General features: G+C 32.2%; 3 protein-coding genes across 3 annotated transcripts; 2 read left to right on the top strand and 1 right to left on the bottom strand.

The window, feature by feature from the left end:
* The first annotated feature begins 14,030 nt into the window (after nucleotides 1-14,030).
* Nucleotides 14,031-18,661, top strand: LOC133188298 (vasorin-like). The gene is made up of 5 exons (XM_061323667.1): nucleotides 14,031-14,083; nucleotides 14,370-14,441; nucleotides 15,753-15,824; nucleotides 17,187-17,258; nucleotides 18,586-18,661. Exons 1-5 carry the CDS (start codon nucleotides 14,031-14,033, stop codon nucleotides 18,659-18,661), a joined length of 345 nt encoding a protein of 114 aa, XP_061179651.1.
* Nucleotides 18,662-36,885: 18,224 nt separating this feature from the next.
* LOC133188630 (uncharacterized) lies at nucleotides 36,886-54,551 on the bottom strand. Its single transcript, XM_061324129.1, has 14 exons — nucleotides 54,412-54,551; nucleotides 51,159-51,587; nucleotides 47,837-47,907; nucleotides 45,065-45,257; nucleotides 43,286-43,303; nucleotides 42,999-43,187; nucleotides 42,613-42,873; nucleotides 42,059-42,145; nucleotides 41,851-41,930; nucleotides 40,873-40,921; nucleotides 38,363-38,388; nucleotides 38,168-38,263; nucleotides 37,704-37,775; nucleotides 36,886-37,116 (listed from the first exon to the last, which is right to left on the bottom strand). The coding sequence occupies exons 1-14, from the start codon at nucleotides 54,413-54,415 to the stop codon at nucleotides 37,003-37,005; spliced, it is 1,689 nt and encodes a 562-aa protein (XP_061180113.1). The 5' UTR covers nucleotides 54,416-54,551; the 3' UTR covers nucleotides 36,886-37,002.
* A 266-nt stretch (nucleotides 54,552-54,817) lies between these two features.
* Nucleotides 54,818-67,043, top strand: LOC133188632 (failed axon connections homolog). The gene is made up of 6 exons (XM_061324130.1): nucleotides 54,818-54,900; nucleotides 58,956-59,091; nucleotides 60,424-60,620; nucleotides 61,474-61,679; nucleotides 63,596-63,712; nucleotides 65,131-67,043. Exons 1-6 carry the CDS (start codon nucleotides 54,818-54,820, stop codon nucleotides 65,274-65,276), a joined length of 885 nt encoding a protein of 294 aa, XP_061180114.1. The 3' UTR covers nucleotides 65,277-67,043.
* Nucleotides 67,044-72,089: the final 5,046 nt, after the last annotated feature.

Here is a 72,089-nt window from a genome sequence, read left to right as displayed (position 1 = left end):
AATTGCAAGACGTGCTCATATTGTTAATTTCATTTTGAAACCTTTGTCAGAAGTGTATTTGTGCCATACAGAATGGAGAGGGAGATTGGAAAGAGTGATCACGTTTGCTTTTCCAAACATGTCATGGTTATTTATCAAGTCTAATTTTAGACCCATTCTTACAATGGAAATTTAAAAACGCGATCTTTATATTTATAAATGCATGTGATTTTATTTTTCTAAATTGAATTTAAAAACTCAACATATCCACAAAACAGGGGGATGCATTTAATGGTTTCTGAAAACTAAAAAATCTCTGTCTTCCATTGTATTTTCTACTTTAAACCTTTGAGAGAGTACCAACTTATGAAGAATTTTATAATTATACCCTTATCACCTGAAAATGGGGTTTATGTCTCTCAGTCGATTCGATACACAAGAGCATGTTCTACGTACGAACAATTTCTAAAACGAGGCAAGCTTTTGAAAAACAAGTTGATTAAACAAGAATATCAACAGTCTACAATTTCTATTTTAAACCTCTGAGAGAGTACCAACCCATGCAGAATTTTATCATTATACCCTTATCACTTGCAAATGGGGTTTATGACTCTTAATTGATTCGATACGCAAAAGTATTTTCTAGCTACGAACAATTTCTATAACGAGGCAAGCTAGTGACAAACAAGTTGATGAAACAAGAATATCAACAGTCTTGTTTAAAGTCATCATTTCGCAAGTTCTATGGTCTGTACAATGACCTTGTCAGCAAATACGATCATTCATTAAATCAAATACTTACTGACGTTTCTCATACTAATTGTTAGGCCATTATTTACACACTGAATTGTCTACGGATATTTTTTTCCGTTTTTCCCGATCATGACAAGGAGCACACGGCGGATGTGACCGGTCGGCAGGGGATGTTCACTCCTCCATAGTACCTGATCCCACCTCTGATGTTTTAAAGATCTGTGTTAGCTCTGCTCCTGATTTGTATTGTTTGAATGGACTTTTGAGCTTGAATACCGTTCGTTATCTCCATATTGCATTTGGCAATTCAAAATCCTCTGCAGTTATTATCATATTCTACAACTTCTTCCGTTAAATATGCACTTAATTGTTGACTAAAATATAAGGGCGTAAATTGATACTTTTTAAATTACTAATGTTTTCTGATTAAGCGTTTAATATTGAGTATTTCATTGAAAGTGTTTATGCCTTTGGGGAGAGAGAGAGAGACAGATAGAAGCAGAAATAAGTAGACTTAAGATTTTATGAGATCCAAGATAAGAATTGAAAGACGGCAACACTAGATCCTCATTATTAGATCTGTTCTGTCATAGAGGAATGAGGAAAAATTAACCTCATTGCTGTACATATATTCTCATTTCACAAGACCTTATTTGGGGAACTGGATAATTGGATAGTCTCATTAATTTGACGATTTTATTTGTACATATTGGGGGAAGGGAATGAGAGAGAGAGAGAGAGATCGTAGATAGAAGCAGAGATAAGTAGACTAAAGAGTTAGAGACTGGAGATAAGAATTGAAAGATGGCAACACTAGATCTTCAACCTTCATAAAGAAATGAGAAACATCAATCTCATAGTTGTACAGGTATTGTTATTTCACAAGATCTTATTTAGGAAATTATCAAGAAGAAATGGCTAAACAAAAACACATAAACAATCCCTCTTATATATTAGAAAAAAACAAAACAAATAAATCTCATTCTTGAATAACTTTCTGTTTCTACCGGGAGTTATTGTATATATGTACTTTTTAAAAATGTGTAGAGCCTTAACATTTTCATCAAAATCGAATGATCACTATATAATAGCAAATATAGGTGAAATAATATTTTTATAAAATGAAACATGAAGAGAAAAAAAGTTGCTCTTCAATGTCTCTTATTTCCTTTACATTTTGTCGAACAGCTTAACCTTTGTGCCGCATTTGTTATAGATTTCTATGAAATCAATCATTTGTTTTTATGTACCTTTGACATTCATACAAAAAGGTAATTTTAAGATAAATTAGTGTTTTTTTCCATTTTGTTTTTTTTAATATAGCCAACATACCTGTTAACTGATTAAGCGCAAAATCTTTTTCTTAGTTCAACATGGATGGTTAAAATGAACAGGAATAGATTTCTTCTCTTTTAAAAATATGATAAAGACGGTGGAATGAGAAAAAAAAAATCATGCTTATGATTATCTAATCTAAAATATTTGCATTTTAAATTTAGTATTACGGTAATTATGACATTGTAAAGAATGTATATATTGTGTCATTTAACTTTTTTTCTCTGTTTTCAAGCATGTCACTATCGACAAAAATACATTTATTACTAAGCTGATAAAGTTTATTTTATTATAGTTTATTCCTCAAAAGGGATTAAAGAATTACTTAAGAAAATTCATGAAAAATATATTTCAAAGACTTTTGTAAATTATAATATCAAAGAAATTTTATTTGATTTAATTTGTTTATCATATAGGAAACACTTGAGTTTGTGTGTGGCGCCTTCTAAGGGAGAGATAACAGGAAACGGTACCTAATTGTTAATATCACTCTATAATATTACATGTACCAAACAGCAGAAACTAAACTTACAGGCAGCTGGTTTCATGCCATTGACCCAGGAAATCTCACTGGCATAGCGTATTTAGATTTCTGTAAGGCATTTGATCAATCATGATATTCTAACTGAGAAATTTAGATACTAAATACTTTGACTCGCTCACAATTAAGAGGTTTAGTCTTATTTAAATAATAAGACCCAAAGTGTTAAGATTAGCAGATTTTTTTTTATATCTTACCTTTCAGGGCTACAGCAGAGATGTATTTTGGATCCTGCTCATATTTTTATTGTACACAAGTGTCTTTCTTTTTTGTGTTAATTATTCCAATATTGATATGTTTGCAAAGGATGAAACCTCGTATGTAACTGCAAAGAGTGTACCTAAAATTGATATATAAGTATGAATTGATGTTTTGAAAACCAGTGTTTACAGAGCAAAATGATTCTAAACACACAAAAATCAAATTGTATGCTGGTGTGAATGCAACAAACAGATTAAGCTTAGATAAATATGTACCTGTACTTAATGCAAAATTTTCTGACGAAACAATGGACAATTTTGAAGACGAAAAATTCTTGTACAGATAGATTAATATCTTTATTATAATTGTCAAGTAGATTCAGTCTGTAAATCCTTTAATATACAAGTTATTTACACTCGAGCTTAAAATTTTATAAATTTTTTTTAAAACTTTCATAATTTGTATTATGAAGTTTTGAGACTTGAATATCTATGAGATCTTCCTGTTTTTCATAGCTATGATTCCTATTCTCTGCGTTCAGAATTAAATTAATGCCTTTGTTTACCAAAACTTCGATGATTCATTAGATTATGAATGAATTACATATATTTTTCAAAATCTTACTTTTAAAAAAGCATATGATTAAAGAATTTGCCTTTCTCTAGAAGGATACACAAAAAATATCCTAAGCAGGACAAAAACTTGTACATAACTTTTATTCTTCTACATTTATTATAGATATTTATCGGAAAACAGCATAACCACAATACAGGAGAGTGCATTTACTGGTCTGTCAAATCTATGGAATCTGTAAGTTATACCATTTCTTACTCAGACCACTGGGAGTCAAATAAGATCTCTTTTTTTCACTTTAAATTTAACAATTTCCAATCTGAGTTTGTGATATTTTTATCTGAATTCTTTCAATTTAAATGCTCTGAATTGTATCATAAAAACAAGAATTGTGAACATTATGCTTCATTAATCTAGGATAATTATGCTATGATTTAGAACCTTATATTCATAAAAGGATTTTTAGTGCTAAGGCGACTGGGAGTCAAATTGAGAAATGATCCAGTAAGTATAATAAATGTTAAGCACTGTTACGGCTTGAAAAAGGAGGCGGGTCTAATTTATCCTGGAAATGTTTTTTGTGACATCACGCAAAAATATAACAACTATTCAAAATACCAGAAAATGAAATAATTTGCAATTCTAAACTGTATAGAAGTATTAATCTACAATAAAACGTACCGCTGCATTTATTTTTCTCATTAGATAAACACCACACAGTAAGATGTAAACAAGTAGCTGATTCTCAATGCAATTGTCAACATGACGTCATTATGCGAAAATTTAAGGCATTTTAAGTGCAATGAGAGGTGGATCAAGTAATTTTTTCACAATGAAAATTGTATCTTATTATTAAAGAGAACATAATATAATAGACCACTGATTCCAGTGCGTAACGTTTGCTTAATGTCAGTATTTATTTAATATCCAAAGAGTGAACTGAATTTATTTCCAAGGTGTTTTATGTATAGGAATAGCAAATTGAACGTAGAGGAATCTCGAATAATCTTATTTTCGCAAGGACACACTTTTAATAGATCTTGGCAGTTTTTCAAATATAGATAAATAAAATATTTTTTTTTTACTTGAAATGCGCTGCTGCTTTCATGAAATCTCGAAAATTATTTAATAAATCTACAAAATACTTGGTAATAATCACGCATATTTCAAATTGAGCCACATAACTTGAAATTTAAAGCAATAAAATTTTTTCTATATAAAGCTACAGTACTTTCCGAAAATAACAAGATATGTAGACAATACTATCAATTAAAATATTAATAAGGATAAGCCCTTGCGACATTGAAATTTGTATACGAATTTAAGGCAATACAAATTCTGTGCATGTATCACGTGACCATCAAATCAGCTAAACAAACTGAATATATTTCAGAGTGAGGAATACTATGTCTTTTTTTCGTGTTAAAATATGTATACATGTAATTATACAGCTTTACAAAAATAAATAAAGTTTAAAAAATATCCATTTGTGCGCCTCTATATTCAGACGATTTCTTCAAAGTACGCCTTAACGGTGCTGTGTATTCTAATGATTTAAAAATTTCATACTCTATGTCATCATACTCTGAATGCAATATACACCGACAAACAAATAGGAATGAAAAAAAAAGTAACAGAATTCATAGACCATACAGATAACCTTACCAATTATTCGAAATTAAAATTACAATAATTTCATTTCAGTTTTTGCCTTATTGTTTATTTTTTATGAAATGCGTATTTGATTGTTCTACTTGTTTGTCTAAATGCAGATCAAAATAGATGACATTCACACTAATTCCATAAGAAAAATCAATATGACTTTGTGCATTAATTTCACAAACATGTCAATCCTGCATTTTCAAAACGTGTAAATTTTTTAAAAAAATATTTTTTTCTCTTTCCCTAGACAGATGAACATTGAATCTATAAATCAGAACAAGTACTTACTTGTGTCTTTTTTCTCTCTACATTTACATTAGAGACCTATCTGACAACAGTATAACCAGGATACAGGAGAATGCATTTAATGATCTGCTTCGTCTTACACATCTGTAAGTAAAGAATTTCTAACTTAGATTAATGAGAATCATTCAAAGACCTCTTTCATCAGTATTATAAATTCAACAAATCTAAATTGGAGTTGTTGTTTTTTATATCATCGTTTTAATTCTTTCGATACAAATGCACCGAATTGTATCCTAAAAGACTTTAATATGTAAACATTATATTTTATCAATTGAGAATGTGTTTTGATAAGAAATTTTACATTTATAAAAAGATTCATAATTATTGTATCTCTGGGGATAAGGAGTCATATTGAGAGTCGAATAAGTACACGTATGATATAATCTAAATTCCAAGATGCTCATCAAAAGATGGCTACATGTGTTTCTTCTTTGACAAATCTTTACAAAAACAGAGAAATGAGAATTATAAATTGCTACAGAGTGTGCTAATTTCCGTATTTCTAAGCTTCATAAAAGATTCTTTTTTTACTCTGTTTTACAGTTTGTTAACTTTAAAGGAAAGAGTTCACAGTGAAAGATTCCAAGATTTTCTTTATAAGGTCAAAATGCCAATGATTAGGCGTGCCTTTGAAGTACTTTAATCTCTTTTTTTATGGATTCTTTTGTCTTTTATTTTATCAAGTATATTATTGACAAAAATATTACTACGAGATAAAAGATGTTGTATTCCAAAAATAAGATTAAAACAATTCTCCCTATCCCCAAGAAAAAAATATTTTCAAAACAGATTACAAAGACCCATGAAAGCATGGAATTCTTAAGAAAATATATTCTATTTTGAAAAACATACAGAAAACATACATTGAACGATTACTTCATCCATAAAATCACTTTCCATCCCATTTCTTTTTCGGCAATGGAAAAAAGACGAGTAACATAAATTCTCACGATTTTACAGAATACAAATCTTGCACTATTCTATCTAATTCTACGTAACCTAATGATTTAAAAATGTCATACTCTAGATGTTATCAAAGTTGTGACGCAACATTCTCCGAAAACAAATACGAGAGCTGTCCGGAAATTATTGAGGCATTGACAAACACTAAGAATTAATAAAAGCAAAATTATTTTACAAATATTTTATTTCTTCTTTTCAATGGTATATATTAATGTGTCAATGGTAGGGGTACCCGGCGCAATCACGAAATCAGATATTGAAAATAATTAACACCAACGTTCAAACTCCTGGACCCATAGTAAGATCGAAAATAATAATTCAAATTTTGTGCATAATTTTTTATTAAAAAAAAATTAAGAATTCTCTGGACAAGAGAATTCTTGTCCAGAATAAACAACCTGCTAAAACAATAACAATGCGAATAAGCATGTCTAAGGGTTTGTTTGTTTTTTATTGGTATATTTTTTTCCTTACAAATAATTCAACCAGACTTAATAACAAGGCTCCGGACGACCATCAATTATAACGGATTAAATAAAAGAGATCCACGGTGAAAAAATTTTTACTGCGTGATGCTAAGTCAACCTGTATATGACACTTCATGTAATTTCACATTAGGGTAGCAACAACACATATTTCATTATTATTTTTTTTTAAAGAATCGTTTTAAAAAAGAGTTTGATATGCGATGGCAGAGAAAGAAGAGTTAACGCTTCCCCGTCATTTCAACATGAGAAAAGATCTACGGGTAGCATGACGTTAAAATGACGAAGCGATGCTGCTTCAGGTCAATAGCCATATGCAAGTTTATAATTTTACCGTGACTTATCTAATTACCCTATTATTAAAAAAATTGCACACTTGTTTTATTTGTTCTAGATAAAATGTTGACGAAATTTTATGAATTTCTTTTCTTTATGGAGTAAAAGTAAATGTGTCTCAATAATTTCCGAACAGCCCTCGAAGGGATGACAAAAATGACAGAATTTATAGAACATACTGATAATCAGTACTAATCAATTATTCGGAAAAAAAAATTACCTTTCATTTCAGTATTTGCTATCTAATACTTCTTATGAGATAAGTTTTAAATAGTTCTGCTTGTTTATCAAAATGCATATCAAAAGAGATGACATTCACACTAATTAAAAGGAATATAGATTTCTTCATTAATTGCACAAACTTGTTGATATCACATTTTCAAATTGTGTAGAGTCAAATAAAAGATGTGGTTCTCTTTCTCTAGATAGATAAACATTGAATATTTGAACCAGAACAATTACTTACCTGTGTCTTTTTTCTCTAAATTAACAATAGGGATCTATTCGGCAACAGCATTACCACAATACAGGAGAATGCATTTAATGGTCTGACAAGTCTAACACGTCTGTAAGTATAGAATTTCTAACTTAGATAACTGTGAATAAATCAAAGAACTCTTTCGTCACTGTTTTAAGAAACTCTAAATTTGAATTTTTCATATTATCGTTTTAACTTTTTCAATATAATGCTCCGAAATGTATCTTATCAAAAAATTGAAATGATTGGACTTGACGTTGAAGTTCTTTAAAATTTGTTTTTCTGCATGCTGTTGTCCATTATTTTCCCAAGTATGTTATTATTAACAAAACGATAACTAAGAGATGAAAGATATTGTATTCCTTGAAAAAGAATATCTCCCAACACCTAAAGAAAAATGAATGTTTAAAAAATGATTAAGAAGACTCATGGTTGTACGGAAATCTTAAGAAAATATACATTGAACGATTACTTCATCCACAAAAAAATTATTATTCTATCTCTTTATCGGCAATGAAAAGAGATGAATTACTTAGGCCATAAATTCATTAGAATGGATAGAATACCAATCTTGCACCATTCTATCTAATTCTATGTATTGTATCACTTAACAAAGGATGACTGCACTTAAGGACATGCGAAATTTGCGACAAAATAAACTTTCAAAACAAGCATCTTTCTTTTCATTGCAAGAATGGTCAACATCCAATCCACAACTTTATGTAATTACGTTTAATAAAAGTGTGTATTTACGAAGTTCGAATCTGTTTTCAAAGGCAGGGGTCATCACAATTTCTTGAATCTCCGTTCGATAATGAGGACGCCCACTTTTTTACCGACTTTATACATAGTCAGCGCATGTTTGTCTATTGTTCTACGTTTAACAGTAGTTGTATATTTGCATAAATAATAATGTGTCAAAAGGAGATTAATAGACAAACATGCGCTCATGGTTAAAACGAGAAAAAACTGCTTCTTTTTACATTCGCTCTCTGTGTTGTAACCAAGGATCGTGACATGTCGAATATTATAATTCACCACGTGATTTCTTTGTGAATACTAAATTCCGTCATGTGACTTGTAAGGTAGCATGTTTTGTGCTAACTAGTGCATTGTGTTCGAACACGTTAAGTCATCTGGCATTGATATAAAATCTGCTTTAATTACATTGACGTGCTAAAATTGTTAATTTCGTTTTGAAACCTTTGTCAGAAGTGTATTTGTGCCATACAGAATGGAGAGGGAGATTGGAAAGAGTGATCACGTTTTTTTTCCAAACAATGTCTTTGTTATTTATCAAGTCTAATTTTAGACCCATTTTTACAATGTTAGCTCCACCTCTCATGCATATCTAATGTTCAATCAAGGGCAGGTAAGTGTAAATTCACTATATCTGGAAAGTAGTAAGGACAAAAAACATTGAATAATTTTATTGTATCACAGTCTAAAATCATTTTCAGATTTAAATTTGGTTCCAAATTGACAGGATTCTTTCATAAACATACAAAAGTGAAATAAGGTTTAGATATAACAGCAACAGAAGCAACTGAAAAAGACCCAAAAACAGGTATTAAGTGCAGTCATCCTTTCATACTGTCTGCTATCAAAGTCGTAAGGCAATATAAACCGATAAACAAATAGGAATGACAAATATAACAGAATTCATAGACCATAAAGATAACATTATCAAATATTCGGAATTCAAATTGAAATTATTTTATTTCAGTCTTTGCCTTTGCCATCTTTTTTATGAGAAAAAATTTTAAAGCTTTGCTTGTTTTCTTCTCAAAATGCCATTCAACAGAGATAGATGACTTTCACACTTAAATTAAAATCTATTAAGAAGAACATTACATTATGCATTAATTGCACAAATTTATTTATCTCACATTCTGGACGTGTAGAGTAAAATACTTTTTCTCTTTAAATAGATACTAGTAGATAAACGTTCAATGCATAAACCAAAACATGCATTTACTTGCGTCTTTTTTCTCTTCATTTACATTAGAGATCTATCTGGCAACAGAATAACCACAATACAGGAGAATGCATTTAATGGTCTGTCAAGTCTAACACGTTTGTAAGTATAGAGTTTCTATTTTGAAAAACATACACAAAACTTACAATGCACGATTACTTCATCCACAAAAATGCTTACTATTCCATCTCTTTATTAGCAATGAAAAAAGATGAATTACTTGCATGTACCATAAACTCCTTAGACTTCATAGAATACAAATCTTGCACTATTCTATTTAATTCTACGTTATATATTATTTTAAAAATTTCATACTATATGTTATCATAGTCGTTATGCAACATGCACCGAAAAAACAAATAGGAATGGCAACCAGAAGTCTCTGACGAGACTGTAGCTCTACTGGTTTGTACTTATAACAATGGAAGATAAAAGTAGCACTTGGACTTGAAAATTTGCAACGGCAATACGTAGAATAATGATCCTTGGCGTAGTCTCTTTTTGTGGCAAGATTTATTGCAACCAGACAAACTGTAGGAGGAGTAGCCTTTTAAAAGAATTTTACAGAAATTTCAATTTTAGTAACCATGACAACATCATTCAAACAAAATCAAAAAACAATAGGGACAATTTTGTATCTTAGTGTCTTCTATGCCAAGTTATACCGAAATCAGATCAAAACTGTAGGAGGAGTAGCATTTTGAAAGTATTTCAAGGAAATTTCTATTTTTAGTAACAATGGCAACACCGTTCATTGAAATCAAAAATCGATACACAAAATTTTGTATCTTAGTGTAGTCTACTTGTGTGCCAAGTTATACTGAAATTAGACCAAAACTGTAGGAGGAGTAGGGTTTTAAAAGAGTTTCACAGAAATTTCTATTTTTAGTAACCATGGCAAAGCCGTTCATTGAAATCAAAAATCAATATACAGAATTGTGTATCATAGTCTAGTCTACTTGTGTGCAAAGTTATATTGAAATCAGATCAAAACTGTAGGAGAAGTAACGTTTTGAAAATATTTCAAGGAAATTTCTATTTTTAGTAACCATGGCAACACCGTTCATAGAAATCAAAAACCGATAAAGAGAATTATGCATCTTAGTGTAGTCTACTTGTGTACCAAGTTATATTGAAATCACACTGCAACTGTAGGAGGGGTAGCATTTTGAAAAATTGTTTACAGACAGACAGACAGACGGACGGACAACGGACACCTTACTATCGCATAAGCTCTTCTGGTCTCTGACCAGTAGAGCTAAAAATGACAGAATTTATAGAGCATACAGATAACTTTATCAATTATTCGGAATTAAAATTACAATTATTTCACTCCAGTCTTTGCCTTTGCAGTCTGTTTTTCTATAAGTTTTTGATAGTTCAGCTTGTTTTATCAAAATGCAATTCAAAAGAAATGACATGCACCCTAATTTTCATTAGAAAGACCATAGCATTGTGCATGAATAGCTGAAATTAGTTAATCTCACATTCTGAACGTGTTGAGTCAAATAAAATAATTTAACTATCTCTTGATAGTTAAACATTGAACATATAAACCAGAACAATTACTTAAAGTCTTTCCTCTCTACATTTACATTAGAGGTCTATTCGGGAACAGCATATCCACAATAGAGGAGAATGCACTTAATGGCCTGTCAAGTCTATTGCGTCTGTAAGTAAAGAAGTTGTAACTTAGATTACTGTAAATATATCGATCACTGTTTTAAATTCAACATTATTAGTTTTGAGTTTTTCATGTTATTGTTTCAATTCTTGCAAGATAAGTTCTCCAGTCTGTGTTTATAATACAGTAATATGTCAGCATTATACTTCATCAATTAAGGTTGTATGTTGATTAAGCATATTATATTTATAGAAAGAAACATAGTAATTGTAGCTTTAGGGATAGGGAGTCAGACTGAAAGATGATTAAGTACACGTATAATATTGCAATGTCCAAGATGCACATTTAAAGCTAGACGTTTTTTTCCTTTGCTAGATCTTTATAGGGCCAATAATTCAAATGTAAGGCTTGACTTTGAAGCACTTTAATCTATTCTTTTCTGCATGTTTTTGTACATTATTTTACCACATATATTATTATTGACAAAAAATTAGTAGGACATAAATGATATTGCATTCCTAAAATAAGATTAAAAACATTCTTTCCACCCCAAAGAAAAATGCATTTTTAAGTATAGATTACGAAGACCCATGATAGCATGGATTTATTTTGAAAAACATACAGAAAACAAACATTGAACGATTACTTCATACACAAAAAACCCTTACTATTCGATTTCTTTATCGGTTATGAAAAAAGACGAATTACTTGTGCAAAGAATTTAAAAGACTTGATAGAATACAATCTTGCACTACTCTATCTAATTCTATACATTATATTAATTGAAAAATGTTTATGCTATCAAATTTGTGATGCAACATACACCCATAAAACAAATAGGAATGATAAAAAATGACAGAATTTATATAGAATACAGAAAACATTATCAATTATTCAAAATTAAAATTACAATTATTTTATTTCTGTCAATGCCTTTGCCATTTATTTTTATAAGGTAGAATTTTGACAGTTCTGCATGCTTATCAAAATGAAGATCAAAAGAGTCAACATTTGCACTAATTTTCATTAAAAAGAACAGAAAATTGTGCATGAATTACAAAAACTTGTTTTTCTCCCTTTTCAAAATATGTAGAGTAAAATAAAATATTTTTCTCTTTTTCTATTAGTATATGAATAAACATTTAATCTATAAATCTGAAAAAGTACTTACCTGTGCATTTTTTCTCTACACTTACATTAGAGATCTATCCGACAACAGGATAACAGCAATACATGAGAATGCATTCAATGGTCTGTCAAGTCTATGGTATCTGTAAGTATAGATATTCAGACAGATAACTATGAACCAGTCAAATAACTCTTTTTCACCGATTTAAATTCTGAAATTCCAAATTTCAGTTTTTCATATCATTGTTTTAATTCTTTCAATATAAATGTTCCCAGCTATATCTTAAAAGACAGGAATATTTAAGCATTATATATCATCATTTAAGGATGTATTTTGATTAAGAATATTACAATTATAAAAAGATTCATAGTGATTGTAGCTCTGAGGATAGTTAGTCCGATTTAGAGGTGAATAAGTATATGTATGATATTTAAATATCCAAGATACGATTGAAAGATCGCTATATTTCAATATCCAAGATGTGCATTGGATCAAGGTTATATATATTTTTTCTTTGATCGATCTTTACAATGAAAGATAAATGAGAAATATAATTATTTGGAATTTGGAATTCGAAAACTCACTGATTTAAATTCTGAAATTCCAAATTTCAGTTTTTCATATTATTATTTCAATTCTTTCAATATAACTGTTACCAGCTATATCTTAATAGACAGGAATATGTAAGCATTATATATCTTTCAGTGTTTTTTTTTTCTCTTCATTTACATTAGAGGTCTATTCGGGAACAACATATCCACAATACAAGAGAATGCATTTAATGGTCTGTCATGTCTATTGCGCCTGTAAGTATAGGATTTCTAACTTAGATTACTGAATCAAACAACTCTTTCATCACCGTCTTAAATTCAACATTTCCCATTCTGAGTTCTCCGTAATATTGTTTTAATACTTTCAGGATAAATGCCCCAATTTGTATCATTAAATACAGTAATATGTAACCAATATACTTCATCAATTAAGATGTTTCTTGGTAAAGAATTTTAAGATATTACATTCATAAAAGGATTCATAGTGATTGAAAATTGGGAGGCAGACTGAGAGAGGAATAAGTAGACAGTAGAATATTTTTAAATCCAAGATGCACATTGAAAGATGGCTACATATGTTTCCTCTTTGATAAATCTTTACAATGACAGAGAAATGAGAAATATAAATCGTTATATACTATGCTTATTTCCGTAAGACTAAGCATCATAAAAGACTCTTCCTTTCTTTATTATATAGCTTATAAAGTTTGTACTAAATATTTCATAGTGATAGATTCTCAGTTTTACTTTATAAGGTCAAAAATTCAAATGATTACATTATGTAGGCTTGGCTTTGAAGAAAAATTTCTCCCCTACCCTACGAAAATGATTTGTTTAAAAACATATTACGAAAAACCATGATAGCACTGACTTCTTAAGAAAATATATCCGTTTTGAAAAACATACAGAAAACATACATTGAACGATTACTTCAGCCACAAAAACACTTACTTTTTTATCTCTTTATCGACACTGAAAAAAACTACCTTGTGCCAATAATTTACAAGACTTAACAGAATATGAATCTTGCACTATTCTATATAATTGTGTGCTTTCTTATGATTAAAAAATATCATACTCTTTGTTTTCAAAATCGTTATGCAACATACACTGAGGAACAAAAAGGAATGACAAAAATGACAGAATTTATGGAGCATACAGATAACATTGTCAATTATAGGAATTTACTGTAACAATAATTTTATATCAGTCTACGCCTTTGCTAACTATACTTTTATGGGATAAGTTTTTGATAGTTCCGCTTGGTTATCGAAATGCAGATCAAACGAGATGATATTCACAATTATTTTCATTAAAACCAATGGAACATTGTGCATTAATTGCACAAACTTGTTAATCTAAACTTTGTAAAATGAGTAGAGTCAATGATAAAATTCTTTTTCTAGACATTGAATATGTAAACCAAAAAACATTCTTAATTGTTTCTTATTTCGCTTTTCTCTACATTTATTTAGAGATCTATCTGACAACAGTATAACCTGCATACATGAGGTTGAATTTAATAGGCTGTCAAATCTATCGAGACTGTAAGTATAGAATTTCTAACTAAGATTATTGCGAATCAATTAAAGATATCCTTTTATCGCCGCTTGGATTCAACATTTAAAAATTTGAACTTTTTCACATTATCGCTTTAATTCTTTCAATATAAATGTTCCAAGCTGCATCCTAAAATACAGTAATTTATAAGCATTATACTTCATGAATTAGGATGGTTGCTAAATAAATTGAAGAATATAACATTCATTTAAAGATTCAAAGTGATTGTAGCTCTAACGATTAGGAGTCAGACTGAGGGAGGGATAGCTGGATGTCAGATATTTTAAATCAAAGATGCACATTAAAATATGGCTACACATGTTCCTCGTTGAAAAATCTCTACAATGAAAAAAAAACCTAGAAATGAAAATCATTACATAGTGTGCTTATTTCCGTAAAATTAAGAATCAAAAGATTTTTCTTGTCTCTGTTTTACAGTTTGTTAAATTTGTATAAAATATTTTACAGTGATATAATCCACGTTTTTCTTTAGGGTAAAGAAATTAAAATGATTAGGCCTCGACTTTGCAGCACTTTAATCTTTTCTTTTCTGAATTCTTTTGTCCATTATTTTACAACTTATATTATTATTGGCAGAAATTTTGATAAGATATTATTCCTAAAATAAGATTTAAAAATTTCTCCCCTTTCCCGAAGAAAAATGAATTTTTAAAAACATATTAGGAAAACCCATGGTAGCACTAAGTTCTTAAGAAAATATATCTTTTTTGAAAAACACAGAAAATATCATTGAACGATTAATTCATCACAAAATAACCTTGTGTACTATTCCACAACGTTGTTGGCTATGAAAAAAGACAAGTTACTTGTTCTATAAATTCATAACACTTGATAGAATACAAATATTGCACTCTTCTATTTAATTCTGTGTCTTCTAATGATTTAAAACTTCCATAATATTTGTTTTCAAAGTCGTTATGCAACATACACTGACAAACAAATAGGAATGAAACAAATGAGAGAATGTATAGAGCATACAGACTTTATCAATTATTCGGAATTAAAATTACTATCATTATATTTCATTCTTTGTCTTCGCTATATATTTTTATGAGATGTATTTGATAGTTCATTTAGTTTGTCAAAAGAGATGACATTCACACTAATTTTCATGAACTGAACATTAAATTGAGCATTAATTGCACAAAATCACACCTTCTCAACGTGTAGAGTAATTTTTTTTTCTTACTGTACACAATTAAACATTTATTATTTATTTATTTATTATTATTTACAAGTATTTACTTGTGTTTTTTTTTCCTCCACATTTACATTAGAGATCTATCCGACAACAGCATAACGAGCATACAGGAGAATGCATTTAATGGTTTGACAAGTCTTACACGTCTGTAAGTAAAGAATTTCTTACATGCATTACTGTGAATAAATCAAAAAACTCTCTGATCACTGTATGAAATTCAAATTTGAGTTTTTCATGATATCGTTTTTATTCTTTCAAGCTAATTGCTCCAAACTGTATCTTTAGATACAATAATTTGTAAGCATTCTACTTCATCAGATTTTGATGTGTGTTAATTAGGAATATTAAATTTATGGGGAAAAAATCAAAGTGATTGTAGCTTTAGGGATAGGGAGTCAGACTGAGAGATCTCTACAATGACAGATAAATGAGACATGTAAATCGTTATAAAATTTGCTTATTTCTGTAAAACTAAGCACCATAAAAGACTTTTCCTTTCTCTGTTTTACAGTTTGTTCAGTTTGAAGTAACTATTGCATTGTGATAGATTTCAAGTTTTCTTTAAAGGGTCAAAAAATTAAAATGATTAGGTTTGACTTTGAGGAGCTTTGATCATTTCTTTTCTGCATGATCTTGTTTATCATTTTTGCCACGTTTATTATTACTGACAAAAATATTGCTAAGATATGACATTGTATCCCTAAAATAAGACTTATCCCCCCCCCCAAAAAGTACTTTTAAAAACACATTACGAAGACCCATGATACCACTGGATTCGTAAGAAAATATATATCTACATACAGAAAATACACATTGAAAGATTACTTTACCAAAAAATACCTTTACTATTCCACCACTTTATCGACTATGAAAAAAGACGAGTTACTTATGCAATGAATTCATCAGACTTGATAGAATGCAAATCTTGCACTATTGTATCTAATTCTATTTATTCTAATGATTTAAAAAAATCATACTCTGTTATAATAGTCGTTTGTCTGTTTGTTTGTTTAACGTCTTTTTCGAGAATTTTTACTCATATTGAGACGCCAACACTTGCCGATGGAGATCTGCAAATTTTGGATCTATACTCGGCATTCAGGACTATTGAGCAATCAGGGATCTTTTTTGTGCCAGCACCTACTTCGAAATGGGTCCTCGGTTTATACGGTCTCATCCGAAGGACCGGTCTCTACGTTCCGCAGTAGGATTCGAACCCGCGAGGTAAGGATCAACTCCTTACTCTGCGACTCTGGAGCAAACGCTTTAACCACTGCGCCACGCGAGCAAATATCATATTTGTTATGCACCATAACAAACACCGACAAACAAATAGGAATGACAAAAATGACAGAATGTATAGAGCATGCAGAAAACATTATCAATTATTCGGAATGGAAATTACAAGCACTTTATTTCAGTCTATGCCTTTGCTGGCTAATTATTAAACATTAAATATATAAATCATAATATACACTTACTTGTGTCTTTTTCTCTCCATTTACATCAGATATCTATCCGGCAACAACATAAGCAGCATACAGGAGAATGCATTTAATGGTTTGACAAGTCTAACACGTCTGTAAGTAAAGAGTTTTGACTTAGATTACTGTGAATAAATCAAAGAATTCTTTGATCACTGTTTTAAATTCTTCAGTTCAAGATTTTTGTTTTTCATGATATCGGTTTAGCTGTTTCAAGCTAATTGCTTCAAATTGTATCTTTAAAAATATGCCAGCATTATACTTCATCAATTTTTGATGTGTGTTCATTAAAAATAAATTTATAAAAAGAATCATAGTGATTGTAGCTTTAGGGATAGGGAGTCAGACTGAGAGACGAATAAATAGACGTAGGATATTTTTAAATCTAAGTCGCACATTACAAGATAGCTACACATGTTTAATTTTTCTTTGATAGATCTCTACAATTACAGAAAAATGAGAAATATAAATTGTTATATAGTGTTCTTATTCCATAATAATAAACATCAGAAAACACTCTTCTTTACTCTGTTTTACAGTTTGTTTAGTTCGAAGTAAATATTTGAAAGTGATATATTCCGAGTTTTTCTTTAAAGGGTCAAACAATTCAAAAGATTAGGCTTGACTTTGAAGCACTTTAATCTTTTCTTTTCTACATACTTTTGTTCATCATTTTGCCACGTATATTACTATTGACAAAAATATTGCTAGGAGATAAAAAAAAATATTTTATTCCTTAAAAAGATTAACAAATCCCCCTTCCAAAGAAATATGAATTTTTAAAAACAAATTACGAAGTCCCATGATAGCACTGAATTCTTAAGAAAATATTTCTATTTTGAAAAAAAAACCCATATATTTCAACATTTACTTCCGCCACAAAAACCCCCTTAATATTCCATTTCTTTATCGGCGATGAAGATAGACGAGTTACATTTCCTGCATAAGTTCATAAACTTGATGGAATACAAATATAGCACTATTCTATTGAATTCTATGTATTGTATTAATTTAAAAATTTCATACTCTATATTATCATATTCGTAATGCAACATACACTAACAATGAAATAGGAATTACAAAACTGGCACAATTAATAGGGAGTACAGATAACATTATTAATTATTCAGAACAAAATCACCATTATTTTATCTCAGTATTTGCCTTTATCATCTATTTTTTATGAGAGAAAGTTTTGACAGTTCTGCTTGTTCATCAAAATGCAAATCAAAGAGATGACAATCACACTAATTTTTGTTAAAATGAACATAAAAAATACGTGCATTAATTACACAAACTTGTTAATCTCATCTTTTCAAAATGTTTCGAGCCAAATAAATTTTTTTCTCTCTTTCTCTAGATAGATAAACATTGAATCTAAATCAGAACAAGTACTTACTTTGTCTTTGTTCTGTACATTTACAGAGGTCTTTCCGGCAACAGCATAACCACAATACAGGAGAATGCATTTAATAGTCTGTCTAGTCTACAGTATCTGTAAGTATAGAATTTCTAACTTAGATTTCTGTGAATCTTTTTCCTGTGAATTACTTTTTTCACTGAAGTAATTCAGATATTCCAAATTTGAGTTTTTCGTGTTATCGTTTTAATTCTTTCAATATAAATGTTCTAAATTGTATCCTAAAAAACAGGAATATCAATATTATATTTATTTTTCTTCATATCAATTAAGTATGCGTGTTGATTAAAGATATTACATTGATAAAGAGATTCGTAGTGATTGTAATGAAAAAAGGTAAAGATAACGAACAGTGACCGATCTCACCTCAAAAAATCAACAAACTACACAAATCTGGACACGGACACCCGGAAATACCAGAGGTGGGATCAGGTGCCTATGAGGAGTAAGCATCCTCTGTTGACCGGTCGCACCCGCCGTTAGCTCTATGTATTTATCAAGTAGACGTAACATTCCGTAGTCAAGTTTAGTATCAAAACAAAGGCCTAACAATTGGTATGAAAATCTGGAGATAGGGAGTCAGATTGAGAGACGAATAAGTACATGTTTGATATTTAGATATTCAAGATGGACAATGAATGATGGCTACATATATTTCTTATGTGTCAGCCATGTTTTGACGTGAACCTCAACCGAAATACTGTTATATGACACCTGCAAGCAAGAGCAACCCAAAGTACCACAAAGATATTTTAAACAAAGAAAGTGCATATGTAATATTCTTAAATGACAAAATATCTTTCTGGTATATTCAGGCGCTCGTATTTTGTAGAACGTAAGAATGTTGAAAATACTGACCTTCTTACCGTTTTTTCATGATTATGCAAAATCCAAGTCCTCTTAAATTTATTTTACAAACAAATAAGAAGAAATATGATATGTTTCATAAGAAGAACTTGTTACCAATTTTTAAAAGACTTTTGGATTTTTTTTGATTATCAGTAATTTATTAAGAAATTCGGGGGCCATCCGGATTATATAGAGCATGCAGATAACATAAGCAATCGTTAGGTATTACAACAGTAATAATGTAGCCTTTGATTTTGCCATCCATTTTTTTTATGAGATAACTTTTTGATATTTCTACTGGTTTATCAAAATGCAGAGCAAAAGAGATAACATTCACACTAATGTTCATTCAAAGAACATAAAATTGTGTATTAATTGCATAAACTTAGTAATCTCATCTTTTAAAAGGTGTAGAGTGAAATAAAATATTTTTTCTCTTTCTCTAGATAGATAAACATTGAATTTATAAACCAGAAAAGTACTCATTTATATTATTTATATTTCCTCTACATTTACATTAGAGGTCTATCATTCAACCGCATAACCGCAATAGAAGGAAATGCATTTAATGGTCTGTCAAGTCTATCGAGTCTGTAAGTAAAGAATTTTTAATTTAAATTACTCTGAATCAATAAAGAACTCTTTTATCACTGCTTTCAATTCAACTTCTATTTCCAAATTTGAGTTTTTCACGCTATCGGCATAATTCATTCAACACAAATGTTCCAGACTGTATCCTCAAAGACAGTTATATGTAACATTATACTTAATCAATTAAGGGTGGATTATGATAAAGGACCTTACATTTATAGAAAGATTAATAGTGGTTTAGGCTCTGAGGATTAAGAGACGAAAAAGTAAATGCATGATGTTCTATAATCAAAAATGCACATTCAAAGATGGCTGCACATGCTTTTTTTCTTAGATAAATCTTTAAAATGAAGAAGAAATGAAAAATTTATAAATCGTTATATATTGTGCTTATTTCCGTAATAATAAGCCTCATAAAAGACTCATCTTTACTCTGTTTTACAATTTGAAAAGTTTTAAGTAAATATATTTTATAGTGAGGCATTCCAAATTTTTCTTTATAGGGTTATAAAATTCAAATGTTAGGCTTGACATTGAAGTGCTTTAATCTCTTATTTTCTGTATGCTTTTGTCCCTAAGTTACCAAGTAGTTTAGAATTGAAAAAAATATTGCTAAAACATAAATGATATGGTATTTCTAAATAAGGATTAAACATTTTACGGAGATTTGTGATAGCACCATCTTCTTATATACAAAAATATATCTATTTTGAAAAAACAGAGAAAACATACATTGAGCGATTGCTTCATGGACAATTTTTTTTTTTACCTTTTCCATCTCAATATCGGCAATAAAAAATACGAAGAACTTGTGTTATTAATAATAGCTATTTCTATGTATTCTAATGATTTGATAAAATTCATATTCTACAAGTTACCCTAATCGTAATACAATATACACCAACAAACAAATAGGAATAACAAAAATGACAGAATTGATAGAGCATACATATAACATTTATCACATTTTGAATTAAATCACAATCATAATAATTCAGTCTTTGCCTTTGCCATCTACATATTTTAGTATGAGATGAGTTCTTTTACTAGTTCCACTTTTTATCAAAATGCAGATCAACAGAAAAGACATTCAAAGTAATTTTCATTAACATTAATTGCACAAACTTGTTCATCTCACCTTCTAAACTTGTAGAGGAAAATATTTTTTTTCTCTTTCTCTAGATAGATAAACATTGAGTATTTAAAACAGAACTAGTACTTACTTGCGTCTTTTTTCTCTCCATTTACATTAGATATCTATCCAACAACAGCATAACTACAATACAAGAGAATGCATTTAATGGTCTGACAAGTTTATCGATTCTGTAAGTCTAGAATTTCTAACTTAGATTACTGTGAATCAATTAAAGAACTCTTTTATCACTGTTTTGAATTCAACAATTAATTCCAAATTTGAGTTTTTCATGTTATCGTTTTAATTCTTTCAATATAAATTTTCCGAACTGTAACCTAAAAGACAGGGATATGTAAGCATAATATATCATTAATTAAGGATGTGTTTATTAAGAACATTAAATTTATAAAAAGATTCATAGTGACTATAGCTCTGAGGAAAGGGAGTCAGATTAAATGATGATGAGTGGACTTTTATATTTCGAAATCCAAGATGCATATTGAAGATTGCTTCACATATTTTTTTTTCTTTGATAGACCTCTACAATAACAGAGAAATGAGAAATATACATTGTTACCTAGTGCGCTTATTTTCGTAAAACTAAGCACCATAAAAGGTTTTTTTTTGCACTCTGTTTTACAGTATGATAAGTTGAAGTAAATATTTTTAATATTTTTAGTGAGAGATTTCAAGTTTGATTTATAGTGATTTTAAAATCCAAGATGAAAATTGAAAGATGACTTCATATGTTTCGTTGTCCTTTGATAGATCTTTACAATAATGGAGAAGTGAGAATTAGAAATTGTAATATAGTGTGTTTATTTTCGTTATATTACATCATTTAATCCATTTTTTTTTTTTTACTGTTTTACAGTTTGTTAAATTTTGGAGTAAATATTTTATAGTGAAAATTCTTTTTTTTTCTTCACAGAGTAAAAATAATAACTGATGAGGCTTAAATTGACTTTGAAGGGAATTAATCTCTTCTTTGCTGCATGTTTGTGTCCATTATTATTTCAAATATAGTATTATTGACAAAAATATAACTAAGAAATAAAATATATTGTATTTAAAAAATAAGAACAAATTTTTTTCCTCTTTTCTTTTCTGCATGTCTGTGTCCATAATTTTTTTAAAGTATATTATCATTTCCAAAAATATTACCAAGATTTAAAAGACATTGTACTAAAAAAATAAGAATGAAAAAAAGTCTCCTCTTCCTCGAAGAAAAATAATTTTTTGAAACAAATTACGAAGTCCCACAGCAGCTCTGAAATCTTTAAAAAAAATACATTTAAAAAAAAATACAGAAATCATACATTCGACTATTACTTCCTCTAAAAAAATCTTTACTATTCCATCTCCTTATAGTTAAACAAAAAAAGAGCCGTTGTCTGTGCCATAAATTCATAAGACTTGATAAAACACAAATCTTGCACTATTATATCTAAATCTATCTATTCTGATAATTTTAAAAATCCTTTCCTCACCCGCGTGGCTCAATGGTTAGTGCGTTTGCTCTAAAGTCGCGGAGTAAGGAGATGATCATTACGTCGCGGGTTCGAATCCCACTGCGGGACGTGGAGTTGAGGTCCCCTGTCGCAGTAAGAGCTGGCACAAAAAAGATCCCCCACTGCTCAATGGCCCTAAGTGCCGAGTATAGGTCTAAATTTGCATCCCTCGACCGGCAAGTGGTGGCGTCTCCATATGAGTGAAAAATTCTCGAGGGGGCGTTAAACAAAAAAAATAAATAAATAATAAGTTAATACATTCTTTCTGTATGTTATTTAGTCGCAATGCAACATATAGGAAAGACAAAATAGGAATGACAAAAATGACAGAATTTATAGATCATACAGATAACATTATCAATTATAAAGAATTAAATCACAATCATCATAGTCGCCCGCGTGGCGCAGTGGTTAGAGCGTCTGCTCTAGAGTCGCGAAGTAAGGAGTTGATCCTTATGTCGCCGGTTCGAATCCCACTGTGGGACGTGGAGATCGGTGCTTCGGGTGAGACCGTATAAACCGAGGTCCCGTGTCGAAGTAGGTGCTGGCACGAAAAGATCCCTCACTGCTCAATGGCCGTAAGTGCCGAGTATAGGACAAAATTTGCAGCTCTCCACTGGCAATTGGTGGCGTCTCCATATCAGTGAAAAATTCTCGAGAGGGACGTTAAAAACATACAAACAAACACAATCATCATATTTCAGCCTTTCCCTTTGCTTTTTTATTTTTGTATACGTTTTCGATAGTTCTGCTATTTTAACATGCAGATCAAAAGAGATGACATTCACATTAATCTCACTTTTTCAAAAGGCGTAGAGTAAATTAAAAAATATTTTTCTATTTTTCTAGATAGAGATCAGCGCCAATTTTCAATTATGAATCAACATGAAAATTTTGGCCATTTAGATTCAAGCTTCTGTATAACGACTCTAAAAAATAATTCCACATCAATGGTCTTTCATTTCATTTAGCATTAAAACTACACACTAAAGTTTGACAACAGTGTTACTGTTATTTCTCTTTTTCTATTCACACCAAAACTTTTTTTCTTTTTTCAAATAAATATATTTATCAATGTAACCGAATGAATATTGTTAAAATGTAATCATGATTATACATTTATGATTTCATCTTTCTTCCAGTTATATAAATGGTAATCCTTTTCACTGTGATTGTGAGTTGAAAGGCTTTGTCAGATTTATGAAATCAAGGAGAGATATATTGTACGGGAGCTCTCATCCAGAATGTCTTTCTCCTGGCGTCTTGAAAGGAACACGCCTTGCTGATCTTTCAGTTTCAAACTTGACATGTCTTTCCAATGACGTTAGCACTATTCATTAAATTGACGCCGAGTTCATAACAATATCCTTGATCTTGCCTGTCTGAGAGACTAACTCTCTCACTCCGTATACTCTGAACATTGATGTTGAACTCACAACTTCAGGAGGAAATAATTGAAAGCTTAATCAAGGTTTTACGGAATCATTGCAAAAACAATGATGCAAATTTAACGAGAAATTTTAAAACAATTGTAATTAATGTCAATTATTTCAATATTTTTTTTTACATATGAAGTCAATCCGTGTTTAGATTTAACGTAGTTTATAAATCATGAAAATTTATGGGAATTAATTATTCAAAATGTATATGAGGATTAAAAATTAATTCCTTTGCAATCGATAAACGATGCCCCATAATAAACATAATGTACAGTAATCAGTAATATACGATGGCCGATATGAGCCGTCAAATTACAAGTAAGAGTAACTCTATTATGTACGCAGAATTAATTGACTTTAGCAGTAATACCTGTATCATTTTGTACATGTACATCTTTGTCAATGACAAAACGCTTGTACTTGTAATATGAATTTGTACATGTACAAATCTTGAGACAAAATACATTTGAAACTACTTGACATTCCTCAGATTTATTGAGGAGATTATCTGTAAACTTAGAAAGGGTTTTAAACAAAACACGTGTGTTTTTTAAATTTTTTTTTTGGGGGGGGGGGTGTTAAATAAATCTTATTTTTAATGATATTAAAAAGAGCAAGACTGTTTGTACATTCACATATGTCGTATGAGATCACGACTCTCAGATTTTCCATCAAAGAATATTTTGTAAGTGTCTTTATTCAGATTCCTCGTGTTTTTGTTGGATTTAAACCTCTTTCACGACAACGCAATATAGAAATTAAGTCGTATGGTGTCGTGCTTAGCGTAACGAAGTTTTTTTTTTTTTTTTTTTTTTTTTTTTTTTGTAAGAAAGCTGATACTCAGGATTTTATCGCTTAGGTTCAAATCAAATTAAAAAATCCTAGATTTGATTTACCATAGAATAATTTTTGCCGAGATAATTTTTCAGCAGAAAACATTTGTTTGTCATAATTAATGAAAACTTATAAATTGGTCTAAAAATTGGTTGATTATTAAATTTGATTTTGGTCCCAAATTGGCCTCCTGGATGAAAATGAAAATTCCAAAAATCTTACTGCACAGACAACACAAATGATATTCTAAAAGATGATTTGACAACTGCATAAAATTTTATTTAGGAGTTCTAAACATGGTTTTGTGCAAGATTGATTTTTGACCCCAAATGACCTCCTGTATGAAAACGAATATTATGAAATCTCATTGCTTATCGACAAAACACCACAAATCATTCCAAAGATGATTTGGCTACTGCATAAAATGTAAGAGAAGTTAACTGAAAACGCCGTTTTCGACTCCCAAATGCATGGCTCCAGATGCTACTTTTTACAATTCTGAAAGGTTATTGAACATCTAACGTACAGGACAACACCAATCAGATTTTTTTTTTTTATAAAAAATGATCTGCTACTGCTTAGAATAGAAAGTAAAAGTTCTGAGAACCAGGTTTACTAAGAAAAATGGCGTTTTTTGATTCCCAAGGTGAAAATAATATTACAACACCTCATTAAAAATCTACAGGATACAACCAATCATATTCCAAAAGACGAATGCTTCAGAGCTATTCTTTGTAACCACTTAAACTTCTTTGCCACGCATGGTCATCGATTTTGATGAAACTTTGCCCATTATGCCTATTACAACTTGGTTCAAGAAACATATATCAAATAAAATTTGGTTGCTATGTGTCTTGGTTGCTATGTTAACAGTCGGAAAAGTTTTTAAAAAATTGATATTTTCGGCTACTTTGAACCTTTATTGGCCTTAGTAAAGACTATGAAAAACAAACAAACCATTTTCACAAAACATGACACCTTATGCTATAAAGAAACTTTTTAGAATATATCTCTAGTAAGTGGTAACCATAGGTACATTAACTCTAAATTTTTACCAGTGATAGGTGTTACGTGATCAAACTCAATCAGTAGCTCAAGAAAAGCAATAAAAATATTTGACCTTAAGGACAGATGATACAAACAAACTTTTATCAATAATTCTGAAAATAACAACTTAAATCATGTTTATATAAGTAAAATGAATCAGTTTAACCGCATATATAGTTTTTAATTTTTCATTCAAAGTTTCACAGTTATGGGATTTAAATTGACAAAAAAATATGTAGATTAATAAGGATGATTGCAGAATGGTAGAAGTTTAACATCATAGAAAGTTTACAATTTCTTAATATTTAAGAAATTTATTATCTGCATCATTCACAACTAAAATAGGTCCAAAAATATATAACAATCCAGACATCCATTTTTTTTTTTTTTTTTTGTATCACCTGTCCTTAAGGAAACATCACAAGGTATATTATTTTAAAAAAATAACTTTCATGGTTGCCATGGTAACACAGTGTAGCCATAAAAAAGTTGTTGCTAAGTTTTGGTTAATCCTACTATCCTGAGGAAAAACATGGACTTCAAAACTGGCCAATACAACCATTAGGATCTTGCAACACAGATAACATAAGATTGGGATTAATAGCTAATTTGTAGCGTAACCATGTAAACAAGATACTAGTGGTGTAAAATGATTTTTTGCTGCTATAATAATTTAGTTACCTTTTAATCAAGAAACATATTATTTGACTCACCTTGAATACTAGGTACCTGATACACTGTAGATACACTGTAGAGCTAAAGTTGAATATCATAATGAAGAAAATAACACTGTTTCTATGTTACCAAGAAGGAAAAATGTTCGATTTTGTTTACTTTATGGCAATATTAATACATATGTGGCTGCTTCTTGCATCTAGTTAGAGATCGTGTGGTAGTCATAATTGAAAGTAAGGTTACTTGTTCATAAATATCATAAACGTTTTGGGAATCTACGTACAAGGGTACGTATCAAAGGAAACTAAATATTTTTCAGCTTTTCATACATTCTTTTTTCCGCTAATTTCCATAGCAACGCTCTAATTAAAGAATTTGATTTGACTTTTTTGAAATGTGAAAATTAGGACCACACAAATGCCTTTAAAAATTGATCACCATTTAGAAAGAAATGTGCTGTTTTAAAAGACAGAATCAGATTTAAACATACAGAGATACATACAGAGAGTACATTTGAAATCCCTTTGGGGTATTAAAAACATGACAACCACTGCCAAACAGTAAGAAATACCACATTTCGTCCTTCGTATATCAGGATCTTTATTATTTGTTTGCATTTCATCCTATAATTGCATATAATTGCTTTTATTTTTGAGTTTCTATGGTAATTTATGTAATAGTTGATTTCCAAAACATATGTTTATCAAGGATTTAAGACATCGGGCCTTCAACTTTTGGAAACAGTTTGCTACTTGTTTACATTGCTGCAAACGTTCATTATGGGACTCTGAACATGTTGAAAAATGTTATTTTTCAAAGTTTAGGGCACATTCCCATGGTAACCATGACACAATTTTTACCTAATTTTAGTTTACAATATGAAAGACTTTTATCATGGAGAGTTAGAGAAATTCTAAGACTATGTGTGCCATAGCTCCTATATAAAATTTCAAGTCATTACAGAGAATGGCTCTCAAAAAGTAAGAGGGTTTGTGTCATACGGAGGACTAACAGACCTGCGCTAGGATCATGAAACGGGTTTCTTTTTTAAAAATAACTTGAAAGATAGAATTTATATTTTAATAATGTTATTTTTTATAGTCGGCCATGTGCTTCCTGTCATATCCCAAATTATTGTTGTATCAAATTTTCGTCTAAAACAAAAAAAAATACTATGTATATATATTAACCTAAATTATTTCATTCTTTTCAGGTATTTTCAATTACTTGTAATAAATCATAAAATGCAATGTTGATCCTAAAGTATCATATACTACAGGCCTCAAATAAAATTCCCGACCGGATAAATCAGTAAAATAATTTCTTTTTCAATTTTTCTATAGTTCGATGGCTAAAATAATTCAAAGCACCAATCACAGTCCTCTTCTTAATTAAAAAAAAAAGCATCACAAAGTCAGACAATTTATAAATTTGGGCGATTTTTTTCTTCATCAGAGAATGATTATAAGTTCCCAATTTCCTATGAATTACCTAATACTACATACATTTTTTATACCTATGATTTGTATGAAGTAGTCTTGGAGGTACTAGAAACTGAGAACAATCCACTACACCTGCAGATTTTAATTGTTACAATATGAGATAATAAGTTAATAATTGAAGAACATGTGTATTTTTTTTTTATTTTAGGTTGATATTTGAGTACATGTCATTTTTCTCTGAATATAGTTCATGTTATTTCATATTTGATGTTAATCATTGAAGTGTTTCATGTCTGTGTTTAAAATATTTCATTTTATGACGTTGATTAATAGTTAATGAAGTGTTCATTATTTGTTGTTATCTCATGTCAGAGGCCTATAATAGATAAAGTACCGTAGAATAGATAAGTATATTGGGATCAATAAAATATGTTCAGCACAATCTTCTGTATCATTATTTCACAAGGTTCTAAATAGCTTGGTCATTGTAGGAATGTTAAAAACTCATTATACGTAAATTTCATTTTTTAAAAATTTTATTTACTGATATATTTTGTAACTATGTATTTTGCTGTCAAGTTTGTAATAAATATTAAGCATGTAAGCCTAACACTTGAAATAAGTTTTTTTTTATACATTATTTATTGTTTCATCCTGTTAGCCCATCTAAGTCAAGAGAAAGTCAGAGTTATTTGTAATAAACGTATTACATTTGAGTACATGTACATAAATGCCCATCTATGTTTGCAGATACATTTTCAACTTTTCCGAGAGAACACTAGACCAAATTCAACCAAACTTAGTACAAAATATCATTGGTTGAAGAGTGAATCTTTAAAGATGTCTTGTCAAGAACAATTAGATGCTGCCATAAGAAGGTAATACCTGCACATAGGTCTTTACCTCTAAATGTAATCACCTTCATATTTGTGTAACAAGAGAAGAAGCCACAATAATTCTATAATGTTACAAAAAAATCCGTTTCAGACCCCCAAATCACCTCCTGGGTGAAAATCGAATTTCCGAAACCTAAATGCACATCTATAGGACACTCCCAGACTTATTCCAAAATATGATTTGGTTACTCTGAAAAAATGTAAGAGGAGTTCGGGGAACCAAGTTTTTGTAAGAAAAAAAATTGATAATAATTTCTACACCCACCCCCTTTTGGCCAACATGGTGAAAATCATAATTCTGAAACCTTATTGCACGTCTACAGGACACCACAAAAAAGATGATTTGGCTACTGCAAAAAATGTTAAAGGAGTTCAGGGAACCAGATTTTTGTAGAAAAATTCTGAAACCATATTGCACATCTAGAGGACAATCCAAATCATATTTAAAAATGTGAATGGGCTACTGCGAACAAGAGGCCCAGGGGCCACATCGCTCACCTGAGCAATGTGGTTAGGAAAAAAGCAAAAATCAGTTTAGTATTGGAATGCTTAAATGCATAAGTGGTCCCAGCCTATCCCTAAAAGGGAGAGGGTATGATTTGAAGAAAATTGAATCTAAGGATGCTTACATATTTCTTGACTAAATGTGACTTTTTTCCTACAAGTTTAAACTTTCATTGTGGCCCCTACTTACCCCTGAGGGTCATGATTTGATCAAACTTGAATCTACACTATCTGAGGATGCTTCCATATAAATATGACCAATCATGGCTTTGCTGTTCTTGTGAAGAAGATTTTTTAAGATTTTTCCTATATATTCCCATGTAAAACTTTGATCGTTCATTGTGGCCCTGCCCTACCACGGGGGTCATGGTTTGATCAAATTTGAATCTACACAACCTGAGGATGCTTCCATATAAATATGATTCATCATAGATTTGTTGTTCTTGAGAAGAAGATTTTTTGAAATATTTCTTATATTCTCCTATGTTAAACTTTGATCGTCCATTGCGGTCCTATCCTACCCCCAGGGGTCATGATTTGAACAAATCTGAATCTAAACCACCTGAGAATACTACCATATAGATATGACTAATCATAGCTTTGCTGTTCTTGAGAAGATTTTTGAATATTTTCCCTATATATTCCTATGTAAAACTTTGATCGCCAACTGTGACCCCACCCTACCCCACGGGGTCATGATTTGATCAAACTTGAATCTACACTACCTGAGGATGCTTCCATATAAATATGACCAATCATGGCTTTGTTGTTCTTGAGAAGAAGGTTTTTAAAGATGCTCCCTATGTATTCTTATGTCAAACTTTGATTGCCCACTGTGGCCCCACCCTACCCCCGGAAGTCATGATTTGATCAAACTTGAATCAACACTACCTGAGGATGCTTCCATGTAAATATGACCAATCAAGGCTTTGCTGTTCTTGAGAAGAAGATTTTTAAAGATGCTCCCTATGTATTCCTATGTAAAACTTTGATCGCCCACTGTGGCCCCACCCTACCCCTGGGGGTCATGATTTGAACAAACTTCAATCTACACTACCTGAGGATGCTTCCACGTAAGTTTCATATTTTCTAACACAGTGGTTCTTGAGAAGAAGATTTTTGAAAGATGCCATAAATTTTTAATGAATTCGCAATTATCTCCCCTTGAAAGAAGGTATGGCCCTTCATTTGAACAAACTTGAATCCCCTTCACCCAAGGATACTCTGTGCCAAGTTTGGTTGAAATTGGCCCAGTAGTTCTGGAGAAGAAGATGAAAATGTGAAAAGTTTACAACAACAACGACGACGACGCCAACGACGACGACAGACAACGGACAAAGTTTGATCAGAAAAGCTCACTTAAGCCTTTGACTCAGGTGAGCTAAAAATGTAAGAGGAGTCCGGTGTATCAAGTTTTTGTAGAAAAAACGACGTTTTTTTTACCCCCTAGGGTGAAAATAAAAATTCTAAAACTTATTGCACATCTACGGTACACCACCAATCATATTCCAAAAGATGAGTTGGCTACTGCAAAAAAATGTAAGAGGAGTTCAGGGAACCAGGTTTTTGTGGATAAAAGTCGTTTTCTTCCCCAATCGCCCCCTGGGTGAAAATCGAAATTTCGAAGCCTAAATATTACACATACACAGGACACTCTCAATCGTATCCCAAAATATGAATGGGCTTTTGTGAAAAATGTAAAAGGAGCTAGATCAGGGAACAAGGTTTTTGTAGAAAAATACTTGATTTTTAACCCCAATTTTGCCCCTAAGGGGTGAAAATGAAAATTTCAAAATCTTTTTCCACATTTTTGAGGCACCAGCAATCATATTCCAAAAGATGAGTTGCCTGCTGCTTAAAACGTAAGAGTAGGAAAGGAAGAGGATAGTGCGACAGACGGACGGACCAGGATAACAACAATATACTGTACCCGAACTTTCTTTAGAAAGTATGTATAACAACGACATAATAATTTACATTAATATGAAATTATCCCAATGTAGTTTAGAATCAAGTTTCTTTCTTCATTTTGGTGTTAGCGTGGGGCCTCGATAGGGTTTTTAAATAATTATTTTACATATCAATGAATCAAATTTATATCCTGTGTTGTTATATGTATGAGTAAACTTAGTTTTATTTTAAACAGCTATTTAGACTTTTGACTATATAAAATAATTTTATTTTTTAAATAATCAACAATTTATTCAGTAAATTACCAATATTTATTTTATCTTATCAGAAACAAATATTTAGTTTTCCTTCAAATAATTTTTCCTCAAGCTCTTCTTTTTTCTCACCAAATGAATTTTTCATCATCACAAAACAAATCAAATGCATATAAAAGTTGGTGTAAAAATTAATAAGCATAAATTTTACCTTAAAATAGTCAACACCAAACAAGCCAACATCGTTATTGTCTTCATAAGCATCGTCTCCCTTCATCAGCTGAGAAAAAAACAAGAGAATTATTACGTGTAACCATATATCTGTTTTTAAATACCATAATTATACATGTATTTATAAATCTTGAAAAAGAGAGCAAAGAAAATATCATATTCAAATGGACACATTTAAGTATTTTGGGGAGTTGATTTTAGTTTGCCTTTGCCCTACCTGATAGACCTGATAATTATGCAAGGATTTGTAATACCTCTTGTATAACTGTTATCTTTTTGTTGTCTGGAGTCTCTTGTTCCTCCCTCTCTACTCTCTGGATCTGTTCCCTTCCTGTCCTCTGTAACTTCCTGTTTGTCACCTCCTCATTCTCTTCTGCTACCTGTCTGGAAGGTTTCTCATTCTCTAAGTGATCTTGCTTTAGCCCTAATACATTACTTCTGTGTATGCTACCCTCTTCTCTGGATACGTTTGTTTCAATGGAAGCCCTGAATCTGCGATATCTAAAGGACTTTGCCAATTTGCTAACTCCAGCTATGCTGAAATCCTTTACTCTCGAAGACTTTTGTGTATGTGCTATCCCCAGCTCTGCTGAATTTTTCTCCTCGGTAGGAATTTGTCTATAGCTATGTTCCATCCCTAGTTCTACTGAATTCTTCTTTCTGTGGGAACTTGTGTTTGTGCTATACCCAGCTCTGCTGAATACTTTTTCTCTGTAAATACTTGTGCATGTGCTATTCCCAGTTTTCCTGAATTCTTTTGCTCTGGAAGAACTTGTGTATATGCTATCCCCAGTTCTGTTGTATTTTTATCCTCTCTAAAAATCTGTACATCTGCTATCATCCCCAGCTCTGCTGAATTCTTTTTCTCTGTGAGAACTTGTGAATGTGCTATCTCCAGCCTTACTGAATTCTTTTCAGCTCTGATAGCTTGTCTTTGTGCTATCTCCAGCTCTGCTGAATTGTTTTCCTCTGGGAGAATCTCTATATGTGTCATAGGGTCATCGTTAAAGACAATAACGCTGGATTCGTCAAGATTTGATGAAATTTTAATAGGATAAGAAAAGAAACCTAGAAAACACACTCCCGACACACACATTAACAAGAGACAAATACAGCACATTACTCAAAGTTACAAATTACACATGACAAATTCACGTCTCCGCTAATAAAGATATGTAACGTATTATCGTAATTCATTTAAAAAGTGTTTACATCATTAGAAATAGATCTTACCAGGTATCAAGTATTATAAAATATAATAATGTAAAGTTTAGTCAAGGACTCAAGGTATCGTGGAACTCGATGACTACAAACGTTGAATATAGGGTTGGATCTCTTACATCGTAAAGGTAGAAGCTGATAGCCTATTTGAATTGGCGGGAAAGGCGCTTATGTAGTGCACGGAGTTAGTATACATGCATATTAATTCTCAAATAGTAGTCAGTCATTGGTCCACCGGTCGTAGTCGTATACCTGGTCAGTTTCTAAGCTAAAAATAGAAACATCATGTGACAAAACAAAAAATTCACACATGCCACTCATTCACGCAATCAGCGCTATGTTCGATTAGCAATGCGCGCTAATCAAATATACATTGTACCTGTAGTTTATTTACAAAATTAATATTTATTGATAATTAAATATGAACTGTGACATATGTGCTTTCCCTAGCTCTGCTGAATTTCTTTGCTCTGTGAGAACTTGTGTATGTGCTATTGTAAGATCTGCTAAATTCATCCTCTCTTGGGTAGAGTGTCTCTGTGGTAAACCTGTTTTTTTTTTTGTTTTTTTTGACCCTCTTTAGTATGTTCTATCTTTTTATATATATATATATATAGATTCTTCTGTTGATGTTGGTTTGACAGCCTAAAATTCTGAGTATAAAGGACTTTCTTTCTTCTCTCTTTATTGAATGTTATTATATCACTGTTGAGTACAACTTCCAATAAAGCAAAGAATCTCTTTGGATGACTGCTGTGAAAGATATACATACTGTAGTATTTGTGATCGCGGATGCAAGAAACTGAAGAAAATAAATCAAAGGCCTAAAGGGCCTGAGAGTCGACTCGCTCGAGTTTATTGAGCTTTTTCATACAACATGTCACCATGCCTTATATTCAGTTTTTATTGCATCTTAAGAAATTGAATATCAGGTCTCCATGATTGGTTAAAAAATTAAAAGCTTCAAATCAATCCCACCTCACATGAGAATTTTTAAATTTATTTAAAGTATGGGTTTGTAAATACACAATGTGACAAAAAAAAAACACAACATTTTGAATAGGGATCCAAATACAATTGTTTAAATTTGAACGGGTCTCAATTTACCCCCCTGCCCCCCCCCCCCCCCCCCCAAAAAGTAAATAAAGGTGAAGGGTTTTAACATCTCCCACCTTTTTAAGTCAAATGAGTTCTTTAAAAAACTTCTCTTCAGTATTTTTTAATTATTATTATTATAAATCTTACTAGATCTCAGTGTTCTATTAAGAAAAAAAATACAGCAAAGTGGTGAAATAAAAACAAGGGGAAAAGGGAAAATCATGTTAAAAAGGGAGACAAAGTATCATGGAAAAAAAAAATAACATTTTAACGTAAGATAAATCACTTAAAAACAACCTCCAGTAATGGAAAACAAACGTTAGATATCTATGGGAAAATTTTTCAAGATCCGCCTAACTATATACATGTATTCACACAATTTTACTTTAATTTAAGCATTATGATTATGTTTATGTTAAGTAACATATAATAATTTAATATAGCATTGTGGAAAGCAGCACTGCAAACCTGGATTCTAAAAATAAATTAAGCACACTAGCTGCAGTGGTCTGTATTATAAAGTAATTAGGTCAATGATTCACACTACAAACCTGGATTCTAAAAATAGATTTTTCAGGTACACTAGCTGCAGTGAATGAGAACAGCAGGTGTGTGTGTTAGGGAGTATTATAGGTCAATGATAAACTTCAGATGGGAAGATTAGATCTGCCTAACATGCTTGCACACACTAGTATATTCATACGCAGTATTTGTACATGCATTATACAGATATTTAATCGAATTTTTCTTTTAAAAAACTGAAGACATAAATAATGTTACATTATGAAATTTTATACTGTTTATACCTTCTAAGTTTAAGCAATCACTCAAACAAAAGCATTTTTTGCTAGAACTATCTTATTTGGTGTATGAATCACCTAGATGAATGAGTGATAATTTTTACACTTCCAGCTGTGATACCAATGAGTCGCTCTGTGAGCCGACTCAAAAAACCAAATAATCCAACAGTTTTTAAATTATCTGTTAACAAAAAGGTCACTTTTGTTAAAGTTGTAAATTTGATGGTAAATGTTAGCAAGCTAAGGGGCAAAGGATATCTCTCAGGAAAAGCTTTAATACATAGGCAATGTTTACTGCAAAATCTGTTGTTGCGGTATCTTACTTAGTCTTTTGTCTCATACAATAAAAAATATTTCTAAAAAGTATATACATGTATATATCCATAAAATGTATTTGTGTCATTGTTCCACAAGTCTCATATTACTGGCCTCATATAAAACCCTGTCATTGGTAAAATACTGGGGGGGGGGGTTTTGTTGTTGTTTTGTTTTTAAAAGTTTTGCTATAGCTGGATGGCTGAATTACCTCAAAGCATCATACACAGCCACTAGCTTTGTTTGAAAAAAAGCTTCACAGAGAACAGACAATTTGGGTGTTTTTTTTTTATTCATCAGAGACACTGATCAAAGATTCACAATTTCCAATGAATTACCTAATACTGCATGTATTTATTTTTTCCATGTAAAAGCATCAATAACTGGAATTAAATAACTCAATAGAGAAAAAAAAATATACATGTATGTAAAGCAAAAAAAAGTTTTAAACATAAAATATTGCCCCATGAATTTACTTTTTTACCCATTTTCAGACCACTAAAAAGTGCCTAAAACTTACAAGATACATATACCTGCAAATACAACCATCATCCTAAAACAAAATGAATTTGTTTTGCCTTACACACTTATACACAAGGAATCACAATCGCTGTGGATATATCCTTTAAACTAGGGAAAATAAAACATTAGGCAAGTAGATGTGGAAATTTATACAGCCCATGCATTAAGAAGAATTAACATCATACAGTAGATACTTGCATCCAGTAAGCAATCAAAAAGGATTTGTATATATAAATCACAGTAATATCATCCACAATATCACTCAAAAAAAAATTACACAATATCATAATGCCATAAACACATTAAGTCCTAACAAAGTCTCAAAATCTATGCTCTGTAGCAAAAAAAAAAAAACTAAGATGTTTTCTCTTTATTATAAGCAATTACCATCACTCAAAATAAAGTATTATTTAATACTACAGATTGTCTGGAAATAATCCTAATAAATGCATAATGTTTAGATTTTATGGACTCTGAAACCATGATATGATATAAAACTCTTATATTCATTTTTTTGAAAATAACAAAAAAATTAAAATACAAAGCTGACAAGAATTGCTGACTGCTTCTGCCACATGAGCAAATACATGTATAAAGCTTAGCACCCATAAATAATGTTTCTAAAATAATTATTGATCACTAACAAGAAAAAAAATCACTAACACTTAATAAAATCACTAACCCAGTTTATAAAATCACCAAGACTAAAAAATCACTATATGCATATTTGATTTCAGTATCGCAATGTTAAATACAGCATCAATTGTAGTTCCATTAGCTTAAGCACAATACTCTGTACCACGAATTCCCATTTACTTTCATAATTACACTACATTATAAAGCGAAAACCATCTACAGTCAGTAAGCTCAGTTCTAACATGTCTAAACTTGATTGTTCTGTTGTTTGGCCAAGAATAAATCAGATCATAATAACACAACAACTGTCATTACAGATCTGTAGTAACTCCAAAGATACTAAATCGAACTCGGTCTAACATAACAAGTCAATGATATGTTGTATGCAGCACCGCCACATATCCACAATATCCTACTAAGGCAGAGGTAACATGATTTAAGCAAATAAATCATATTTCAAATTAATAAAACATCTTGCATTGTATCACTTGGATGATGCTGGTCTAAGGAATTAAAATAGGTCTGCTTTCCTTTTCAGGTCATTACGCTTCCATTCTGGTAGTCTTGTGAAGTGTTCCCTATCCATTTTGAACAGTTGATTAAAGTCCTCTGGACGTAAATGAATCTGGAAAAATAAGAAGGCATTTTTTTTACAAGTACTGATATTTAAAAGTCTGAGATAAAGGAAATGTCTGTCTTAACTGCCTACTTCAGTAGCCTGGCTGACTTTGGATAACAGAGGGTAGATAGATTTTGTGGAGAAGTATAACAATTTTTCAAACATATTATACAGAGAACCAATCAAACAATTTTCCAAACATCCAAATTTTACAGAGAACCCATCAAACAATTTTCCAGACATCCAAATTTTACAGAGAACCAATCAAACAATTTTCCAAAAAATCGAAATTTTACAGAGAACCAATCAAATTGACTAGTTTTTAGGATGGGACTATTGGTCACAAGTAAAAAGTTTTGATTTTTTATTACAGAATTTGTTTCCCATAACTTGAATTTTTTTTTTTGAAACAATATTATTATGATTCACATATATACATTTCAAAAAGTAAAAGTAATTGCTTGACATTTTCTTTGCTCTTCTGAATGCAAGACAATATACAAAGCTCACACAGGTCTATAGATTTCTTATCAAAAGTTAGCTAGTTCTCTGTACTTTTATCTGATGTCAGTGAACCAGTCATGAGAGCTTACCTCCAGCATATTTCTATCCACATCTTTAGGCAAGTCGAAATTACTAATCTTCAGCTTATCATATGGATAGATCTACAATTCATTATAACAAAGGATAAAAATTCATTCCATCAACTTCATTCTGTAAAACAGCACAGCTTTTCCATACATATAGTTGTACTTCAAACAGAGCACAGAAAGAATGCAGACATACATGTATTATATGTCTGATTTTTTTTAGGCTTAAGGTTCATCAACCCTCCAACAAGAGAGATAACTCTTACTAGAATGAATTCATTATTCCATTAAAAGTTTTCATGTTAATAGTTATTTTTCCATATATATTTGTCAAATTTTTCTCTCCAAGGGATGCTGAAATTGTTCACATTTCCATGTTTATTTAGATTTCTTTTGGAAAATCATCATTACAGCAAAATTTTTACATGGTAAAAGGGGGGGTGGGGGGGTGAACATTGAGCACTTACCGGGGGGTCAGCTTCTGTGTGCCACGTACTTCTCTGTAGAGAAATTATAGATATACCTTGGCCTCCTAATATACTGGAAGTCGCAAAAGATTCTTGCTGCAAAATAAAAGCATTAATTTTTCATCATAACCATAATACGAGAAAGAAACTTTCAATATACCAGACACCATGTAAAAATACGGAATTAAGACATACCTCTGTATTAACTGTGGAAGAAGAAGCTGAAAAAGTAAGTACACAGTACAAAAAATTAATTATGCAGATACAAACAAAAATGATGTGGTCCAAAAATTAACAAGGCTTAATATCCAATGAATGCACAGTAAATAAATAAAGTCCCTATTGAAAATTGACTCTTTTTTCCTCCAAAATTAACAAAAATTCCCAAGTGAAAAGGGTCATGTAAGCTCTGATTTAAGATAGTACCTATAAACTTTTCTACACCCAATTAAGACTTTCAAAGTATTAATTGTTAAAGTGTTTTAAAATGAGTATACATGTATTCATTTAGAGCTGGTGTGACACAGCTATAATCATCTTTGATGTTCAGTAGAAAGAACCACAATCTCTTTCCCCTCCACAGGAAAATAAAGTATATACTGTTGTATCCAATATAAACAATCAACAGTAAGAACAAAGTCAAACAAGAGGCCCATTGGCCACAACGCTCACCTGAGTTACTTTGGCCCTGCTGTTCTTCACAAGACCTCCCCTTTGAAATATTTATTGCGGCTCCGCCCTACCCCCGGGGGCCATGAATTGAACAACTTAGAATCTACACTACCCAAGGATGCTTCCACATAAGTTTCAGCTTTTCTGGCCCAGTGGTTCTTGAGAAGAAGATTTTCAAAGATTTTGCCTATATATTTCAATGTAAAACTTTGATTCCTTATTGTGGTGCCCCCCTACCCCCGGGGGCCATGCTTTGAACAACTTAGAATCTACACTACCCAAGGATGCTTCCACATAAGTTTCAGCTTTTCTGGCCCAGTGGTTCTTGAGAAGATTTTCACAGATTTTGCCTATATATTTCAATGTAAAACTTTGATTCCCTATTGTGGCCCCACCCTACCCCCAGGGGCTATGATCTGAACAATTTAGAATCTACACTACCCAAGGATGCTTCCACATAAGTTTCAGCTTTTCTGGCCCAGTGGTTCTTGAGAAGAAGATTTTCAAAGATTTTGCCTATATATTTCAATGTAAAACTTTGATTCTCTATTGTGGCGCCGCCCTACCCCCAGGGGCCATGTTTTGAACAACTTAGAATCTACACTACCCAAGGATGCTTCCACATAAGTTTCAGCTTTTCTGGCCCAGTGGTTCTTGAGAAGAAGATTTTCACAGATTTTGCCTATATATTTCAATGTAAAACTTTGATTCTCTATTGTGGCCCCCACCCTACCCCAGGGGCTATGATTTGAACAATTTAGAATCAAAACTACCCAAGGATGCTTCCACATAAGTTTCAGCTTTTCTGGCCCAGTGGTTCTTGAGAAGAAGATTTTTTAATGACCCCACCCAATTTTTGTCTTTTCTTGATTATCTCCCCTTGTAAGGGGGGTTGGCCCTTCATTTTAACAATTTAAACTCCCCTTCACCCAAGGATGCTCTGTACCAACTTTGGTTAAAATTGGCTCAGTGGTTCTTGAGAAGAAGTTGAAAATGTGAAAAGTTTACAGACGGACAGACAGACAGACGGACGGACGCCGGACAACAGGTGATCAGAAAAGCTCACTTGAGCTTTCAGCTCAGGTGAGCTAAAAAGAAAAGAAAAATGTAATATTGATTCAAGGAATCACTGTCTAGTCTGTCGGGTATGCCAGGGCATCAATGACAGTGGAAATGTGGGATAATTTGCATAAGCGACGAAACCCGTTTTGCATATTTTTTATCCCATCTTTCCAACTGTCATAAATGTCCCTGGTATACCCAACAAACTAAACAGTAATTCCTTATATTTACATTTATGTGTCAAATAAAAATGTAAATAAAGATTAAAAATGCTGTATTGTAAAATAAATACAAGAAGCATTCCATGTTAATTTCCATAGTCCCAGCCGATTGATGTCAGACACAATAATCCAGGAAATTGACATGCATATTAGGCACTTGAGCTTTCACCTGAAGAAATTCACATTCAGTTGCAAACATTGAAAAATTAACACACTTAAATTTCTCTGATTTATCAAGGAGAAAACAGTTGGAAGATACACAAAATAAATGTAAAGACTTAAGTTAGCATGAAGTTTAAAATGTTCAAACACTCTTAACTAGATAAAATGCAAGTAAGCAACAAGGTTGACGTGTGAGGTCCAATATATGTTGAGTAATGGTGATAAACGAGATTTAGAGTGACTGACTTTGGGTAACTGACAATGGTTACTTACATGTATGAGGTCTGTGTGACTTATAGAGTCTGGCCAGATGACTTTAAGGGTCTAAGATGACCTCTGGGGTCTAAGTTCACTAATCGGGTCTAAAATGACTTGTGGGGTCTGATTGACTTATGAGGTCTGACCAAGTTGACTCATGGATTGACTTATTGAGTCAAGATGACTTATTGGGTCTGACTAAGTGACTTATGAAGTTTGACCAAGTTGACTTAAGGATTTTGACTACTGTGACTTATGGGATTTGACTTTGTTGAATTATAGGGTTTGAGACTTTGGGTCTGACTTGCTAGGTCTGATTTGTAGACTTACTTGCTGAAGGATGACTCCTGGATCCCAGATCTTCAAAATCATAGTATCTCTGAAAGTTATATGCAAAAATTTTTCATATAAATATGTCATGCTTTCCTGGGTCCTTACAAAAACAAGAGGCCCAAGGGCCTTTACAGTCACTGAGTATAATACAACCTTGTAAAGGATCTATGGAATGATTAATAATTATTTGATAGCACAAAATAAACTGAAACTTGAAAAACAAGAGAAAAAGTATGATCATGGATTAACAAAATAATTAATTTGGTAATCAGCAAAAACTCAGAAACGTGCCCCTATCTGCCAATGCTATCAATACGGTTTGTCTGTTAGTACGCAAAAACTTAAACCTTGCCCATAAGTTTTGAACGATTGAAACTATGGCTTTCACATTTCACATGTATTCCTTGTGACACCAACTTTCTTCGGGTACCAACAATTTTGAACCTTTGACCTTAACCTTTGAGTTAGACCTACTTTTGAGAAACTTTAAATTTGGCCATAACTTTTGAACAGTGAGTGCTAGGGCTTTCATATTTCACTGGTATAATCCTTGTGGCAAGACCTTCCATTGGGTACCAACAATTTTGACCCTTTGACCTTGGAGTTCGACCTACTTTTGAAAAACTTTAACCTTGGCCATAACTTTAAAGTTATGCTTGGGATTTCATATTTCACATGTAAATTACTTGTAAATTTTTGTTCCTCTTCACCCATAAATGCTATATGCCAAAACTGGATGAAATCGGTTCAGTGGTTTCAGAGAAGTTGAAAATGATCTAATGTTTGCACAGGACAGCAGACAAAAACAAAGAGCAATAGGTCACTTGAGTGACTCTGGTGACCTAATATTTCAATTGCAAGTTGATCATATTTTATGAGCTGAATTTTAATTTCAAAATTACTGAAATGCTCTGAATTTATACATCTTATATAAATAAGGGTGGAAAAAAGAATAAGATGGCACTTATTACTCACATAGCTAAGATGACCTCCAAAAGTGCCCGAAACAGGAAGAGTGGCAGCCCTTGGAGTGAGAGAATAACTAGTTCTTCGTACTGAAAGAAAGAATTGTTCTTAACATTAAAGCAAACCATCAAAACACCTCTCTGAATCTCAACAACATTATCAATGAAGTTTGCATTTGCCAAAGATTAAGTGTAAATCCTCAATCAAATGCCTGTACCTGGATGTGTGGACATGGTTCTATAGCCTCGTGATATATCACTATCATCCCAATACCGACGTGGTCGATCCAGGAATCTAGAGGGAGCTGCAAAATCAAATAGATCTGTCAAACAGCAAAAATGTAGGTACAATAATAAAACTGTACGTACCTGAATACCAGTACTTGTAGGTAACCTTGGGCTGTAAGTCATCCAAGATAGGTTTCAAAAAACTAGAACATATATTCACCAAAACAGAGATGTCAACTGAGCATGCGACAGGAAGAAAAAAAAACTATCATAATACAATGAGTCAAACATAGTAAACAGAGTATCTGCTTGTTTGTTAGTTGAGAAATTGAAAAGTTGAGAGCAAAGTTAATTAGTATTGATGAAAATAACATGCCATATTAATTTTTGTAATGTTTACTCTCTTTCTGAAAGAGAGATTTGCTGATTTTGAGGGTTGTTTTGTAAGCGTACATTGTATATCATAAATCAAACTTCCAGACAAACTTTAGGAATCAATATCATACAGGCTACTGATTTTGTGTGCTGTTTAGTTTACACTTACAGGCAAACATTGGGGACTGGTACCGTGTGCTGTATCGAGGTTCATGATCAGCACTTGGCACTCTAGAAGCTTTCCATGGATCTAAAGCCTTCACAGGATGTGCTCGCTTTTCCTCCAGTTCTTTATATATAATTTTGCCTATACCAGACTGGTCTTTAAATTTGGAGAGTTCCTCTATTTCTTTGGTAATTTTAGGGTCCTCTGGGGGCATTTCTTCATCCTCTTCATCTGTTTCACCGCGACTTTTACGTCGCTGTCTCACTATATAATCAAAAAATCATTGATACATGTTCTTTGTTTGTAATTGTTTAATATGATCACAACCCCTGATAAAATGGGTCATATGCTTTTCTAGTACTAAATCATTTTTTTCTCTGAAATCTTACATATTTCTGGTAGAATGGCCGCTGGACATGGAGGTCCAGGCCAGTCCTCTCTTTCTATCTTGGTGATCTCATTGGGGGGTGGGGGCTTGGCAGCGGGGAACATGCTCATCCTCACAGCCTCCTCATTCCGGAGCTCAGAGGAAGAGGAAACCCGCCTCGTTCGCTTTACCACCACTTTCGTGCCAGTAGCTGGTGGTGAAAAAAAAGCAATAACATTAACAGGGGCTTGGTTTTGCAAGGGATGATTACTGAAGAAACATTTTGCTTTACTGAATGATCACACTTACCTAAGGCAGCCATACCACCTGGAAAAAAACGTGTTAAAAGATATTAAAGTTGTTGGTAAAACATATATCACACCAGGTGGTTAGAAAAATCTGTTGAAATCTAACACTGAGTAGTGACAAGGCTTTCACAGTTTAAAAAGCATTCCTTTTTTTTTCTTTATAAACAAAAGGCTTTTAGTACACATAAAACAAGAGGCCCATGGGCCACAGTACTCACCTGAGTAAGTTTGGCCTTGCTGTTTTTCACCTGATTTCTCTCCCCCCCCCCCCCCCCCCCCCCCCCCGTAGTACTTATTGTGGCCCCGCCCTATCCCCAGGGGTCATTATTTGAACAATTGGAATCTACACTACCCCAGGATGCTTCGAAGTAAGTTTCAGCTTTTCTGGCCCAGTGGTTCTTAAGAAGAAGATTTTTAAAGATTTTTACTACATATTTCAATGTAAAACTTGAATTCCCTACTGTGGCCCTGCCCTACCCCGGGGGTCATGATTTGAACAATTTAGAATCTACACTACCCCAGGATGCTTCCACGTAAGTTTCATCTTTTCAGACCCAGTGGTTCTTGAGAAGAAGATATTTAAAGATTTTTCCTATATATTTCAATGTAAAACTTGGATTCCCTATTGTGTCCCCGCCCTACCCCCGGGGGTCATGATTTGAATAATTCAGAATCTACACTACCTCAGCATGCTTCCAAGTAAGTTTCAGCTTTTCAGGTCCAGTGGTTCTTGAGAAGAAGATTTTTAAAGATTTTTACTACATATTTCAATGTAAAACTTGGATTCCCTATTGTGGCCCCCGCCCTACCCCAGGGGGTCATGATTTGAACAATTTAGAATCTACACTACCCCAGGATGCTTCCAGATAAGTTTCAGCTTTTCTGGCCCAGTGGTTCTTGAGAAGAAGATTTTTTAATGTCCCTACCCAATTTTTGTATTTTCTTGATTATCTCCCCTTTGAAGGGGACTTGGCCCTTCATTTTAAAAAATTAAACTCCCCTTTACCCAAGGTTGCTTTGTACCAAGTTTGGTTAAAATTGGCCCAGTGGTTCTTGAGAAGAAGTCGAAAATGTGAAAAGTTTACAGACGGATGGACAGACGGACGGATGGACAGACGGACGGACGGACGACGGACAACGGGTGATCAGAAAAGCTCACTTGAGCTTTCAGCTCAGGTGAGCTAAAAACATAAAAATAAGAGAAGTCCCCCAATAAATTGTAGATTTCTGAGATTACTTTCTCTCAAGTTTTAATGAAATACTTAAAGATAGACGTTTACCATAGAGAAAACCATATTTCAATGATACACACAGAATGTTCTGTTTTGAACTGTATACACTTGGCAATTTAAAAGGTGTTTTGTTCCATGACTGAGGTTTAGTGCACATCAAATGACCTTAAAGTACTGGTTTTATATTCTAACACATAGTTAAAAAATTTATCTGTTGAGATATTTAGAGTTAGTTTCTATGGAATTTTTGAAATCATACAAAACCTTGACACAACACAGTGTGACTTAAGTCAAAATTTGGACAACATATCTTCATTGCAGTTTTAAGGAAATTAGCTGAGGTTATCATGATTATGAATTATATGAAAAAACATTTTTAAATATACTCATTTTAACAGTATTAAATCATATTTAGGTGCGTTTCAAGCTACCATCTGTATGCTAATTTAAATACATGCAAACATATAATTTAAAAAGTATTCTTACACTAACAACATTTTCATTTAATCTGAGAAGTAGTCTTACAGATGAATACAAAATAAACCAACTTTTCTTGGGTTTCAAAAATTCTGGTTTGTCCCTAGAGTAAGAGAAGTTGACTGGCCGGTGGAAGTGGGGGGAGGTGTGTTCCTGGCGGGGATTTAGGGGGGCCTTCTTCAGGTAGTTGCTCTTCCCTTCACCCAGGTAACTAGTATTGTAAAACTTTCCATAGTCTAGAACTGCCTTCTTTTCATAGTAGTCCTATTAAAACCATAAAACCATCATTAGACACAAATTGTTCCTATTATATCTTTCAAAAATGATGACTCATATTCAAATTGACATGTTATTTTTCTAAATATATGTCAGATAAACTGTTGTGTGTTGGAGAATAAACATTGCAACACAGTAAATAAAAAATAATAAATACAGGAAAGTCTATTCCTGTTGGTTTGTTCTACTGGCAGCCCCTACACAAATGAAGGTGGACTTGTGATCTATGGACAATTAAAGGTAAATACATATACCAGTAATACTTATTCATGGAATACACTCTCTCTCTTTCTGAAGATTTTTCAGACAAAAAAAAAAAGAATTTTGAGATTAAAATACTTGTAAAATGGGAAACACTATCAAGATAGCATTATTATATGCTGATGTGTAATATAGACCCTAGCACATGTTACATTCAGCCAAGTACTCCCAGATTATTAAATCCACCATCTCCTTTTATAAAAGTTTACATTTTAATGTAACTACAAAAAGGTCATTCGTGACAGCAATTCATGACAGAATTGAACAGTGTGAACTTGTTTAGAGTTATGCTTATTCACGTGTTACCTAAGTGTGAGTACCTCCACACCCTTCACACTATGAATATAAAGTCCCCATTACTGCCTTCTCCTGTAACAGTTCTTTTAAAACACAATACAGAACTCCCATCTTTTGTTTACTATGGTTGGCAATGGCTTATTTTGTTCATTTATTTATTTTGTCCTTGGAGTATGGTAAAAATTCTTTAAACATCCAAATTAAACCAAGCTTATGATAAAACCTATTCGTTCTGCATGTTTCCTTGTGATTCTTTTCTTTTATACATAAGTCACATATGTGTGACAGAAAATTACATGTAACAATTTTTCAAAGTAATTTACATTTTATATAATATCTTATACTTAATTTTGTGAAAGTGGATATTTTCATTAAATATAACCTGTAATTTAATTTTTTTTTCCAAAAAAAAAAGTATTCTGTCACAGAGCCAAAGTAATAGAATGGCATAATGAATTCATGATGCAAAAAAAAAAAAAAAAAAAAAATGCAAAATAACTCAGATGTATATACAAGACATAATTTTCTCAGAGTTTAATCTATTAGAATTCATACAAATTTGATAGAGTCATATTCAAACGGTAAAGTTTTAATTGGAGCCTTATTTGGGACTTCCTACATGTATTCCTGTCATTATTTGTCAAATAAATAATGAAAATCAATCCATTTACAACTCCATAACTAGTACATATTGTAAAAATCAAAATGACCAAAAGAAAAATTCCAAGCAAGAGAATATATCTTGTCCCCTGGATTATAATCAATGCTATCACCTTACAAAGTCACTAAAATCTCCATGGTAACCAATTATAATCTGGTGCCATTTTGTCCAGTATCAACTCCACACCTACTTGAATTAATCTTTGTCATATCCTTTAGTGGAACAGATGAATCAATGAGACTGATATATTGAAGTAAAATTACTCAGTAATCTAAATTGGAGGCAAAGCATTGATTTATATGCTTGTAAATAATTTCATAAATACTTTTATACCATGGAAATGCCACATAATTCAATATACTATGTCATATGATTTGATTTGTTTTTAATTGAGAATGCAGTTGACAGTCTTCAATTGCATAAAAGGGAGAGGGAGATGTCAGAAAAAATAAATCTGGTAATCACAAGTTTCAAAGAATGGTAAAAATTTAATTCAGAAATCTAATACAGAAACATTTATGAATGAGTTCAAGTATCATATTGGGTTTAGCTTACCTGACTAAATGACTTACTATAAAATATTACGATTTTCTCGAATTAGCACTAACTTGATATACATCATTCAGTTTCTTCAACACCAACTTAATAAGCTGAAGCCCCTACTTTATCATTATCATCACCCAAATCATCGCATTTCTGATAGAGGGTGAACCAAACTTCCTCCTAACCAAACTAACCTTACTAACACTATCAGATGTGAAATCTCTATCACATTCCTTACTAATCACTGCAAATAGAGGTTATCTTCACTAACCTTACAAACAGATGTCAAATCCCTATCACACTTTCCTAACTGACAGGTGTTAAAACTTTGTCACTGTCACTTACCTGGCTGACAGGTGTTAAAATTTCATCATCACTATCCTGACTGACAGGTAAAGAGACTTCATCATCACTTACCTGATAGGTGTTAGGACTACAACATCACTTACTTGACAGACATGTGTTCCATGTAAGGCTTCATCATCACTTATCTTACTAAAACATGTTAACTTTTATCATCACTTACCTATTTAATGGGTGTTAAGACTTCATCATCACTTACCAGTGTAAGACTTCATCATTGCTTACCTGACTGATGGCTGTTAAGCTTCATCATCACTTATCTCACTAACAGGTGTTAACCTTTATCATTACTAACCTGGCTGACAGGTTTTAACCTTTATCATCACTTACCTGACTAACAGGTGTTAACCTTTATCATCACTTACCTGATATACGGGTGTTGCATGTAAGGCTTCCTCATCACTTACCTGACTTACAGGTGTTAACCTTTATCATCACTTACCTGGCTGACAGGTGTTAAGGCTTCATCATCACTTTGATCTGTGTGGTCCTGGTCAGAATCTGTGTTTATATCTACACAAATTAAAATTACATTAGTTAAAGGTTACAGGCAAGGCAAAAATGGCTATGTCTAGAAAATATATTACCACACATTTACCCCACATGGTATCACATAGATAATCTAAAATTAGCAGTAGAAAACACAGACAATAAATGGGTAGGGGGGTCTGAATCAAGATTTCAACTAGCTGATTAATATCTTACAAATTCTTATTGAGACAGTGCTAGAAGTTGTGACTTGTGACTTAAATGACCATACTAAACTGCAACCAGAAAAATGATTTTGCAACTAGCAATTTAAGTAACTCACATCTTTGCAACTGGATAACCCAAGAAATTTGCAACAGCAATCATATGTGGAGGAGACATATATTCTTAATTAAACTTAATAAAGTGTCACAAGGACCTAGATTAAACATTAAATAATGGTGGCAATTAAATGTTGCAAAACAAAGGCATGTTAGCAGTGACATACAAACATGTCTTGAACTTATTAGAACCATTCACTTTCATAGTGAAGAATTTGGTCAATTGCTTGTATATACATGTATCACAATTAAGTAAGAGTGTAGTGTTTCAGTGGTTCTTAATAGCATGTTTTAACCATTTAGGTATGTAAAGTCCTGTGGCTGCCTAAACAGGGGTCCAATTTTATGCAAACATCAGTCAATTTTGTTGCATTTCATTTAATTTTGAACTGAGCTAGTTTGATATAAATTTCTGCTTGAACTTGGAGGACTGAAAGACTAGTTAAATATTATCAGACACTAAAGCATAAAACCCTAGAAAATATCACAAAATTGGCATGAATGGACTACAGCCCAAATAATATCCAATATTTAGCTTATTCTTGATACTTTCAGCCTCCTTGGAAGATTGCAATTTCTCCACTTGATGTTAGAAACATTGACGAAGAGTGGATATCACCATAGGTGACTATGAGAGAAAAAAATAATCTATATCAGCTATTATGTCAGATTAGTTTGTGAGATTAATTAAAATAATTTTCAAAGTTTAAATTTTAAACAATAATACTTTAATTCAGACGAGTATGAATTATATGTTACGTCTCCTTGAAAAATCTGTTCAAAATTACTTTCTCTAAAATTTGCACAGATATACCTTCAAATTTTAAACAGTTATACATCAAATTATAAAGAGTATTTTTATTGAACTTTTTACTAAATCTTTTTTCCCCCCCAAAACTCATTTCTTTAGTTTTAATTAATGAAAAAGATACTTCACCCATAGGCTTTTCTACATGAAATTAATTAGGTAATATCTATCTGAGATTATTTTAAAAAAATCTCTTTACAGAGCTTGTTCTTTTAATCTGATCTATAATTATGAAATATTTTAAAATTTCAGAGTCAAATTGATTTTTCTTACTTTTTTTTTTTTTTTTGGGGGGGGGGGGGGGCTACTATTACTTTATGCATCACACCTTGACTAATTCAATGCCTCCATCTGTCACATTAAAAATCACTTATAGATTTTGTCAATGTTGTATGTTAATGGAGGACATCAAAAGATAATTTAAATCTTGTTAAAATAATCAGATAATTATATCCTGGCAATTACATTTAAATAGTCAACATATCTGAATGAAGTGATTATAATATACAAAAAATTTACCATTTATTGTGCAAGTTGTAGTTAATTTTATTTAGTGGAGTATCAATCAATCATTTCAAAGTTTAATTTTGTCTGCTCCATTAACATGATACATCTGTAAAAAATACCTAGAAAATGGCACATATCATTTTTAAGAAATTTAAAATAAACCTACTATCACATGTAAAAACCTTATTTTGATCATGTTGACCTGTGCAGTTTCATTTCATTTGATCAGACGGAATTCACATTACATTATTTTAAAATCAACGTTTTGTCACCACAGAGCACTCCTGTTAATTTACGTCAAATATAAAATGTCACGACAGATTCTCAGTAATACTCCCCCTCTACATTTCACACACTGTGTCACGGTCTTCAGTGCCTTATCTAATCATTAAAACAAGTTTCTTTACCAATATTTACACTTTCTTTTGCTTACAGTTATTTGAGTGTCAAGATAGTTTGTCAATGCATGTCTTCATTTTTTTTTTAAAACAACGTAACTCTGGTTTTACAAGTACCGCAACAGTGAAGTGCACATCCCATTTCACAACGCTACTTACAGTTGTTTTTTTTTAACCTTTTTTTTATGCATAATCCATTACTTTGGATGCCAATAAGAAGTCTCTAAAACTCAAAAAAATTCCTGTTTCATTTATTCATACACACAAAGCTAGTCTGATATAAATTTCTGCTTGTTCCAACATTTTCTGAGTTACTTATGGAGTTTTCCCTAGTACAACACAAAATTATGTTTCTACCCGCTGCTCCATGTCATCCTAAGGCATCATTTTTTTCCTCCCTATTCAATGAGGACTACCTGTCTTTTGCAATTGATTTCTGTTCAAAGAGGCAATATAAAACATCACATGGCAAATGAAATGATACAACCATACACATTTGAGTGCTTAATTTTTATTCTGTTTTAGTGCCATTTTAGAGAGATATGACTACAGACTATATAGTGTATTGCGATTATACAGCTTAATTCTGACCTGCTCTGTGACCCCATTTTTATAGTTTTAATTTTTGAATAATTTCGAACATGTTGAAATATATCATATTTGTTCTTCTTAATTCAAATTATTAAAATTTATTGTTGAAATATTGCTACCAAATTTGGTCATAATATGATGCTAAATAAAAGTTATGACAAAAGGCTATGTAGTTTTTGATGGACCCTCATTTAATTCAAAGTATTGAACAACATTTAACTTCATTTGGAAATGCCTATTCTATTTCAAATCCTTGTTTTAAAATAAGTATATCAAAAAAAATTTTAAAATATTATGTTTTTCAAGTCCTTAATATTTTCCAAAGATATTTCCAGAAAATAGCAGAAAGCTTTCCTTTCATAATGGTATGTAAAAAAAAAAAATAATAAAAAATAAAAATAGAGCAATAAAAACACTTATTTTTCTGTTTTGTGACTATGGCATTTATGAAAATCTCTACCCTTCATGAATACATTTTGTTGTTTAAGTTTTTATGCATCATTATCTCAAAAATTACAAAATACATGTGCATCTGTGAATGTCACTCAGAATGTTGTTTTTCTGGACAAACATCTGATATTTATCATGTTTATCAAGTGAGATGTTTGTTTTCAAGTTTCTGCATTCTGCTAAATAATCTGTGATACTTACGTAATTGTTCTGTACATAACATCCCATAGGCTGCTGGTGTAGAGGCCGCCCGAGGAAGCATACCTCCATTGACTGTCTTTGGTGTTAATGGCTCTGTGCCAGTGCCGTTCATTCTTAGGGGACTATCAGGAATGGATTTTTCTGTCCACGTCTGAGGAACATTTTCCTTTTGCTCATAGTCTGTGTCTTGCTGATCATAGTCTGTTTCTTGTTCCGAGCTAGAAGACGCCATATTTAAGGACCTGCTCTTCGGAAGACTTGGCGAGTCCCCTATACTGGATCTCTGCTCCATAACGGGAGCGGACTCTGATCTCAGCGGGGAGGCTACTTCTGCTCTCTCATGGTGCCTCATTCCTCCCCGCTTCGGAGACTTGCGAGGTGTGGGGGAAGGTTCCCCATCCAAGTCTCTCGGTTTTGATGATTTCTGACCTGTAACATATGTACATCAATCATTTTACTGACTCCTCCTGCTGATTGGCAAGGAAAAATAAAATTTTCTATCTGAAGAATTATTTATCTGAAGAACTTCAAACACTGACCTACTCATTTATGAATTATTTCTGCTAAATTTAACATCAAAAGCTAAATATAAATATTCATTGAAGAAATATAATATAATTAAAGCTTTTATAACACACTCATTAATAAACTTGTGACAAGCATGGAAATTGATTTAATCACATGTTGATAGTGATCAATTAAATAACCTGATGCTTGATTGGACTACATAAAAAAAGTAAAGTAAGTAAGTAAACCTAGCAAACAAGACTACCTAAACTGAGCAAATACTACTCTGAATCTCTGATCACATCTGAAATCCAACACATTGAGAAGGCCATCTGATAAGTCAGTCATGAATATTCTCACACTGCAAATTCACTTTTATTAATTTCAGGGTGCAAAAAAGCACCTGTCCATTCGTCCTGGACGAGTGAAAATCGACCGAGGATAAGTGGATGACATTATCTGCCTGTTCCTGGTGGCGAGTAAAATTTTTAAAATAACTGATAATTTTCTTCTGATTATATCCAGTGATAAAGTCAAACATATAAAAAGTGCTTCAAAATTTGACAAGAGACTTCGACTCTGAATTAAAATGAACATATAATGTACATCCATGATCACAGTTTGAGAAGAGATCTAAACCATGCTTTAATATTTTTTTCTATTATTTTGTGAAAAGCAGGCTTTACAAGGAACAAGTAAAATCTTTATAGGGACAAGTGGGTATGATTTCATACTCATCCCTTAGGGCAAGTTGTCACTGAATTTCTCCCTGAATTCATAATTATGATCCATAGAAGATAAAAAAAAAATTCTAGAAGCCCAATTAGTTCCTTTTTAAGTTAATAAAATTTGTTTTCTCAAAATTACTCTCACACTTTAACAATATTAAAGTGTAAATATTAACAATTTTTGGGAGGAAAGAAGGAAAACTAGATTGATTAAAATTTTTTTTTAAAAATGATAGGATGAGAAGTCCCAGCTGGTATGTTTGATTCATTTTCAAGTTGTATACAAGCACAACACAAATTTAACACTGACTGATCTGTTGATAAACAATTTATTGTTAGGTTGCAACATTTTATTGAGGTTATTTAGCTTAGTCACACATAGTTTTATTTGAAAATGACATGGCACTTGATGAATGACCGTCAAATGATTGTTCTCTTTGTTACATATTGTAGATAATTCAAATTATGGGGAGTATCTGGAAATTTTTGCTTTTCTCTTTCAAAACATCCATTTTCTTTTCAGAGGGATGGGAATAATGCAAACCATTTCAATTCTTTACTATTATAAGTATCAGCAAGATCAGTACCTCATTGTCCAAACTGACACCAAATGAAATAATTTTATTACACCCAAAGTATTTTTTTTACAGAAGTGAAATACTGTAGATCACTTAATTTTTGCGACACCTTATTTTAGCGAGTTATATACACATGTATTTGGTATTTATAAGCGACACAAAATTTTCACGAATGGAGGTTTTTGCTGTATATGTTTTTTGCTAAAAAAAAATTACATGTATACACAAGAATTAAATTTTCACAAGCTGACCATCGCGTGTAATTACGCGAAAATAAAGTTCTCGTGAATAAAAAGTGTTTAACAGTAGTTTAAAGTGATCAGCTACATCAAAGCTTATAGATTCATCAATGTTACTGAAATATTTAAAAGATATCACAGGAAACATGAGAATTAGAAAGGGGGGGGGGGGATTTCATGACAATCCTAATAGACTTAATATCATAGTACATATATGTACATGATGTTTCTACAGGAAATCTTAGACTTGGTTGATCTTTGGTGTCTCTTTGCTTTATGTATGCATTCAATAATTAACCCTTTCTCATTGTGTAAACATACTTCTAATAAATAAGAATATGTTGATTGATTAAGCTAAGTGAGACTAACCAGTCAATACACAATTGGCCATGAAACGCATTAAATGACAATTGTCTGTTTATATATGTAGTGTAACTGAAGCTTAGTATGACTGTATGTACTACCAGAAATATGTGCACATGTGTCAATAATCAACAATTTCAAATACAATACATCTGAACACAAAATTTATACCTATATACAAAGGTGCATTGTAAACCTGCCATTTATGTACTTGTAAGGGAACTGATTCCTCAGGTACATGAAAGTTTTCAATGATTTTATCTCAGTATAACATGGTTTGGACAAAAGGAGCATTTAGAAGTGACTCATAAATATTGACCTAGGTCAGGTTCCTGTGAAGAGATAGCATGAAACTAATTATATCCCTGTGTTAACACATATTCTGTTACATTTTCCCCCTAGTTTCAAATTCACCTCTGTCACATATTCAACAACCAACACAGGGTGTCTGGTGTGATGTTTTATGTCTGAAATAACCAACTCGTCTATAACCAGGTCTTTTCTCAGTAGGCCGCATGCCTTTTCGTGTCTGATAATGTTGATGATGAGGGTTCCAATGATCCGCCATCTTGAATTTTTCTGGGTAATTTGCAAAAGCTAATCTACTGATATTTATCCTTATAAATAATGTCTGCGTTGACAAAGAGATCATATACAAAGTTAACTATGATATGTAAATGGCAACCTCTGAACATAATATGTAAACACGCAGAGCGGAGAAACTGCCAAATGTATAGAACCGAGCAGCTAATGTTTATTGCTCGAGTGTCATGCTTCGACATTTTTAACATGGTCTGCGATTCTCGAATAACCAACCGATTTATGTAGAAATACTCACCCATGACAGAAAAGATCCCACAAACCCGGTATTTTATGTCAGCATATGGGTAAATATATCTCCTTTGCCATCCACATGTTGTATACACAGCCGAAAGGAAGTTCTCAAATGTCAACAAACTTGGGCGATTCCACTTCCACCTCACAAGGGGAGTTCAGCGTTGCATTTACACATTAATTAGCGCGTACTTGATAAATGTCGCATCTGGGTAAGTCGATTTTAATTAAACTTTCACTTTGTTATTTTGTTGTTGAGAAAAAGAGGAAGAAAATAGTCGGTTAAGTTAATATAACACATGCAGGGTCCATTATTTTGACACTGTAGATGTTCTGCACTTGTGGGGTTCTTAAAACCAATGGGCCTGGCCGAGGGTTATGCAGACTGACAAGATATTTAAACAGCGAAAATGTTCCTACAAATTTTCATTGCTGGAATAGTTATATTAATAACAATACTTATATGCAGGCTTGGATCTTTTCTTTACAAATGGTATGTATCTTCCAAAAGTATAACGTTCGTACTATTTTTTGTCCATAGGGAGGTAATGGATGGGTCAACGTAATACACGGATCGACCAGCTGTTTAAAAGTTGGGGCATTAGCATGTTTAGAGGCTCATTCTATCATGTTCTATCTTGGATCTTATATTAACATATATGGCCAATTATACACAACCTGTACAGTTGTAAAATTATTAAGTTGCATAAATTTGTGCAAAACATGCTTCTGATTTTTTTCTTGTGCCCTTTTTAAAAGCGAGGAGTATATTGTACGTAATTGCAATTGACAATTTAAGAGCACCATAATCGACAACTATTACTAATAGTATTAGAGTTAAATATATTGTGTCTAGATCATATTATCTATTTGTAAACATTAAAGTGAAGAATGTGTATATATGTACTTATGCACCTGGAGCTATATAGCGCTGTACATATAACCATGTCGCATAGATTGAACAATTGAAAGCAGTTTTTCATGATTTAAGAAAAAGACACGAGAATCTGCACGGTTCTGTGTAATTTTCACTTTGTTGACGTTTTTTTATTTATAATTTGTTTTTATTCAAAAATTAGGGGTACAAAATATCAATTGAAGTTAAAGTTGATGTGATTTTTACAGTTCGTGCGATTTTTAATATCATAAGTAAACTCAAAGTTTACAATGAAGTGAAGAAGGTATTGAATCTATAACCGTTAAACAATCATAATACAAGCTTAATTTTCTTTGTGATACGGGATGGGCTGGGGTTATAGCGTGGCAGACTGGGGGATACATTTGACTGAGCCCTTAGGTACTATACACACTGAGCCCTTTTGTACAAAATGTCTAAGTTAGATCGATAAAAACCAGGGAAGTCAACTCAAAATGGTAATCAAGAAATAAAAATACATGGATCGCTTTTTCTCATAAAGGATATGGAGACCTTTCTTTTGCTAAAATCTGAAAGGCTGCAAATCCTAGTGAATCGATATACATGCATGTATAAGACTTCGTACAGATGTGTTTGGTTTTTATATCCCGTTCATTATCACCCCTTAGGATATTCTATTGTTGAGCTGTCATATATATACATGTACACTATTGTTATATTTTCTTTCAGTACAAAATATTATTATTTTTGCTATCATACTATAGATTTAAAAAAAATGTGTAAACTACGTCATGTGGTCTAGTGTGTGAGCGCAGCATGGCTTTTTCAACTGCATGTATTTAAGCTTTAGTCGTAGAACTTTATTTAAAGCCAAAATTAGTATTTTCGTTCACAGGTTCTTTGGGACGGACCCCCCCCCCCCCCCCGATAAGCGTTCATGTCTTTCACACTCCCAGGTTGAGGAGTACATGTACTTCTCGTTAAGTCGTTTTATAAAATCATAAATGAATATCTGGCGAGAAATAAATGAAAAAAAGAAACATAATGAGATTAATCAAGATTTGTGTAAAGCAATTTTAGCCTATTTTATTTATAACTTTTATACGTTCTATCATTGAAGAATTATTCGATCGATCCACTAATAAAAAACTTTTCATTTCCCCACGGGCACTAAATTCTATTTTCTAAACGCAACCGCTAATAGATTGGTCGCTCCTGCGGCCGATAGTAAGGTGAAGATCTAAAAAGGAAAATGAGCTGAGCCCGTCTTTAATTTTGGTCCCAGATTTATTATGTCAATATCAAACCTACTTTTCCCCATACTTTACGGTACGTTTTAATTGAATTACAATCTCATATAAATTATCATTTTCTGAGAGCCGGACTATAGGGAATTTGGAAACATATATTTTGTCTGATATTATGGAAAAATAAATCCCCGCTTTTATAAATGCTTGGTTTTCATTTTACATTGAAAATGAAAGTTTAAAACAAGTTTTGCATTGTGTTTATACATGTACCTAAAAATTATGCCCAAATCACCTTATTTAACCAAGCTGTATATGGAATTCATTTCTCAAATCTCATGAAATCTGAGAAATCTATATAGGCTACTTTTATTCAGTGCTGTAAATCTTTACCCTGAATTTTCTGTTACGCCAATCCCCGGGATCAACAATTTTCGTGCTTAGTATACGTTTGTTATTGATCAAGGGGCTGGGACACAGATCTGAAAGTAATATTTTCTCAAATTTTCTATATAATATCATCGCTTATATGTTGCAATAACATTTCACACAGAAATATAATAAAAGCGTGCAAAGCAAAATTGAAGAGAGAAAAAAAAAAAAATGTACATGTATACGAATTATTTAACTAAGTACTGAATTTATGAAAATGGTTATTTGAAAGCACATAACGTGCGTTGTTACAACGCAAAATGTAAAAACAACGCAAAATGTAATAAACCGGGATTATTACATTTTGCGTTAATACATTTTGCGTCGAAATCAACGCAGAATGTAATAACACAAAATGTTATAAGAAACTTTAGGAATTTTACATGTTCATTTTGCGTTGATGTCAACGCAAAATCTAATAACGCAAATTGTAATAAGATATTTTTTGGATTATTATATTTTTAGTTATTATATATATTTTGCGTCGATATTAAGCAAAATGCAAAATGTAAAAACACACATTTTTGGTCAGGCAGGTTAAGAATAATTTTCACGCCAATGATTATATATTGCTTTATTATTAGCCGTTTCCTGATCTACGAAATAATACAAGTTCCATTTCAAGGGACCAAATTTTTTCCTGGCTTTCAGACATGACAATTTTTATTAATTTTTATTTAATGCAAAAGGGCATCCCCATGTCTTGTGTTTACGTATATTTGAGTAACTAGTATTTGATTCGCGAATTATATCATTGGTTAAATTCCACCGATTTTAAATCATCTTTCCATTCAGTACCACTAGTATTCAGTGGATATACAATTTTTATGATAGAAGCGTGCAATGCAAAAAATAACTAGGAAACAAAACCTCAAATTCTATGAGACAAAGATTTATCTATGCATTAACAATTAAAGGAAAGTTATATAAAGTACATTAAAAGCATTTCACACTGCTAACCGACTCATCCACTTTGGCACAATACCTATTCATATTTAATAGTATTTAAAAAGATATGTTTAAATAAATTTTATGATGTTTTGCGTTGAACACAATACAAAAAATTATATTTTGTGTTATTTCATTTTCATTTTATTACATTTTGCATTGCCCTCAACGCAAAAATTAAAATAACGCAAAAAGCAATCATCAAAAAGTACATTATTACATTATGCATTAATCTCGACGCAAAATGTAACAATCCTAAAAATCTGTTATTACATTTTGTGTTATTACATTCTGCGTTGATTTCGACGCAAAATATAATAACGAAAATGTAATAACTCCATAACATTTTGCGTTGTAACAGTGCATGACATCGGTACAAGGGAGCTAGCATACACTTAAAGGCAAACACTTACGTGCGAGTATTACTGTCTTATGACAGCATCTAGTTTTTTTTTTTTCCAAACTCACCAGAGAACGGGTTACACAAGCTTCAGTTACACCTCCGTTATCGTCTTATTTACAAGAATCTTGTAGAAAAGTTCAATAGTAAGTTTAACTTCAAATTTAACTTCTTCTGCGGTAGACATTAAGATATTTTTTTTCCTTTAACAACTATCCTTTCCTTCACCTTGAACATCGATATATTGCGTGCGGAACTATATTTTGTTTAAAATTTTACGCTTATATTACATATGATGCAGGAACCACATGTAGAGACCAGTAACGTACCTTTCTTGATTTTACGTGATTGATCACAATATATACAAAATTTGTATTATTGATTACGTAATATCAAACAAGTATGTTACGGCCCCTGTGACAGGGACTTCTTTGAAGACGACAACAGAGGTGCGTCAATCGGCATCCCTCAGCGTTGTGGCCTATGGGCCTCACTTTTTTAAAATCCAAATATAGAACAATAAATATTCGTTGACATAAAAAGAAGCGTATTAGCAGTTTCTTAAAAAATATGAAGGACAACAATCTATAATCTAGAACTTGTTTATATTAACGTGTTGATCTGATTGGCTCATTTATTTACAGGTCAACAAAGCGTCACAACGTCCCACCAGATGTGGTCATTTTGTATCAAATTGGGAGAGGTCCATTTGCGCCCAGCGTCTCCCCCTTTCCTTTAAAATTGGAGACATTTTTACGGATGACAAAAACACCGTACGTTGTAAGTACTTTTTGAATCACTATACGCAATCCGACTATCGTGTTATGCATAGGCGTCTGAACCGGGGGGGGGGGGGGCTAGGGGGGGCTTAGCCCCCCCCCCCAACTTTTTTTGCAAAGATAGACATAATATAGGCATTGAAACTTGGGGCTTGCCTTTTTTTTGTTGGTTTAGCCCCCCCCCCACACTTTCAATTAGCCCCCCTTTCAATTTGCTTCCGACACCTATGTGTTGTGCATAGTTTCATATGTTAAATGATACATGATATGCCGGTACTTTAGGGGACAAGGAAGGAGTTTCGTTTATATCGATACCATTTATATATTGATTAATCATAAAGTCTGCTACACCCTTTTTACCAAAGTATTTAAAAAGGAATGATTATACAATTCGTTTTGGCAGATTTTTAAAATTACAGTTACATGTGTCATTATAATTATAGGCTAACGTTAAGTTATATGTTTCGCCCATTAAAGATACACATAGTTCATTAAACAACAATTTTATTTATAAAGTAGGTTAAAGGAAAATAATTCGTTTATTAACATGAATTTGTCAAGGCAATACGTACAGCACAAACTCACATGGGGAATTTTGTCATGACTAAGTTTTTAATTACCCAGCTCTTCAATTGATAGAGATAATTGATGTTAGTTAGCAAATCCGTCGTTCTACAATTTAAGATGTTTCTTAAAATAATGTCAAGAGCGATTTAGGACAATGGATTGTAATAAAAACGTTAGGGCGGAAGGGAGGGGAGGGAAAATCTTTCGTAACAGAGAGAAAATGAAAACAGATAAATATAAATCTGTCAAAAATCTACGTCAGAAAACCCCCGTGTGTACGAAATATTGATTGTTGGTGCTTGTGTACTTGTTTTTACTGATTTTGATTATTTATGGTCTTTCACGTTGCTCGACTTAACTTAATTAGTGTCTATATATACATGTTACACTGTAGATAAGGTAAAATATCACTGAACATGCTGAAATGCCAAATAACATGTTAAGTAACCATCGCTCAATTAAAATTTTTCGAGAGAACAAAACTGCAGTCACTGTGTTAAAAATATCGAATTTGAAATTTTACTTGAAATTACCTTTTATTGTAGTAAAAAAAAAAATGTAATTTAGGACATGAATCATTTTTTGTAATTGTCTTTCACTGTACTGCATAACTCGTCAAAGTATGCCTCCGAAAAGAAATTGAGAACTAAAAAAAAAATTATAGCCTAAACTTTTTTCCCCAGGTACAGTGTAAATACGATTACGGGGATAATGCTAAACGATGTTTTCTACCCAATGCCTATAAATTTCTACAACTGTTTTGCAGAACGATCACTCGGGTAAGTTTTCCTCCAAAAGGAAAACGCCTTGGATAGAGTATGACGGAAAATCTATAGCTGATTCCCAGTTCTGCATTGACTATATAAAGAAAAAAAGAGGGGTGGACGTTAATGGCGACCTGTCTCCCTCAGATCAAGCGGTGGCCAGAGCGTTTCAAAAGATGACAGAAGAAAATCTATATTGGTAAAGATGTGAAGTAACTATTCTGTAATTTTTAATGACTTGTATACACATATCACAAGACAAATCTTCCATTCAAGTGCATAATATCTAAAAGGGCCTTAGCATAAATGCAGAGGACTTGTCAAAAGACTTTTTTTTTCAAATATTTTTAAAGGAATATATCACGAAATTTTTCATTTAATGACTATTTTTGTATTTAAAAAAAGATTGCATTTTGAGGCGTGTTAGGGGGGTTAGCCATGAAATCACCTTTAATTGTTTTTAGACTTTAATTTTTAGCTCACCTAAGCAAAAGGCTTACGTGAGCTTTTCTCATCATCTGTCTGGCTTCCTGTTTGTCGTCTGTTAACTCTCGCCCACTTCCGACTTCTTGTCTAGAACCAACAGGCAATTTGTGCCAATTTCAAACCAAACCTAGCACAATGCATCTTTGAGTTACAGTAATTCAAAGTTCAGACTAAATAATGCAAGTTCGGTTAGTCATTAAAATATACTTTATAATGGAATTTACTGGTAAAAGGAACATGCTTTCAAAAATCTACGCAAGAAGGAAGGCCAAGACCGATAACTCAGGTGAGCTTCGTTACCCATCGGTCTCTTGATAATAGTATTGTTATTTCTCGTTTTGCACTTCAAGTTGTACTAAGAGTTCATAAGATCTAGAGTGATCTAAGGAACTTTTTTTGTACGAAAACAAAATACCTTCTCAGATTGACAGACAAATTGATTGACCATGGTCCATGAACAAAGTTAACCCAATGTTTCCGCCAGGATCTGAAGATGGCACACAACATACACGCCAGACCATCCATAGAATAGAAATGTTCCATAATGAAGTACTGCTCTTTTATAGGACTATGTGTATAGAAATGTTCGGCGAGGACACATCCACAGTGGAGAAGGTTATACCATACAAAGGGCTTAAACTCTGGCTCACCATTTGGTTCCTTAAACGTGTCATCAAGAAAGAGACGTGGGGCCATGGGATAGGCCGACACACCCAGGACGAGGTCTGGACCATAGCTGTAGATGACATGACTGCAATATCGAACTTTCTTGGTATAAGAAAAATATTTTTTTAAGAAAAATTTCCCACAATTAAAACATGGAATTGTTAATAGTCGTCACGCATGGGTGATGTGGAGATTCTGCATCTTTTTAGATTTTTATAAAAACAAAAGTCTTGCTCAGCTAGCTATAAACACGATCGATTAGGGTCCGAGAGAGAGAGAGAGAGAGAGAGAGAGAGAGAGAGAGAGAGAGTACTGCTTAAGGTTGTTAACCCTCTTACAAGAGAGATAACTCTCATTAGGGTAAATGACTATATTATTATAAAATTGTCAAGTTGATAGGCAATTTTTGTCAAAATTTGCCTCACAAGGTATGCTAAAACTGTTCGTGTTTAAACTAAAAATATATTGCTTTTTGGAAAATCATAAGCATTAAAGTAAATATTTATAAGCGAACAGAGGAATCATCGGATGGTGAACCTTAATTTACCGAAGGCATATAATCTTTGGCATATCATAATTATTCTCATTTAACGCCAAAAACATCCAATCCATTCATATAAAAAATACTAGTATATGTACATGTATATCCATACCAGGAATGAATGAACTCGTACGTATGGATATAAGTGAACCATTTTAAATGTGATATATAAAATCACTTTCATGCATTAAAGCGTGGCCAAGTATTATTCAAATATTTCAATACAAGATGAAGCATTTGATGCGATCCTCGGAAATGTTTCAAAATACAATATATAGCCTGGCATTTACAAAATGTTGAATTACCTTCAAACCAAATCATGGATTTTAAATAAACAACCTAGAAAATTGTGAAACATCTATATCTGCCTATTTGATCTGACACTATTTTGATATGTTTTGTAAAATTTTGACACCTGTATGGTGAAAAAAAATGAAGGTGGGAGAGCGCATTGGGTCAAGGTACTTGGCAAATTTAATTTCAGTGGCAGCTAGCTTCCACATTTTCATAAATTGTCAATCCCATTTAAAGAAAAAAAGTGTCCGACTAAGCGTCTTCAGAGAATTATTCTGCAAAACTACGTGTACCTAGCGAATAGAAACCGGGGTAAGAGTGTGTATTGGGGGGGGGGGGGGTCACGGGGGAGTTAATTTACGGTTGTGTCACTCAATAAAAATAATCTGACGACTCTTCTGTTAGCGCCCCTCCCCCCCCCCCCCCCCGCCCCCCAACCGAAATTGCTTCATACGGCCTGACTACTGTACAACCGACATACAAAGACGTTACCTATTCCTGTCTGTATCAGAGATTAAATATGCTTTGTTTGGGAAAAAAATTCCATATCATAGTTTTTAAAGTTGATGGCATGTTTTTTCTTCTTTTTTTTTTTTTTTTTCTTTTTTTTTTTTTTGTTTCTTTTGTTTCTTTCTTTTTTTTTTTTTTTCTTTTTTGTTTTTGTTTTTGTTTTTTTTGTTTTCTTGTTTAGTGTTACTAAAAAACACATCCCAAGTGTCTGGATTTTTTCGATCTGCGGACTGAATGTTTTCTGTTTTAAAGTTACCTGACTCACTTGACCTTTTGATATTTAATATCACTATATGCAACTGTTTCAGTTCTCTTTTTTTTTTTTTTTAATAAAGCAGGCGATTATAAAACAGAAGTGAGAGGAAATGTACAATTTTATCGTATGAATGTTGAGAGGGATACCCGCGGAAACAGTTTGAGAGAGAAATTATGCATTTCTTTTCCAGAACTGCGGGGAAAAACACAATTCTTATAAATTTTCAATATTGTTATTGAGTTGACGAATAATAAATGGGCTCAATTGCGAATATTGTTTTCAGATTAGGCTGTTGTTTATACTGGTACATGTGCAACACGCCGATTTTTTTTTTAAAGATTTGGACACTATGTAAAGAAAAAATGTATATGGTCATAATTCTATACATGTTAAATTTATTTTGATTTTCTTTTCATTTCAGGGGACAAGGAATTTTTTATGGGATCTGAGCCAAGCGAAGTAGACTGTGCGATGTTTGGAATGTTATCCATGATAATATTGAACATGCCGAACTCAAAACATGACAGATATGTTAGAGGTGGGTCATAAACAGAGCAAAATTAGAACAACTATCCCCATCGTAAACACTAAATATATTCCGAGTCGATGTCGAAGTCCTATCTGTGTCTGTGATTCGTTAACATGTTTGTTTTAAAGGGGCGTCGTATTACTTCCAAAACACTTGTAACATTCCGATTCTACATACATTAACTGTTTTAAACTCTGACTCTTGATATTACTTAAGAAGATGCTGGAGTTCCTCATCGACAATATGTTGTTTCTTGAGACCACAACAATCAACAATTTGTTGGAATTTCGATGGGCACTAAATTACCCCTTTATCATTGACCGATTCTTATTTTCTTACAAATCAGGATTTACTTTATAAAAAAAAAAACCATCTCCACGAGAAGAAAACTCTTGTTGTGGCCTAAAATTTAACATTTATAGAGAGAATTATACATGTATGTCGACGATTCATATGTCGACTCGATACATGCCAGTAAACTCGAAATAAAAGAAACCACAGAGTTTGCCACATTTGTTCCATAATTAGATGTTGTACATGTATTGATTATCATGATTATAGACGTTATAATGGCAAACTAACTAAACAATATAACAATCGGAATAACTTCAGCTCTTCCCCTATTTATTTTATTAAATTTCTGTTAAAGTGTTTACTTTGTAATGTTAAGAAGGTATAATAACTATTTTTCATGGTCTAAAAACATTTCACATATAGCAAAGCTTTTACATCAGCGTATAATGTGTGCTATCCACCCCTCAGAAAATTTTCATTTCAACTTTTGACGCCAATACTGATTTCCACAAAACTATACCCCATGGTATAAAATGTGCTATTATAATATATATCAGTATAATAAAACGCGTATCCACTGGCTGTGAGTGGGATACCTCTTTCATCTGCATATATCAGGTTAGGGGAAGTTTGTTACCTTTTTGGAAAATGTCTGAGTTTGATCTGTAAAAGTCAGGCCCATAGAAGGCAGCCCCCCCCCCCACATTTTTCTGAGTACAGGAATTTGTTATAGTAATTTTTTTCTTTAGATGCTGGTATCACCCCCTCCCCCCCCCCCCCTCCCCACTTTTTGATGTTGTAAGGTCGAGCACTGGAAATTTCCACTATTTGGACAGTAAATTAGTTTTTTTTTCTCTTTTTTTTGGGGGGGGGGAGTTGTCCCCCCACTTTTGAAACCGTTGCTAGGGGCCTGAAAGTTGATGTACATACATCCCCAACCCCCACCTTTGGAAAAATTCCTGTATCCGCACCTGAATAGGTTTTAGTTTTTTCCCTTTTTTCATTGCACAGAAAGAATTGCATGTACATACTGGATAAATAATGGTTTTGTATTAAATTGAATCATATTTAAAATGCCGATTCAACCTTAAAAGCTTATCATATAAAATTTTGATATATTTTTTTCATTGCAGAAAATTTGCCAAACATAGTTCTTTACTGTGAACGGATGAAACAACGGTTTTGGCCTGATTGGGAAAGTCACATTCTAACCAGCAGCAAGTACGAAAATGATGACGGAAAAATTTATTTCAAATCACAAGAAGAAAAAACATCCTAAAGAACTAGAGCTGTTGTATTTAACATTCTACGACGAAATTGTTCTAATGGTTTGGAAACAATGAAGAGCGTAAACGCAGCAAATTAACCTAGGTTTTGAGTCCCAAAAGTGAAACATGGCAGAAGTGTTTAAATGCCGGGATTTCTTAAATTTCCCGGGATGGTTCCTGTCATTACAATTTTCATTGTGCACGTTGTTACTGAGATCAGCTGATCGTGTTGTACTTTATTTTGAGCTCACCTGAGCTAGCCCAGGTGAGCCACTCTGATGGTCTAGATTTGTCCGTTGTCATGTGTTCTCATTTAAGTTTGCCCTTCCGTAATCTCTGAAGATTTTTACCTCTCGTTCAGAACTGGAACAATTTTTAAACCGTGCAATTTCACACAATACATCTTTGAATAAAGAGTTTTCAAAATTTAAAGTAAAATCCTTGACTCTTTCATGGGAGAAAAGAAAAAAAGATGAAAATGATTGGGTTCATTTAAAACTCGTATATGAAGATTCAATGTTGTTCAAACTGACTACATATTCTTTACATACACACTGTAAAATACCAAAGTCTCAAATGATAGGAGAAAAAAAATATTCATATTTGCTTATCAAAAACATTTTTGAACATGGCAAGTTCAGAGAAGATGTTTAGTAACTATTAAAACTTATTTAGTGTAGCCTCAAGTGTGATAAGTTTTGGCCCCTGGACACAACGTAACGTGAATGTATTTTTTTTAAACTCTTCCCATTAAGAACAGTAAAAACTGTAATTTGTCAAGTCAAGATGCCTGTAAATAGAAGTATGTTAAAATCGCCCTGTAATGAAGGTTCAATGGTGAATACATGTGTATACTTGTAGTAAATCATGTCCTTTGGCTTATTTGAGGGTTAAAAAGGGACTTCATTTCTGGTTCACTCATGTACATGTATTTAAATATCGTAATTTGACTCAAGTGGGCATTGTGACTTTGATCTTGGAAAAGTACCGATATACTGTTGCTTCTGCAAGTTGACCAATAAAAATTTGTATATTAAGTTAATTTTTATTTCATATTTTGAAAAAAAGGGGTAAATCACATTAGAAAAAATGAACATGAAATTTTATTCATTAATGGCCAACAAAATAAAATTCACCTCAAAATAATTTACCAAAGCCACGGATAAAATAAAAGTCGTGTCCATGAATTGCCATCTAGCGTGAAGAGCTTAATTTGCATCCGTTACATCCTTTTCTTTTGAATCGATTATACAATCTATATGAAAAACGTTTCTACGATAAAGAAAGAAAAGTTAGAAAACCGTTGTTTCGATCTTTTTAAAGTCGTTTATTTGAGTCTTAAAATCGCCAAATTGGTACTATTTTAAATTAATACGCAAGTCAGAGATTGCTGCAGCGACCGTGGCAACAACAAAGAAGTCCAAATATCGGTAATTGTTTTTGGAAGTATAAGAATTGCATTTAGAGGATTAATTTATTGCGTTGAACTAATGGATATTTGAAGACATATAAGTACTAAAAGTGTCCCTTTATTAAAAGACCTGTTTTGATATTTGAATAAGTACAATTTATTCAAAACCTTCTACATGAAGTCTCTTGCAGTGGCGTTCAGTACGACATTTAGATGTATCGACGACATATCATATATGTTATGTTTTTTATTTCCCTGAACTATGAAATAAACGACATCTCAGAGTCTGTCGCATCTGTTTCATATTTGTATGTTTTACTAGAGAAAGACATTGATGGCAAACTAATAAAATTTACAAGAAACATAATTATTTCTTATTTTCTATCCACTATCTTTCTTATTTGTGTAGCAATACACCATCACACCTAATTTTGTGTCTCCGTCTCCCAATGTATTCGATACGCAATTACATCTTATAAGTACGAAAAAAATTTGAACCGAGGCAAGTTACTGACATATAAGTTTAAGGTACAAGGGCATCTACAAGCTCGTTTTGAGTCAATATTCCGCAAATTCTATCATAATGGTCGATACAATGAACTTGTTTGCAAATACAGACTGTCGTTAGGTCGACTGTTGACTGGTGTTTTTAAAATCAAATTGTTATCCATGTGAAGGTACTAATATATATGTGAGAGCAATTTTTCATGTATTTGATTGAAAATCGGATTATATAGCTTGGTTTCTGCCCACTAGTACAATGGTCAAACTATTTAAGGTCTTTCGTCTTCTAAGGAAGACCTTCTTGTTATTCTTAAGTTTCTTTTTCACTTTGATTAAAGTCTTCCAACTTCAGCGGAAGACCTTTCTGTTATTCTTAATTTTTCTTTTCCACTATTTTTTTTATGGTTTTTTCCCCTACCTATTTTGTGCACACGAGTTCTCGGAAACGGCTTGTTTGATCTTCATGAAACTTTCAGGTCTGGTAGAACATCAAAAGATCTAGATATACATTTTTTGTTTTGATGACGTCATTTCAGGTCCGGAGATTTCTGCGATTAAGTGATTTTTAGAGGGTCACTTTGTCCACTCGTTTTCTAAAAAAGCACTTTTTATAGGAACTTGATATTTTCAGCAATAATAGAGCAATGTTTGTAAATGTGAACATGTACTAGGTAGTTCATTTTTCCAGTAGTGCCGCTCGTTGACGCTCGGTATGCTCCGAAAATAGTCATATTGAGTATATAAAAATTTTCAGCAATTTTTCAAGAATATCTCTTTACATGTAAATATTTTGATAAAACATATAGAACAAAAGTTGTGCAGAATGACAAGCCCTTTCATTTGATATCGACAAATTAGGGACTGGCCCTTAAAATAAAGGATCTACAGGGACTGAAAGTGTTTTCTCAATAACTCAAAAACTATTGTGAATTTGTGATACATCAAAGGAGCAAATTTGCTCAAAACGAGCAAGAAAAATAGTAAAAAAAAGTTGTCAAATGACGTCGCTTCCGGCCTAAACGAAAATGCATATTTTTGACGTTTTCGACACGGTATTGGTTAATTTATTTAACCAGAAGCGTCCAAACAAATTTTTCATCCATTGATATCACTTACGGTTCAAACTGGAAGTAGCCAGAAATAGCTTATTTTACAGGTTCTGATGCAAATTTTAAAGTCATTGGTCTCCAATGACTTTAAGATTTGCATCAAAACCTCTTAATTTCTTAATGTCTTAACTCATTCTTTTCTTTTATTGATTCACTTCCGGTCAAAACAGGACGGAAGACCTACTCATTGCTTTGCAACGAGCTTTGCTCTAGTTATTAAGGTCTTCTGTCTTCTACAGAAGATCTTGTTATTTTTAGTTTTTTTTTTTTTTTTTTTTTTTTTTTTTCACTTTCATTATTATTATTGGGGTGTTTTTTTTTTCCTTACCGATTTTGTGCACGCGATTTCTCAAAAAAAACGTGAAACTTTCAGGACTTACACAGATTCCAATTTATAAATCATTAAAAAAATCGCTTGGAACTTTAAAAAAAAAAACAAACAAACAAACTGGTTTATGCCTCTTGAAGTTTTTTTTTTCTTTCTTTTTTCTTTTTGGTAAATATACCACTTTTCATTGAGACACTCATCAGTTTAGTAGCCCGTAAAAAAAGACAGACAACTCTTCTCATTGTTTTGATTTTTAAGAATGCGTTAAGCTTACCTGTTTGGTTAACATTCACATAAATAGAGGATATTAATGGGACTTTATTCCTGGTAGAGAAGGATTGTATTTAACTGAATGGCAAAAATTAGAGTAACATCAAAAAACAATGAAGATTGTATAAAACCCATCTGAACTAATTTGAGACGTTATAAGCTTTAATTTATTAACTTCAGTTTAGAATAACACTTTTTTTGTTAGGACAAAATGGTGGAAAAATTATTGATTTAAATTGCAAAATACTTAACAATCCCTTTACATCGTGATTAATTTTTTTTTTTTTAATAGAACCTCCCTTTCATTTACACATTTTTTAAGGAGAGAAAAAAAAACTTCAACTTTATTTTTGCATTAGGAATTTTGATAAGAAAGATAAGAAAGATTTATTTTTTTAAACTATTTTATAAATACACTGTATATTTTTTTACGACTTTTCACGGTTTGTTTACACTCTAACATGGCCGTAACATAGTCACATATTACGCTGTACTCCTTGTCAATTTTGTCGATGATTTTTACCCATTTACAAATTTGAAAAAAAGAAGTTCTTTGTACGAATGATGTTTCAGATAGGCAGTTGCACTTCTCTTAAAAGAAATATGCAAACAATGTAAAATTACATCTGGGAACGAATTTTAGTAATTAGGCGAGAAAGAACCTGTAGCTTCCCTAACGTACACCTACATAAAAATGTTGATAATGGGGAAAACATTCCACTGTGTATGGTCCACCGTTTGAAGAAAGATAAAAAGAACCAGCATTTTTTTATTTGAAAATTTATTGATTATTAAAAGGATGTTTTTGCGATCATAAGGTGTCCGTCATCAGTCTGCCTGTAATGAAATATATGGAGATAACGGACAGTATTCAAGCTCAAAAGTCCATTTAAACAATACAAATCAGGACCAGAGCAAACACGGACTTCTAAAACATCAAAGGTGATATCAGTTGCCATTGAAGAGTGAACATCCCCTGCTGACCGGTCATACCCGCCATGTGATCCTTGTAATGATCGGGAAATAGCGGAAAAATCCGTCGACAATTCAGTGTGTAAATAATGGCCTAACAATTAGTATGAAAAACTTTAGTCAGCATTTGACTTAATGTTAGATTGTATTTGCTGACAAGACCATTGTATCGACCTTACGAAACTTAGAACTATAGAACTTAAAACTATAGAACTTATGAAATGTTGACTTTTTACAATTTTTCGAGATACTATTAATACTTGTACAGATTTGGTTTGGTTACAAAAAGATACATAAGTATCTACATTAAAATAAACCACTCGCAAAAAGTGTTCCATGTGAATGTGAATTGAATGGTCCGGAAATAAGATGCAAAGTTTATTTATTTGTACTTAAAATTACCGAGTTCAGTTTTTAAAGTTGTTAAAATTTTTGATTGGAAGGGTATAGATATATAAACATGAATGCACATATATGTTTTCTGGCCAAACATATTGTAACATATTGTAATATATCACTTTATTTTATACGTAATATTGTGCGGTCTTTCTAGTTCTCATACTTGTTTAATCTTATGTTCATCATGTGCCTGCCAGAAAAGTTGTTCGCTTACGATTTTATTGAAAATATGTCAGCTTATCTTGATACGATTGTAGTAATAGCTATTATCGTCATATTTTACGTTGTTGCTTCATGTAAAGTCGTAGGATTTGTAATATCTGGGATAAGAGGGTAGATTTAACATTTCCTGTTTTGGTAGCCATCATACTTTACTCGGATCGTCACTTCCGGTTTAGTGACATATTTACTATAGTGATCTATGATTCAAGTTATGAATATTGGATCAGATTCTACATCTTAATTTGAGTTGTTGTGCATTTTGAGGCTATAAGTAGTTCTTTATTGTCAGCATTAACTTTATTATCAGTCAGCTTAATCGGAACTACATTTGTTTACGCTATCGTTTGTAGTTACGATATTCATACGCTACATTGTTCAGTACCTATTGTACAGCCTAGGAATGTTTTTTAAACATTGAAGGTATTAATTTATTCGTCTAGTCAAGTTTATTTTATATATTCTATTTCCAGTTGTTAGTTTTACGTTGTTATATTTGTTACGATATTGTACGGCAGCTTGTGTGGCAAAAGTAGTTCTGTGTGAGAACTCAGCTTCCCGTACAAGCTGTTGATTGGTTGATAGATCGTACGGCATATTTTCATTGGATAATATGTGTCATGTGACAGGGGATGGGAGGTTATATAAGCAAGCGCGTACTACGTTACGACAGATTTCAGCTAGTTGTACGGCGGCCACATTTAAAAAGATAAAGAAGAAAACAAAGACGGTGAGATACTTATAATGTAAATTACACGTAATTAGCCTAGTTAGAAATTTCCTACCACACTGGACGACCTAAACTTGTGTTTCTGAAGAATCAGCCATGTTTTCTTATGTTGTTATTTGTGTATTGCCTATATTGTTATGATAATGAGATGCTGTACGTACAATAAATGATAAGTATGACTGATCATCATCTTAAGTATTATTCCACCAAGTATCTACAGAGAGAGAAGCCTGGTCTATTTTACATGAGAGCAAATTAAATTGGTGCATCCTGGTAAATAGATGATTTATCTAGATGATGAAGTAAATACCTGTATACTGTACATGCTGAGGATTCAGAAATACTAGCCACCCCTTGGGTAGCTTACAATATATAAAATCATTAATCACAATATGATTTACAAATTAAAAACGATAAATTGTTTTTATTATGCGTACAAGTAGGTTATAAAACAGTAATTATACAAGAGCATCATGATTCACAAGATCTAGATATGCTTATAGATACAAGTAATTTTTCGGAAAAAGGTACCACATGTAGTATATTATAAAGAAAAAAAAATTAAAATATGTGTTAGATTGAAATTTCAATAATAATATGCGGTTTGTTATAAAAATGTAAATTTGTCTACTTATAATTAAATCGATAAAATATACATCTGTATCATGATATAGTAAGAATTTCTTTTATAAAAATGTTGTACAAGTTCTTGAAACATTTACAATGTATATATAAGCAAAATACGCGTTTGTGAAGGTGTGTTCCCGTTTTGCGCACATTTGATAAATATGTATAGAACATGAGTTGTTAAATTTTGATAGTAATTATAGTCTGCTTTTTGTCTAGGATTTACCCGGATATACCTGTGTTTTATCAGTGTAT

Source organism: Saccostrea echinata, unplaced genomic scaffold, assembly GCF_033153115.1.
Source record: "Saccostrea echinata isolate AGI-Se365-2 ecotype Australia unplaced genomic scaffold, CSIRO_AGI_Sech_v1 ptg000016l, whole genome shotgun sequence".
Taxonomy (NCBI): domain Eukaryota; kingdom Metazoa; phylum Mollusca; class Bivalvia; order Ostreida; family Ostreidae; genus Saccostrea; species Saccostrea echinata.
The sequence above is the reverse complement of the archived record's forward strand: the minus strand, read 5'-3'. Positions and strand labels throughout refer to the sequence as shown.

Bases quoted from the DNA above. Each gene is read 5' to 3' on its own strand.
- LOC133188298 (XM_061323667.1), top strand. From the start codon at position 14,031: ATGACAGAATTTATGGAGCATACAGATAACATTGTCAATTATAGGAAT. The intron at 14,084-14,369 runs GTAACAATAATT...ACATTTATTTAG, and splicing joins GTCAATTATAGGAATTTACT to AGATCTATCTGACAACAGTA. The intron at 17,259-18,585 runs GTAAGTAAAGAG...GTACATTTACAG, and splicing joins TTGACAAGTCTAACACGTCT to AGGTCTTTCCGGCAACAGCA.
- LOC133188630 (XM_061324129.1), bottom strand. The intron at 45,258-47,836 runs GTAAGTGATGAT...TGGTTTTAATAG, and splicing joins CCTTAACACCTGTCAGCCAG to GACTACTATGAAAAGAAGGC. The intron at 37,117-37,703 runs GTAAGCTCTCAT...TTATTTTTCCAG, and splicing joins TGGATAGAAATATGCTGGAG to ATTCATTTACGTCCAGAGGA.
- LOC133188632 (XM_061324130.1), top strand. From the start codon at position 54,818: ATGTTCCTACAAATTTTCATTGCTGGAATAGTTATATTAATAACAATA. The intron at 59,092-60,423 runs GTAAGTACTTTT...ACTGTTTTGCAG, and splicing joins TGACAAAAACACCGTACGTT to AACGATCACTCGGGTAAGTT. The intron at 60,621-61,473 runs GTAAAGATGTGA...GCTCTTTTATAG, and splicing joins ACAGAAGAAAATCTATATTG to GACTATGTGTATAGAAATGT.